General features: G+C 34.5%; 3 protein-coding genes and 3 long non-coding RNA genes across 6 annotated transcripts in view; 2 read left to right on the plus strand and 4 right to left on the minus strand.

Annotated features, from left to right (window-relative positions):
- Positions 1–4,654: 4,654 nt before the first annotated feature.
- On the minus strand, positions 4,655–13,652 carry LOC134285348 (uncharacterized). Its single transcript, XM_062845931.1, has 2 exons — positions 5,329–13,652; positions 4,655–5,231 (listed from the first exon to the last, which is right to left on the minus strand). Exon 1 carries the CDS (start codon positions 13,382–13,384, stop codon positions 11,654–11,656), a length of 1,731 nt encoding a protein of 576 aa, XP_062701915.1. The 5' UTR covers positions 13,385–13,652; the 3' UTR covers positions 4,655–5,231; positions 5,329–11,653.
- LOC134290160 (uncharacterized) lies at positions 13,651–16,959 on the minus strand. The gene has a single exon (XM_062857217.1). The coding sequence runs from the start codon at positions 16,957–16,959 to the stop codon at positions 13,651–13,653; it is 3,309 nt and encodes a 1,102-aa protein (XP_062713201.1).
- Positions 16,960–17,543: 584 nt separating this feature from the next.
- On the minus strand, positions 17,544–33,641 carry LOC134285350 (cytochrome P450 315a1, mitochondrial-like). Its single transcript, XM_062845938.1, has 5 exons — positions 33,158–33,641; positions 32,724–33,074; positions 31,936–32,142; positions 31,672–31,874; positions 17,544–17,707 (listed from the first exon to the last, which is right to left on the minus strand). The coding sequence occupies exons 2-5, from the start codon at positions 32,876–32,878 to the stop codon at positions 17,544–17,546; spliced, it is 729 nt and encodes a 242-aa protein (XP_062701922.1). The 5' UTR covers positions 32,879–33,074; positions 33,158–33,641.
- Positions 33,642–47,786: 14,145 nt separating this feature from the next.
- LOC134285352 (uncharacterized) lies at positions 47,787–48,733 on the minus strand. Its single transcript, XR_009996302.1, has 2 exons — positions 48,419–48,733; positions 47,787–48,336 (listed from the first exon to the last, which is right to left on the minus strand). It is a non-coding gene; the product is annotated as an uncharacterized LOC134285352 (long non-coding RNA).
- Positions 48,734–48,740: 7 nt separating this feature from the next.
- On the plus strand, positions 48,741–49,687 carry LOC134285354 (uncharacterized). The gene is made up of 3 exons (XR_009996304.1): positions 48,741–49,091; positions 49,162–49,234; positions 49,300–49,687. It is a non-coding gene; the product is annotated as an uncharacterized LOC134285354 (long non-coding RNA).
- A 6-nt stretch (positions 49,688–49,693) lies between these two features.
- The window catches only part of LOC134285357 (uncharacterized), a 61,074-nt gene continuing 38,678 nt past the window's right edge, over positions 49,694–72,089 (plus strand). The window contains exon 1 of the long non-coding RNA XR_009996307.1: positions 49,694–50,921. This is a non-coding gene — a long non-coding RNA (uncharacterized LOC134285357). The remainder of the gene's footprint in view (positions 50,922–72,089) is intronic.

A 72,089-nucleotide genomic window follows, 5' to 3' on the forward strand; every position in this document is an offset into this window, starting at 1 on the left:
TTTAGTTTTTGCACAATGATAGTGAATGCTTCATCTGAAGCAAAACCTGATAAGAAAACGCCAAATAGTAGGCAAAGTTCCACTCAAAAGAAATCATACTCCAACCTTAAAACGTCTGTTATAGTGTTCTCAATCAAATGCCAACGGAAAGAGTGAAACTGCTATTACCCTATGCAAAAGCGATCATGCTATCGCTAGAGAAGCATGCCTTACCAGAATAAGTTCAAAGAACGTCTGAGTCCCTATATATAAATATCTTCAGTTCAGTTCAGTGAAGTGAAGTGAATTTTTTTGAAACATTTTGTGGCGTATCTAGTGAAATTTGGTAGCGCCAAATTGATTCTATTTATTTGATTAGTTTTTCTGAAACATTTTTTGGCGTATTTAAACGGAAATTTAGAGTTAGGGGGTCAAGTGCCCCCCCCCCTTGCCCCCCTTTGCCACCGCCAATGCGAATAACATAGGAGAAAATACGACTCGATACAATCGGCAAAGACCCACGCGACGAAATAAGGACTACGACTGGAAACTTGGAACATGGAATTGCAAGTCACTAGGTTTCGCAGGATGTGACAGGATAATCTACGACGAACCCCCTTTGCCACCGCCAATGCAGCCGACCAAAAAGCAAATATTTTCTTCAAGTTGGAAAAACTACTTTGGCAAATCTAGTTCAACTTCCAGACGCCCAAGTGATTCTATCTATTTTATTTATTTTTCTGAAACATTTTTTGGTGTATCTGGTAAAATTTGCTGCCGCCAAATTGATTCTATTTATTTTGCCAATTTTCTGAAACATTTTCTGGCGTATCTAGTAAAATTTTCTGGCGCCAAATCGATTCTATTTATTTTGTCAATTTTCTGAAACATTTTTTGGCGTATCTAGTGAAATTTGCTGGCGCCAAATTGATTCTATTTATTTTGTCGATTTTCTGAAACATTTTTTGGCGTATCTAGTAAAATTTGCTGGCGCCAAATTGATTCTATTTATTTTGTCAATTTTCTGAAACATTTTTTTGGCGTATCTAGTGAAATTTGCTGGCGCCAAATTGATTCTATTTATTTTGTCAATTTTCTGAAATATTTTTTGGCGTACCTAGTGAAATTCGCTAGCGCCAAATTGATTCTATTTATTTGATTAGTTTTTCTGAAACATTTTTTGGCGTATTTAAACGGAAATTTAGAGTTAGGGGGGGTCAAGTGCCCCCCCTTGCCCCCCTTTGCCACCGCCAATGCAGCCGACCAAAAAGCAAATATTTTCTTTAAGTTGGAAAAACTACTTTGGTAAATCTAGTTCAACTTCCAGACTCCCAAGTGATTCTATCTATTTTATTTATTTTTCTGAAACATTTTTTGGCGTATCTAGTAAAATTTGCTGGCGCCAAATTGATTCTATTTATTTTGTCAATTTTCTGAAACATTTTTTGGCGTATCTAGTGAAATTTTCTGGCGCCAAATTGATTCTATTTATTTTGTAAATTTTCTGAAACATTTTTTGGCGTATCTAGTAAAATTTGCTGGCGCCAAATTGATTCTATTTATTTTGTCAATTTTCTGAAACATTTTTTGGCATATCTAGTGAAATTTGCTGGCGCCAAATTGATTCTATTTATTTTGTCAATTTTCTTAAACATTTTTTGGCGTATCTAGTGAAATTTGCTGGCGCCAAATTGATTCTATTTATTTTGTCAATTTTCTGAAACATTTTTTGGCGTATCTAGTGGAATTTGCTAGCGCCAAATTGATTATATTTATTTGATTAGTTTTTCTGAAACATTTTTTGGCGTATTTAAACGGAAATTTAGAGTTAGGGGGGTCAAGTGCCCCCCCTTGCCCCCCTTTGCCACCGCCAATGCGAATAACATAGGAGAAAATACGACTCGATACAATCGGCAAAGACCCACGTGACGAAATAAGGACTACGACTGGAAACTTGGAACATGGAATTGCAAGTCACTAGGTTTCGCAGGGTGTGACAGGATAATCTACGACGAACTACATCCCCGCAACTTCGACATCGTGGCGTTGCAGGAACTCTGTTGGACTGGACAGAAAGTGTGGGAATGCGGGCATCGAGCGGCTACCTTCTACCAAAGCTGTGGTACCACCAATGAACTGGGAACAGGATTTATAGTGTTGGGCAAGATGCGACAACGTGTGATCGGGTGGCAGCCGATCAACGCAAGGATGTGCATGTTAAGAGTTAAGGGCCGTTTCTTCAACTACAGCATCATCAACGTCCACTGCCCACACGAAGGGAGACCTGATGACGAGAAAGAAGCGTTCTACGCGCAGTTAGAGCAAACATACGATGGTTGCTCGCCGCGTGACGTGAAAATCGTTGTCGGCGACATGAGCGCGCAGGTAGGAAGGGAGGAAATGTACAGACCGGTAATCGGGCAAAACAGCCTGCACGCCGTATCGAATGATAACGGCCAGCGATGCGTAAACTTTGCAGCCTCCCGTGGTATGGTAGTCCGAAGCACCTTCTTCCCCCGCAAAGATATCCACAAAGCCACCTGGAGATCACCCGACCAACAAACAGAAAATCAAATCGACCACGTTCTAATCGACGGTAAATTCTTCTCGGATATAACCAATGTCCGCACATACCGCAGTGCGAATATAGATTCGGATCACTACTTAGTCGCTGTATGCATGCGCTCAAAACTTTCGACAGTTATCACCACGCGTCGAAGTTGAACGCCGCGGCTCAACATCGAGCAGCTGCGTAACGTAGAAGTGGCTCAAGACTACGCGCAGCAGTTAGCAGTGACCCTACCAACGGAAGAGCAGCTTGGCGCAGCTACACTTGAAGATGGCTGGAGGGACATCCGATCCGCCATAGGTAGTACCTCGGCTACAGCACTAGGCTTCGCGACTCCGAATCACAGAAACGACTGGTACGACGGCGAATGTGAACAGTTGAAAAACGAGAAGAATGCAGCATGGGCGAGAATGCTGCAACACCGGCACGTTACAAACAGGCGCGGAACAGGCAGAACTCAGTCTTCCGGATGAAGAAGCGCCAGCAGGAAGAACGAGATCGCGAAGCGATGGAAGAGCTGTACCGCGCTAAGGACACACGAAAGTTCTACGAGAAGCTGAACCGCTCGCGCAGAGGCTTTGTGCCACAAGCCGACATGTGCCGAGATAACCACGGGAATATTCTCACGAGCGAGCGTGAGGTGGTCGAGAGGTGACGACAGCATTACGATGAGCACCTCAATGGCGACGTTGCAAGTACCGAAGGTGGCGTGGTAACAGATCTAGGAGTATGTGCACAGGACGAAAGACTTCCGGCCCCTGACCTCCAAGAGATTGAGGAGGAGGTTGGTCGGTTGAAAAACAACAAAGCCGCTGGAGCAGATCAACTACCAAGCGAGCTTCTAAAATACGGTGGAGAAGCACTGGTGAGAGCACTACACTGTGTCATTACCAAGATTTGGGAGGAGGAAGTACTACCGGAGGAATGGATGGATGTTATCGTGTGTCCCATCTACAAAAAGGGCGACAAGTTGGATTGCGGGAACTACCGCGCGATCACACTACTGAGCGCTGCCTACAAGATACTCTCTCAAATTTTATGCCGCCGACTATCACCGATTGCAAGAGAGTTCGTGGGGCAATATCAGGCTGGATTTATGGGTGAACGCGCTACAACGGACCAGATGTTCGCCATCCGCCAGGTGTTGCAGAAATGCCGCGAATACAACGTGCCCACACATCACTTGTTCATCGATTTCAAATCGGCGTATGATACAATCGATCGAGAACAGCTATGGCAGATTATGCACGAATACGGATTCCCGGATAAACTGATACGGTTGATCAAGGCGACGATGGATCGAGTGATGTGCGTAGTTCGGGTATCAGGGACACTCTCGAGTCCCTTCGAATCTCGCAGAGGGTTACGGCAAGGTGATGGTCTATCGTGCTTGCTGTTCAACATTGCTTTGGAGGGTGTAATAAGAAGAGCGGGGATAAACACGAGTGGGACGATTTTCACGAAGTCCGTTCAGCTGCTTGGTTTCGCCGATGATATTGATATTATTGCTCGTAAATTTGAGACGATGGCGGAAACGTACATCTGACTAAAGAGTGAAGCCAGGCGAATCGGATTAGTCATTAATGTGTCGAAGACAAAGTACATGATGGCAAAGGGCTCCAGGGAGGAATCATCGCGCCCGCCACCCCGAATTCATATCGACGGTGATGAAATCGAGGCGGTTGAAGAATTCGTGTACTTGGGCTCACTGGTGACCGACGACAACGACACCAGCAGAGAAATTCAGAGGCGCATTGTGGCAGGAAATCGTGCCTACTTTAGACTCCGCAGAACTCTACGATCGAATAAAGTTCGCCGTAACACGAAGTTAACCATCTACAAAACGCTGATTACACACTTAATTTAATTTGCCGAGGCCGGTAAAATAAATCGCCGAGAATCCAACAGCTGAGAACTCGGTAAAAATCTCGGTAAAAGTTCAAATTGCCGACTAGGCTGCAAACTTGACAAACATCAACTGTCAAACTTTAACGAGTGGCTCGGTAGTACATTGCCGAAAATTTCGGCATACATTATTACCGAATTTCAGTAAATGTTTATTTTCTTTCATGGTTATCAATAAGAAGTAAAATAAAACAAAAAATATAATTAGGTTAAAATTTTATTCAGAGATGAACCAACCCAAGACTGGAAGTCTCTTTAATAACAAAAAATAGAAAAAAAACACAACTTAACACTTTTCCGGGATCACTTCCTCCTAGTCCTCCTTAAGCACGCTCGCGGGTGCGCCGGACCAGCTGGATATCCTTCGGCATGATTGTGACGCGCTTGGTGTGAGTCGCGCACAGATTGATGTCCTCGAACAATCTGATCAGGTACTCGCTGGCTTTCTGCAGGGCAGCAGCGGCGGCACTTTGGAAGCGCAGATCCATCTTGAAATCCTGCTCAATTTAACGCACCACTGGAGCGGCAACTTGCGGATCAGCAACTCGGTGGACTTTTAGTAGGTAGCGACGGATTTCTCGCAAAGCTACCGTTCCCGGCCGGTAACAATGCGGCTTCTTCACTGCATCGGTCAAAGGAACACTTTTATGGGCGGCCTTTGTGACCAGATGCTTACTGGGAGCTTCTCCCCCTTCATGACAATGGAAGTAGCTTCCCGGCAGCAACAAAACAGGCACCAGAAAACACTCCTTCAGCGCTCCCTCTCCAAACCAACGAGCTGAAATGATAATTAAGAGAGGATCTCTATTGAATGTTCATATCAGAAACATACACAGCATTAGCTTAGAACGAATTTAATTGATTTAAATACTTACGAAATAAAAATTCCATCGATGAATGATATTCGCTTTAAAAAATCCTAACATTTTTTTTTCGAGATGGCACCCAGACGACAACGTGTCCGTTTTCATTTTTGACAGATGCGCTTTACCGAAATTCAGCGACATGATTATATTGCCGATTGCTGTGGCAAAATAGTTTGCCGATAATCAGTAATGAACGTATATTACCGAATTTCGTTATTTTTGACTAGTTATTTTTGATGAACTGTCAAATTTCAACGACATTTCAGTTAAAATATGCTTTACCGATTGAGTTCGTTATTCGTATTTACCGAGATCAAATTTGGAGATTAAGTGTGTAGACCGGTCGTCCTCTATGGGCACGAAAGATGGACCCTACGTGCAGAGGACCAACGCGCCCTTGGAGTTTTCGAACGGAAGGTGTTGCGTACCATCTACGGCGGAGTGCAGATGGAAGACGGGACTTGGAGAAGGCGAATGAACCACGAGCTGCATCAGCTGCTGGGAGAACCAACCATCGTCCATACCGCGAAAATCGGGAGGCTACGGTGGGCGGGTCACGTCATCCAGATGTCCGATAGCAACCCGACTAAAATGGTTCTCGAGAGTCATCCGACCGGTACAAGAAGACGTGGAGCGCAGCGAGCTAGGTGGGTCGACCAAGTGGAGGATGATCTGCGGACCCTACGCAGAGTGCGGAACTGGAGACAAACAGCCATGGACCGTGTGGAATGGAGGAGGCTACTATGTACAGCAGAGGCCACCCCGGCCTTAGCCTGATCGGTAAGTAAGCTCCTTTGAAGAAAAAGGTTGCTAGAGATCCTAGTTATCCATGGATTAACAACTATATTAATCGAATGTTTAAAAATCGTTCTGAAGCTTATGAGTGCTGGAAAAAAGATAAAAATAATACTCGGAAATGGAAGAATTTTACTTGTTTACGAATTTTGACTAATCGTGAAATCAAACGCGTGAAACGCGAATACTTTCACTTCTCAACTTAACGCGGACTTACCCGCCAAAACGTTATGGAAAAATATAAAACGCTTAGGACTGACGCAAACGAATACCAGAATGGGTGGTGGAGATGTGAACGCTACGACTCTCAACAATTACTTTGTTTCTCATTATACACCAGTCAGTTTTGTTGAAAATTCTGATAGTACAGAGTCACACTCAGAGTTCTTTTTTCGTGGAGTAACTTGCAACGAAGTTCTCGAAGAATTTGCTACAGCATCATGTGATTCGATCGGAGATGACCTAATTCCTTTAAATATCCTAAAAATATCTTTACCAGTTACCTTACCGCTCATTACTAATTTGATGAATAATTGTATAACCTGCTGTGAGTTTTCGGAAGCTTGGAAAGTTGCAAAAGTCATTCCAATTGAAAAGGTTGATAATCCAACCACCGAAAATGAATTTCGCCAGATTAGCATCTTGTGTGCTTTGTCGAAGATTTTTGAGTCGATCCTCTCTAAACAACTGAAGGAATACCTATCAAATAATAACTTGTTGTGTCCCTTACAATCAGGATATCGAAAATATTGTAGCACTGTGACTGCTTTGATTAAGGCTGAGAACGATGTGGTCCACTGCACGAATTTATGCTGGCCTACTTACTCCCACACGAAATTTGACGTTTGAGCGGTGTCGGCACCATTAGAGAAGCGCTAGATAAAAAGATGGTAGGGGAACTGGGGGTAAGACGCCCACGTTAAGGAAGAGTCCAATTTTAACCACGAAACATTTTATAATACACATTTTTTTGGCACTAACATGAAGCACCAACATGTTTTCTTCCAAATGGAAGAAACCACAAACCAGTTTTATGTTTTACTACTAAAAAATTCAAATTTGAAAAAAAGTTTGATTTTTAGAACTTTAGTTTTAATGCAGGGTAAAACGCGCCACTAGTCACAGCTAACGTCAGGATGGCAAATTGTGTACATGTACTTGCACGCCTGGTTTATTGTCAACTGTTATTGTTCGTGAATGGTATACAGTCATTACATAATTATGGATCGCCTGTAATTATGGGTCAATTCCATGTAAACGTCATAGTGAGCTATTTTATCAGTAATTACTACAAAATAATGCATGGCCGTGTGATTAGTGAACTTATTTATAGTAAAAATGTGCCGTTGCTTGTTCCAACTTGTATTCAACATAATTTGTGCCAGAATTTGGATCTAAATGGCTATTTTAATGTAAATAACTAGGGGTGAGCATTTTACCCCACACATGCCTCAGAAGTTTGGACCTATGTAAAAAAATTGTAAGGGTCAAATTCGATACTTTTTCCGCTTGGTAGACAAATAATGGGAGTGTGCAAAACAGTTTGTGGGGATAGCGGGAAAAAAAATTCTTTTATATGATGTAAAAAAGTGCAAACATTCGACAGGCTAAAATTACATCAAGAGTAACCAAAATCTTTTTTCGAAGTTTTTGTACATTTTTTGTAGTAAAAATATGTAAACTCAAATGTAAAGAAGCCTTTTTATTCTTATTTTAGCAATTGCAATTGAAAAAAGTACTGAAAATAACGTGGTTTGCCTAAAACATACACTCCCGTTCAAAAGTTTGGGGTCACCCCCTCAAAAACATGTCATTTTTTTAGGCCCATATCTTTGCCAATTTGCGTCCGATTTCAAAACCCTAGGTTTCATTCAAAAGATAATAAGTCAAAGAAACTTCGAACATGATTTAAAAGAAACTTTTTCAAAAAATTTTGTGTGTAAACTTAACCCAAAGTTGAGAAATTTTCTAAAAAATTAATATAAACTTACGGCAGTGTCGCTGGAAGTTGGGTTGACCAAATTTTAAGATGAGAGCGGTAATATGACCCATTTTCTATTAGCTTTCAACTGCTTTTTACAGAACTTAGCTAAAAAGTCTAGAAAAAAAGTTATTAAGTAAATTAATCCTTGATGTCATCGGCCAAAAGTTTGGGGTCACTTTCGTAAAACATGGAAAAGTGATTTGGTGATATCTTCGTCATCTATAGTTCAATTTTAATTATTTTTGGCTCATTTCAAAGATAATTAACTAAATTTACGTTTGATGTCTTCAACTTAACGTATTTAACGATTTTTTTTATATAAAAGTGTTATGTAAAGTTAGCACATTTTACCACGCTTCAAAAAATGAGGCAACTTTACGATAAGTTTTAGTATGTAAATTTCAACAAATATGTGTTTTTTTTTTGTTATTTTAATATTTTGTTTCAAATAAGCCAAGAAGAATTAAAATTGAATGAAAAATGACAAAGATATCAACAAATTACTTTACCATGTTTTACGATAGTGACCCCAAACTTTTGGCCGATATAGCATTTTGAGGGGTGACCCAAAACTTTTGGTCGATGACATCAAGGATTAATTTACTTAATAACTTTTTTTTCTAGATTTTTTAGCTAAGTTCTGTAAAAAGCAGTTGAAAGCTAATAAAAATGGGTCATATTACCGCTCTCATCTTAAAATTTGGTCGACCCAACTTCCAGCGACACTGCCGTAAGTTTATATTCATTTTTTAGAAAATTTGGCAACTTTGGGTTAAGTTTACATACAAATTTTTTTGAAAAAGTTTCTTTTAAATCATGTTCAAAATTTCTCTGCCTTATTATATTTTGAATGAAACCTAGGGTTTTGAAATCTGACGCAAATTGGCGGAGATATGGGCCTAAAAAATGACATGTTTTTGAGGGGGTGACCCCAAACTTTTGAACGGGAGTGTAGGTGGCGCAACTTGCCCCCTATGGGCGTTATGGCCGCAGTTCCCCTAACAGCCATGGCACTACTTGATTTCAGTAAAGCTTTCGATACAATTAGTCATAGCCTTCTTTGTGATAAACTGAAACACAATTTCAAACTGGACTCTTTGTCAGTTCGTTTACTGAATTCTTATCTGTCACGTCGTTCACGTGTACTTCAATAACACAACATCTGACAAAATATTTGTTCCCTGTGGTGTACCCCAGGGATCCATTCTAGGTCCGTTTCTTTTTTCTATGTACATCAATGATCTACCGTTGATGCTAACTTATTGCAAATTCCATCTTTATGCTGATGATTGTCAACTTTATTTATCTGATTCAATGTCCAATTTAGCGCATACTATCATGAAAATTAACAGCGATATTCAAAGTGTTTTGGATTGGTGTAATATCAACGAGTTGGTATTGAACTCGAAGAAAACACAAGCAATTATTTTCTGTAATCAACGTACAAGAATAACGTGTGCTCCCAGAATAAAAGTGGGCAGTGACAAAATTGAATACTCTGATACTGTGAAAAATCTTGGATTAATTAATGGATAGCAAAATGAGCTGGAAAGACCAAGTGAACGCTGTATGTAATAAAGTGTACAAAGCTCTTCACTCTTTCGTTGCTGTAAGAAGTAGCACTCCATAGCATATACGTCTTCTTTTGGCAAGATCCCTTATAATTCCGATTTTTAATTATGGGGATGTCTTATATTCACTAGTCTCTAAAATGAATTTAAGGAAACTTCAGCGAGCTTTCAACACAGTTACAAGATATGTTTTTAACCTAAGCAAATATGATCATATATCCGGGTATGCAAATGCTATACTAGGTGTAAATTTCACTAGTCATCTAAAACTTCGGGTTTGTACACAAACTTTTAAAATTCTAAATGACCCTCCAGTCTACCTAAAAAAATTCTTTTCATATGCACGATCTATGAGAGGTCCTTTATTGATTGTTCCGAGATGCTCGTCTTGTGGACTAAAACATTCGTTTCGTCATCGTGCAATCAGTGCCTGGAATCAATTACCGAGAACGTGTAGGTGTGAGAGAAACTATAATTCATTTAAAAACAGTGTTAGTTCATATTTCAATTAATAGTAAAGTACATCGGCATTATTTATAATCAATAATAGCATATACTTTGAAAACCATTAGGAGGTTACTTGTGTTGTTATAGTCTATTATTGTCGCGCTTATCTTTTATTAGAGTCCTGCGGCGGTCGTACGCTCGCAAGGCATACCGCCGCATGACAGTCGCAAGGCAAAACAAAAGAAAAAGTGTTCCCGCCAAAAACAAAAGCACGTGGGTTTCGCGAAGTGACAGATGTTTTTGAATGTATTTGTGACGAACGGCAAGAGTAGCTCAGTGGAATGAGTGTTCTTGCTGTCAAACCCCATATAGTGGAATTATATACTTTGAAATCTGGTGACGCTGTTATGATTAGTGACTGTCGCGCTAATATCAGAAGCCAGAGGCAGATAATCGCCATATTCTGAATTTTCTTGAGAGGCATAATATAATAAATAAATAAAATAAAATAAATATAAAATCATGTAAAATTTGACAAAAAAAAGTGCAAGCAAATGAAATTTTCCATAATAAAACCCATTCAAATTTCAATCATGTTACAGAGCGCGAGGGCTCAACCAGTTGCATCAAAGATATGCGTATTTGATAGAATCAGCGAGAGCAGCAGATACAATTCCAGGTAAGTTTACCCAGGTAAGTAGATTTTAGCACTTTCTTCCAGCGGACTTCTTCAGGCACAGGTAAGTTTAATTTCTTCTCTTTCAGGTGGCTTCTTCACGGTTCTTCAGTTGCAGGTAAGTATGAGTTTTCACAACACTGTTTTTCACATTTGTTCAGTTACTAATTCACTTTATTGCAAAAGGTTTTAACTAATAACAACTTTATTTCACATGCTACATGCTAATAAATTTAATTCACTCCTCTTCACTTTGACGTTCTTATTGTTACGAAATTACAAGATAAAAGAGAAAGTCTTCTGCTTCTTCGACGACTTTTATAGTTGATCCATCGGAAATGCGTTGTCCCGGAACGTGTAGGAGGCAATATCGTTTTGGGCCACGATGACTACTTTTCGAAGATAGTTGACCTATTTCGAGAAATGACGCAGCTGACGAACAGATAGCGCTGATAATTCAATCATGTTTGAACATCCTGGCCCCTCAGAAAAACTATTTCTGCTCACGCTACCAAAGTTGGTACCTAATTACGATGTTGAATCGCAATTCATTTGATTCAAAACACTAATTAAGTCCCATGCAAAAGTTACGCTATGCTCGATGAATCGACGTCTCGATGAAACAAACGGGCTGTCCCTCGCAGGTGTCGATGAAGTTTTGACGTTTGCCTTCCTTCCTCGTTCGCCTTGTTGTCACTCTTGTTCGCTGTCATAAATTCGCATTTGAAGATCGCTGCTGCAGACCAGTTTTGATGACGAACGAAAATTTCCTGGCAAAAAAAGACCCGGTAGCGGGTTTCAACGGATATAAAATAGTTGGACAGGGACTCACCTGGTCCCTGTTACAACAGGGCCTTGTATTTATTTTGTTGCAGGTTGGTTCCCGTCGATCGCTTCGTTGTTACCGGATGTGTTGGCAGTTTTCCCATCGAAGGAGTTTTCGTCCGACGGTGCGATGGGAAGTAAACAAAGCTTCGATACTGGACGGGTGAAACTTCCTTGCGGTGTTTGAACGGTGACTACTCGTGTAATAACGTCCGCTCCGGGGTGAAGCTCTAGGATTCTCGCCGTGGACCATCGCATAGGAGGAAGCTTCTCATCCTTGATGATCACCAGCTGATTTGGAGCGATTTGTATCGGCGGGCTGTACCATTTTGTTCTGGCTTGGAGTGTGGATAAATACTCGGTATGCCAGCGTTTCCAAATGCATTGCAAGATTTTCTGCGTTGCTTCGTAGTGACGCAGGCGGTTGAATGGTACATCAGTGAGGTCGACATCTGGAACTGCTTTCAACGAAGATCCCACCAAGAAGTGTCCCGGTGTTAATGGGTCGAAGTCCGAAGGGTCGTCGCTTAGTGGAACCAGCGGTCGAGAATTTAGGCAGGATTCTATTTGCGCTAACAATGTTTCCATGTCGTCGTAGGCCAATGTGCGTGTTCCAAGCACTCGGGTGAAGTGCTTCTGTGCGGACTTAATGGCAGCTTCCCACAGGCCGCCGAAGTGGGAAGCCTTCGGCGGGTTAAAGTGCCATTTGATGCCCAGCTGCATGCATTCTTGAGCTACGTTCTGTTGGTGTTGCTTGCTTGTGATCAGGTTGCGAAGTTCCTTTGCTGCTCCAACAAAATTCGTCCCGTTGTCGCTGTAGATGACGGAACATAGGCCTCGGCGAGCGACAAAGCGGCGGAGGGCCTGAATAAACTTCGCGGTACTGAGATCCACGACCAACTCCAAATGCACGGCCTTCGTGCAAAAGCAAATGAATACTGCCACGTAGGCCTTCCTGGCAGCAGCTCGTCGGTGGATCGGTTGCAAGTAGATTGGACCCCAGTAGTCCACACCTGAGGTAGAAAATGGTCGAGCGGCTGTGATTCGCGGAGCCGGCAGCTCAGCCATGAACTGCTTGGGGCGACCTCTTACGCAGACGACGCACTTGTGAACAATTTGGCGAGCCAGGCCTCTGGCCCCCAAGATCCAATATCGAAGCCGAAGGATTGTGAGAAGCAGTTGTGGCGCCGCATGAAGATGTTGTTCGTGGTAGGTTCGAACAAGGAGAGCGGACAGTGGATGCGAGGATGGTAGGATTATCTGATGCTTTGCGTCGTACGGCTGATGAGCTTGCTTTAGTCGTCCTCCAATACGGATTATTTGATCAGTTGCGAGAATGGGGTGAAACCACTTAATCTTGGATTTCTTTCCTACAGGTTTCGAATTTAGAAGTAGCTTCCATTCCTCTCCGAAGTGTTGTTGCTGCACCAATCTGATGACTGCGGCTTCTGCCTCTTTTATCTCCTCGGCGGTGATTTTACTGTCCTGCGGTCGATCCTTACCGAGTTGACAGTTCTTGATAAATCGACGGCAATATGCAACAACCCGCAGCAAACGATGGTAGTTGGAGAACCTGGTTACGAGTTGGTCTATAAACGACAGTTCCGAGATTACGATTGTCAATGCCGGCGATGTCTTTCGAGTTTCTAGCGGTGCTTCGGTGTCTGTTGGATCGATTCGCTGAGTAGGCCATTCGCGTTCCTCTCGTTGAAGCCATGGCGGTCCATTCCACCACAGGTCGCAGTTCAAGATTGATTCGGCGGACATGCCACGAGAAATGTGATCCGCGGGGTTTTCGTGGCCGGCAATGTGGTTCCAGGTGCAATTCTCCGTCGCTAACTGAATTTTCGACACACGGTTAGCCACGAAAGTCGTCCAAGTGGATGGTGGTGATTGTAGCCAACTTAAAACCGTCGTGGAGTCGACCCAGAAGAATATTTTAGCGTCTAGTTGGAGGGACGATGTAACCTTCTGGAACAGCTGCGTGGCGATGAGGGCCCCACACAACTCCAATCGTGGGATGCTCTGCTGTTTCAAGGGGCGACCTTGGATTTCGTTGTTAAAAGTGCCACCTTGATGCTCTCTCCATTAGTAGATCGCACATATGCGCAAGCACCGTAGGCGTGCTGCGAAGCATCCGAGAAAAAATGTAGCTGAATCGTCGTTGGATTGGAGCAGAGAATGTGCCTTGGAATGTGGAGCTTGTTCAAGAGGGAAAGCTGAGAATGATAGATGGTCCAACGTTCCTTCAGAGCTGGCGGAAGTTCAAGGTCCCACCCCCAAATGTTTCCATTCTCGTCCTTCATGGTCCATAGTGTCTGCATGTAGAGTTTTGCTGTCGTGACGATTGGGCCCACTAATCCGAGGGGGTCAAACAGTTGGGCGATGAGAGACAGTACAATCCGTTTGGTGAGTGGCGAATTGGTGTCGGGGAGAGGAATCTGTATACGATACCGAAACACGTCTGATGTCGGTTCCCAATGTACACCCAGTGTCTTGATGCACTGATGGTCACGAAGAAGATTAGTGGATGGCAATAGGGCACGATTCTCCTGGGGTACACCTTCGAGCACGGCCTCTTCGTTCGAGGCCCACTTGCGCAACTCGAATCCACCCCTAGCCAGCAATGAATCCAATTGCATTCGCAGTTTTGTAGCAGTAGAAACGCTAGATGCACCGGAGAATAAGTCGTCCACATAGAAATCCATTTCGAGAACTTCTGCAGCCTCGGGAAAGTTGTTTCGCTCGTCCTCTGCCAACTGTTTCAGTACCCGCGTAGCGAGGAACGGGGCACTAGCCGTGCCATACGTTACCGTTTTCAGCTCGAATGTGCTGAGGGGTGAATCGGGTGAAGAACGCCAGACTATACGTTGAAGAGGTGTGTCCTGCTCGTCCACCAGAACCTGACGGTACATCTGTTTGATATCCGCTATGAGCATGACGGGATGCTTCCGTGAACGCATGATGATGGATCTCAAATCTTCCTGGACGATTGGGCCAACCATTTGAGCGTCGTTTAGGGATGGCCCCGTCGCTGATTTGCACGATGCATCAAAAACAACTCGGACCTTCGTAGTCGAGCTGTCCTCCCGAATCACAGCGTGATGAGGAAGATGGAAGGAGGGTATCGATGCATCATCGGGATTCGTCACACGTTCCATGTGGCCGAGGTTGAGGTATTCATCCATAAAATCCGAGTATTGTCTGCGCAACTCATCATTTCGAGCTAATCGACGTTCCAACAGATGAAAGCGCCGTACCGCTGTACCTCGATTGTCGCTTAGGTTTGCCAGCACGTTCTGCTTCAATGGGAGGCGCACAATATAGCGCCCTTCGGAGTTGCGAGCGACTGATTGCTTGAAGTGCTGCTCACAGGCCGCTTCCTCCACGGAGTAGTTTGGTGCAGATTCATCTTCTTCCAAAGTCCAGAATCGTTCCATCAGTTCAGGTAAGGTTGCCATGGTAGCTACATTTGCGACGACGGGAGAGATTGGATGACATTGAACGGTGCGGCCCGTCATCACCCAACCGAGTGTGGAATTAACGAGGATTGGAAGAGATTCGCCCAGTTGAATCCTGCCTGTTGGTTTGAAGATGTCAAAGAACACTTCAGCACCCAAAATAAGGTCGACCGGGTTGGCCTGATGAAACGCAGGATCAGCAAGCTCGATATTCGATGGTATTTTCCAGGAAGTGATGTCAATCGAAGCGGAAGGTAGGTCGACGGTGAGCTTGGGAAGGACAAGGAATTCCACGCTTGCGGTGAAATCTGAGGTGCGAGAGCGAATGGTCGAAGTGAGCAATTGGCGAGCTTGGGTTGACGACCGGCCGATCCCCGCAATTGGGAGGGAGATTTTCTTCCTGCGAACCATCAACGATTGGGACAAAGCTTCCGTAATGAAACAACACTCGCTTCCAGAATCCAAAAGGGCTCTTGCAGCATGCTTCACTCCGTTGTCGTCGATCAGGATTACCACTGCCGTTGCAAGAAGAACGCTTCTACTGCTTTTCCCGGTTGAAGCGTGGCTGGTAGGTTCGATGGCCGATGCGGACACGGTTGGTGTAGAGGACTGCTCTGTTGAATTTGACGACGAGTGATTGGTAGTAGAGGGTTCAGAAGGCTTCGGCTTGCCACTATTTGACCCATCGCTGGTGCAGAGTTGAGTGTGATGGCGGCTGCGGCATTTTCGGCAGGTACTGGATGAAGAACAATCTTTGGCCAAGTGCCCCTTCCACAGGCAGTTTCGGCACAGTTGGAGACGTCGAACTTCCCTTTCTTTCTCTTCTCCAGTCATGTTCGAGAAGGATGAACACATGTATAGGGGGTGGTGGTCGCTACACAGGAGACACTTTCTAGGATTGAGCTGGGTCGCTCCGTGGCTCGCAACCGGACGGTTGATTGACTTCTTCGCAGTGTTGACAACTGGATTCTCGCTGGTCTTGACTTGGAGGCTTTGGAGTACATTAACACGACGCTGGATGAACGTGGTGAGGTCTTGAAATGAAATGCGATTCTGGGTCGAGGCGTGTTCTTCCCAGTCCCGTCGAGTTGTGGGATCCAGACGAGTGCTCAGCATTCGGACAAGTAAGAGGTCCCAAGACTGAGTTTGCTCACCAAGTTGCTGCAAGATTTTCACGTTGGACTCGAACTTTTCCACGAGAGAGTGGAGCTCCGCTGCAGATTCCCGCTTTATGTTGGAGAACTCGAACAGGGCATCGATGTAGTTTTGCTTCAGGCGCACCGGATTCTGGTAATGATCCTCAAGCAGCTTCCAGGCAACCATGTAGTTATTCGCGCTGATCTGGATAGTTTGGACGAGTTTGAGGGCATCGCCAGCGAGGGAGGATCTCAAGTAATAAAACTTTTGGATGTTAGAGAGCTCCGCCGAGGAATGCACCAACGAGATGTAAAGATCATGGAAATTTAACCAGTTTTCCATGTTTCCGTTGAACACTGGCAGTTTAACATCGGGGAGTCGAACGTGAGAGGCGGACTGAGGGAATTGAGCAGCTGAATGAGAACTCGGTGAGGCGCACGGTGCGGCAGGAGATTTATTTTTGGCGAGCAGGAATCCTTTCACCTTATAATAAGCGGATTCAAACTCGGAACGCTGCTTAAACAGCTCATCGATAACCGCTTCGTCTTCCGCTTCCGCTTCCAGCTCGGCCTGAGTTCTATTGTAGTCGGTCCATAACGTCCTCAGATTTTCCAGCCGGACTGGAATTTGATGGACGTCCGTGTCCGCGTCGTAGTTCTCCGTAAACGTCTTGATGAGGGAGAACGACGTTTGGATGCTGCGGACGCGCAGCTTCAGCGTCTTGATCCGGCGCTCCGTTGGCATGTCGATCTGGAACGGGATTCACAAGACCACGTAGCCCACACAGGATGGAGATAAATGCTTGGAATTATAATTACCTTAGATAAGGCAATTTAGTGCCTTGTATAGATAGAAACAGCAGCACGCGGACAGGACCTCAGTATGGCGAAGATGGCGGCGAAATCGTTCGCAGCCTGATGAAATGCACTTCCTTCTCGGTTGCAGGCAAGATGGCGAAGTCATCCACTGGAGAAATCACGGTTTGGATGATCGGAGTGTCAACGACCATCCGGTTCGAAGGACCAGATGATAGAATCAGCGAGAGCAGCAGATACAATTCCAGGTAAGTTTACCCAGGTAAGTAGATTTTAGCACTTTCTTCCAGCGGACTTCTTCAGGCACAGGTAAGTTTAATTTCTTCTCTTTCAGGTGGCTTCTTCACGGTTCTTCAGTTGCAGGTAAGTATGAGTTTTCACAACACTGTTTTTCACATTTGTTCAGTTACTAATTCACTTTATTGCAAAAGGTTTTAACTAATAACAACTTTATTTCACATGCTACATGCTAATAAATTTAATTCACTCCTCTTCACTTTGACGTTCTTATTGTTACGAAATTACAAGATAAAAGAGAAAGTCTTCTGCTTCTTCGACGACTTTTATAGTTGATCCATCGGAAATGCGTTGTCCCGGAACGTGTAGGAGGCAATATCGTTTTGGGCCACGATGACTACTTTTCGAAGATAGTTGACCTATTTCGAGAAATGACGCAGCTGACGAACAGATAGCGCTGATAATTCAATCATGTTTGAACAGTATTTTAGATGCAAAAGGGGATTGATGCGATCAAGTTGAAAAAATCCGAGATGTGTGGGGCAGCAGGCTGTGCGCGCGGATGACAGCAGAAAATTTTTACGCTGCGTGTTTTTTCGTTGTCGCGGAAAAAATTAATTCGGACGATGGTGAAGCAAAATGGATTGATGTACTACGCTACCCAGACTAAATAGTATGCATTTTGAAAAATGATTGATTTAGTGCTAACAGTGATTCGTTTAGAAATTGAAAAATTTGATTTGGTGTGCGCATTTGTGATTAGATGGTGCGGTGTTGACTTGAGTCGAAGTTGAGGCTGCAGTTAACATCCAGTGAAGACGGAGAAATCCTTTCGGTTAGCCGTTGAGCGGAAAAAAATGTAATTTCCCTAAAATGTGGTTTAATTGAACACACCAACGAGTGGCCATCGTTAGCAAGTGAATTTGTTTACGATAGAAATATGTCCGCTGAAATCAGTGACTGTCACCATGGTATTTGTAGAAAAGGAACAACATACCACGAATTAAAAATGAAGAAAATCAGCGAAACATGGAGAAAATTTTAGAAAACGTGGTGTTTATTTATGTGTTATATGGGCATATGGGTTTCAGAAGGTGAGTGAATATTATAATTGAAGCTGTTTTTCTACCTGGAAGTCCCGAGTCGGGACCTGACTAGAGACGTATTCATGGTGCCCCGCCGTTGGTCGCCAAGAGGTGCAGCTGTCAGGAATTGGATCACACATGGGGACAGCAATGGTTTGAAAAGGTATTCAGCTCATCTCTTTTGGTAAATTTCCGGTCTTGTGTGCAAGCCACAAATTGCATGCTCCGGATGTTTATTTTGCTTACCCTGAAAACTCAAACACACAAATCAACTTTAAATATGCATATCCAATTCCAGACCATTCCCGTACCAAAATCCCACCTCCTTTCTATTCACGAGGGCGTCGGTGAGTCGCTGGCATCTCGTTAAATAGATATCATCCCTTTCCTACTATTCCTTCCCATCCACATAACTTGTTTCTTATCGTTTCAGAGAGCGATCAATGGCGCTTAAGCCTAGGCTTGTTAGCCAGGACACATGGTCCAAATGCCTGTGCCCCATCCCTGAAGCAAAAAGGCCCATGGAGTGGCGCCAACCGATTGCGATCCCCAAGAAACGTCAAATTTCGAATCGGTTGTTTGTGCCCGTCGCCGCCATTACCGCTCGCGGATAAGTGGATATATTACTTCAAGAGCTGGTTACTCAGTGAGTAACTTGGAATAACCACGATGACACCACTGTTTAGGACCAACAATTGAAAAAGGCAGCAAAATATTTTTCCCAACAAAATATATAATTTTCCAAAATATACTAGGGCAATCGTAGCAAAAAGTTATTTTGTTAGTTGATATATGTTACTCTAATTATAAACGTGTGTGAATTAGCTCGAAATTGAGGTCCTGAAGAAGAGGTAAAAAAATGATACTCGTAACTCACGCTCAAATCAAATGTTTGCCCTGAAACTGATGCTGACTTCAAAAAACATGGACGAATCGCAACCGGCTGTACGCGAGTGACAAAAAAAAGCACAGCACAGAATCACAGTGTACACTCAGAAATAAAAGTTTACACGGAATTACTATTATTTTGTATATTGTATCCGCATCTCTCTCACTCTCTTTCTATTTTCATGCTATCAGCCGTTTAGCCTCAGGGAATTGGCATCCCTAACCCACCAATGCAATGTTTTCGTAGCCAGCATAACAGCGGCTCAAGCGTAGGGCTCAAGCTGACAACCTATCTTTCAACACAGCAGCATAATTTTAATGCGAGGTAAGAAAACAAGAAGACCATAACAGTCCCCTGTTTAGCCTGGGTTGAATCGAAGGGATTTATCAATCCAGGCGAAGCAAAGATTTCTTCACTCAGCCAAACAACCCTAAGATTTCCATAAGGCCCAACTTATGAAACGGCCTTTAAATAATTCATAATGATTCGGATGAATTTCATAAGGTCACTCTATAGACGAGTGCAATTCATCGCGGTCCGAGAAATTTGACACTAGAGCGGGGCCATTCCCAATCAGAATTGTTCAATTCTGATTGGAAATCGTTCACTGTATATAAATATGTAAATGTAGATGTAAATGTAAATATGTAAATAAAGTATGTTTTAATGTGCTATTTTGCTACACCTGGGAGTTTCAATCCACAGTCATGTCCCCCGGCCATCCCGAAATCCAGCTCGTAACATTTGTCAAACAACAACAATTCGAGTCAAGTACAAGACACTGAAGACGACCTTACAGTTCAGGTCGAAATCAAGGAATTGGCATCCCTATCCCATCAATGCAATGTTTTCGTAGCCAGCATAACAGCGGCTCAAGCGTAGGGCTCAAGCTGACAACCTATCTTTCAACACATCAGCATAATAGACGAGTGCACCGATGAACTGAATTTATCGCGGTCCGAGAATTTTGACACTACAGCGGGGTCGTTCCCAATCAGAATTGTTCAATTCTGATTGGAAATCTTTCACTTCTGATTGGAAGCGACCCCGCTGTAGTGTCAAAATTCTCGGACCGCGATGAATTCAGTTCATCGGTGCACTCGTCTATTTTAATGCGAGATTAGAAAACAAGAAGACCATAACAGTCCCCTGGTCGAAATGGACTTATCCACGGTCTTCTTTTCTCTCTGGATTGCTTCTTCTTTTCTTCTCTAACTGCGGGCAAAGTTTACTGTGGTGATTCCGAGTAATCATAGTAGGCCTAACGTTCAGAGGAGCAGTCTAGCAGAGAGTCCGTTTGTGGATGCACGCATACGCGTGGTCCATTTGTGGATGCATACTGTCACTTTCAAGTAGTACAATAAATAACTTCAATTGATTAATCCAGTAGTTTCTAATTAATTAGTGCACAATACCACATATTTGGCGACGAGACGAACCAGCAGCGTTTTGGAAGTATTCAGTAAGTACAATCTAACATTTTTTTTTTTACAAATGTTGGGATATCATACGTGAAAAAAACCAAGCCAAACAAGTAGTTGCCTAGGCAACGAACGTGGTCCGCTGAATTGGAAAAAAATAAGTTCCTTCATAAGGGACTGCCTCAGGAACGGATTTCATCCGTGGAGTCAGGCGAAAAAGTATTCAAGTTCAATCTTAAAGATGAACTGCCTCAGGGGCGGATTTATCCGTCGCGTTAGACGAAAAATATGAAGCCCTCCTCAATGGTGGACTGCCTCGGGAACGGATTATGTCCGTTGTGTTAGGCCTACTATGATTACTCGGAATCACCACATAAGGTGGACTGCCTCGGGAACGGATTCTGTCCGTTGCGTTAGGCGACAAGATTTCTAAGTGCCTCAGGAACGGTTTTCGTTGAGTCAGGCGATAATGGGTAGTCCATAGCAACTCGATAATGGGTCCATAGCAACCCTTTTCTGTGGTTAGACAAATAATAAACATTGTTACTAAGGGTATCAATCAGATGATAAACAAAACGACAAATTTGAAGATTTCCCAAAATTTGTAAGAAAGACTGTTTGAATGAAACTGTCGATATAATTATTTAATAATTCTTCAGAAATGGAAGAACAACTGTTCAAGCTACCCCCGTTCGAATGTGAAAGTGTCCCAATTACGGAGCTCAGGAATAAATGGTTCGACTACAAGAAGCAGTTCGAATACATCGCTGCCGCTCTGGGCAGAAAGAAAAAGAAGAAGCTGAAAAATATATTCCTTGCTGTTGCTGTGCGTGAACTCCAGCGAGTGTATGAGAGCCTGTCCGAGGATAACCAAGGAATCAGTGAGGAAGAAGAAGACGAGTTCGATCGCATGATTCGCAGGCTCGACAATTACTTTGCTCCCAAACAGCATGACACCTTCGAGAGGCATACGTTCTGGACTCAAAAACCGGTCGTTGGAGAAACACTGGATAAGTTCCTGCTGCGTGCCAAAGTCATGGCCAATAAATGTCGATTCGGATCATCGGAGAAAGAAAGCAGAGATGCAGCAGATATCGACAAGATTGTTATGCTGGCGCCCCCTGAGCTCCGGCGAAAGATTTTGGAAAAGCCCAATATCAACTTGGATGATCTCACCACCCTCGTCAATACCCACTTATCCGTACAGCACCAGATACGTGACCTTGGTCAACATGTGTCAGGTACAGGAACATTGCAGCTAGCGAACCGTGCGAATACGTTCGTCAACAAAATATCTACGGATAGTGACAGGTCACGTTCGGCGAACAAACGTTCCGCTGTGGATTGTGATCGCTGTGGGTTCAAAGCTCATAAGCCTGAAGTGAAATGCTCAGAAAGAGACAATAAATGAAATCACTGCAACCGTATTGGTCATTTCGCCAAAAAGTGTCATTTTGGTTCTAACAAAGGCACATGGAAGCGCAAGTCTTCATCTGAAAATCAATACAGCCGTGGTCCCAAAACACCAAAGGTTAACGCTGTAGACGAGATTCTGACTCCAGTCGTACAGACTCCACATGCCATGAAGCCAGAAACGCGTCCAGAAGTTCAAGGATATTTCGTCTATGCAATTAGCGATAACCATGACGAGATGGTGTGGTGCAGGGTGGGAGACATACTCGTCGGAATGATGATCGATTCAGGCAGCAAGTACAACATCATTGATGAGCAGACGTGGAATTTCATGAAGTGCAGGAATGCCGCCGTGAACAACGTGAGACCGTCCACCAAGCAACTATCAGCATATGCACAACAAAGTTCATTAGACATATTGTGCACGTTCGAGGCAGAAATAGCGGTCGTGGAGGGCAACTGCCTCAGTTTCGTTAATACTTTTTATGTGGTAAAAGATGGAAAACAGAATTTGCTGGGTAGAGACGCAGCAAAGCAATTAGGAGTACTGTTGATCGGCTTGCCTAGCGTCATCAACCCGGCGACAATCCAGCAAGTATCAGAGAGCATTATTGACAAGTTTCCTGTAATTAAAGGTAGTTATTAGAACTTTTTATCAATAAAGGTATTATCTAATCACATCCTGTGTCCGTGTACCAATAGCACTCCGTCGACAAGTTGAAGATCAGCTCAATAGACTGCTGAATTCCGGCATCATTGAAAAAGTTAACGGTCCCAGCCCCTGGGTATCACCCGTTGTAATCGTTATCAAGGAGAACGGCGATGTACGCCTATGCATTGACATGCGACGAGCGAATACTGCAATCAGACGAGAGTATCATATGATACCTACGCTTGATGATCTTCTGGCAAGGTAATGTACTAGAGACGTTGTTAAATTTTAGTTGAATTGTATTATTACTAAATTAAGTCCACAATTAGGTTGAACGGCTCCAAATGGTTTTCTCGACTCGACATTAAGGATGCTTACCATCAAGTGGAACTGCACGAGTCGAGCCGGTATATAACGACATTCATTACCCACCTTGGAATGTTTCGATACACCAGGTTGATGTTTGGGATCTGCAGTGCTTCAGAACATTTCCAGCGCATAATCGAGCAGATTTTAAGCAGCTGTGAAAACTCCTTTAACTTCCAAGACGATATATTCATACACGGAAAGACAGAGGCAGAGCATGACGCTGCTCTTGAGCGTGTTTTGCGTACACTGGAGGCACACAATGTCGTTTTGAACACCAAGAAATGCAAATTCAAGGTCACGGAAACAGAATTCTTGGGTCATGACATTTCTCAGCAAGGCGTTAGACCAACGGAGGACAAAGTAATGGCGGTGCAGCAATTTAGATCGCCTACGTCTGCCGAAGAAGTCCGCAGTTTTTTGGGTCTCGTTGGCTATGTTGGAAGATTTATCCCCGATTTAGCTACCAAAACATTCGATCTTCGACAATTGACAATCAGCGGTCAGAAGTTCGATTGGGCGACGAAACATGAAATAGCGTTCAACAATTTGAAACGAGCAGTATGCTCAGCCCCAACACTCGGATTCATCGATAACAACCGTCGAACAAGAGTGATTGCGGATGCGTCGCCGGTCGGTTTAGGTGCTGTATTAATACAGTTTGAAGACGAATGTGATGATAAACCAATTTTCATTTCCTACGCCAGCAAAAGCCTTTCGCCAACAGAACGTCGATATTGCCAAACAGAAAAAGAAGCGCTGGCGATAGTTTGGAGCGTTGAAAAGTTCATGTTATTCTTACTTGGGAGAGACTTTGAACTCGATACCGACCATCGTTCATTAACCGCAATCTTCAAGCCGACGTCACTACCTCCAGGCCGCATTGAGAGATGGGTGCTTAGACTACAACCTTTCAAATTTAGGATTGTATATAAGCCCGGAAAGCAGAACATAGCAGATCCACTATCTCGTCTCTCTTTGACGGCAGATAACGAAGACGTAGATAAATGCGGCGATCAACTGTACATAAGCGCTATCACGGAATCTGTAGCTGTAGATGTTTCGGAGATCAAGAATGCACTGGAAACAGACCCTGAGATACTTCTCGTCAAGGATGCTTTGTTGACTTCGGGTTGGGCTGATGATGCTGTTAGAAGCGGTGCCAAGAAGTACATACCCTTTCAAAACGACCTAACTCTCCTCGAAGGCTACGTGGTTCGTGGATGCAGAATCGTCATTCCTCAAGATCTACGTGGTAGAATGCTGCAGCTGGCTCATGAAGGCCACCCAGGGGAGACACTGATGATATCGCGACTACGTGACAGGGTTTGGTGGTGTGGCATGGATGAAGATGCAAGAAAGACGGTCAGAAGCTGCGAAGGTTGTCGTTTGGTAAGCAGGCCCTCAGCACCCGAACCGATGCGCCGCCGTCTAATGCCAAAAGAACCTTGGGTAGACGTTGCGATGGATTTTCTAGGACCTATACCATCACAAGAGTACCTCCTAGTGATCGTGGACTACTATAGTCGGTACAAAGAGGTCTGCATCATGAAGAAAATAACATCAGAAGAGACCATCAAGAAGATAGAGCCAATTTTCGTCCGACTGGGTTATCCGAGGACGATCACTCTGGACAATGGTCGTCAATTTATAAGTACAGAGTTCGAGGAATATTGTCATTCAAGAAATATATCCTTGAACCACACAGCTCCATACTGGCCGCAGGCGAATGATGAAGTCGAAAGACAAAACAGTTCCCTTTTGAAGCGGCTCAAGATCAGTCATTCAATGAATCGTGACTGTAAAACGGATTTGCTTCACTACCTTATGATGTATTACACCAACGCACATTCCGTCACGGGAAAGGCACCATCGGTTTTGTTACAGAACCGTCTGATTCGTTCCAAGATTCCATCAATAAGCGACATAGAAACAACACCACCTATAACTACTGAAGTTCAAGACAGAGACAGAATTGTGAAGCACAGGGGAAAAGAAAGGGAAGACGCCCGGTGTCATGCAAAACCCTCGGACATTCAAGTAGGAGATCGTGTATTGGTACAAAACCTTGTATCAACCGGGAAACTAACTCCAACATTCAACGGAATAGAATATCAGGTGATGGAGAGAAGAGGAAGCTGTGTGAAAATTATTGATCCTGTTTCAAGAAGCCTGTTTGAAATAAATGTAGCCCACCTCAAGAAAATCAGTCCGCAGACAACATCCAATGAGAAAACGTCGCCATCCGTTACAGATAATACGACCAGCAACCCAAGCAGCCAGGGATGGCACTCCGCACTGAAAATGTGCACAGTGCAGCTCATTTTCATATTAAAAACGCGCACACTTGCACTCACACTGAGGAGCATGCCATCCCTGCAAGCAGCAACCTAATGAACGACCAAGGTCAGGAACAATCAAGTCGTCGTCTACCTCGTCAGATGACTCGACCATCCTGGCACCGAGATTACTTCGTCAATCAACTGGAAGAAAAAGGGAGATGTGGTGATTCCGAGTAATCATAGTAGGCCTAACGTTCAGAGGAGCAGTCTAGCAGAGAGTCCGTTTGTGGATGCACGCATACGCGTGGTCCGTTTGTGGATGCATACTGCCACTTTCAAGTAGTACAATAAATAACTTCAATTGATTAATCCAGTAGTTTCTAATTAATTAGTGCACAATGGACTTATCCACCGATGAACCGAATTCATCGCGGTCCGAGAATTTTGACACTAGAGCGGGGCCGTTCCAATCAGAATTGGACGATTCTGATTGGAACAGACCCCGCTTTAGTGTCAAAATTCTCGGACCGCGATGAATTTGGTTCATCGGTGGATAAGTTCATACCACATTTACAAAAAATGACATATTCATGAACATCCAGCGACTGAAAGTTCACTGGATGTTCACCGGATCTCGCCGGATGCAAGATGTGAGCAGTGATTTTAGTAAACACGGCCCGCAGTTACCGTTTTACAGCATGCTGTTAGTTGGCGTGTGACGTCATCTTGGACAAGTTCATACGTATTTGTCAAAGGATGCAAATTCTTAGTGAAATTCAAAGGAACAGTACTTAACTATAGACACTATAGATTGAGCAATACGATTTTAGTGTGTTTTGTCGTGAATTTAGAGTGTATCGAGCGAATATGACGTCACGTGATCCATTGTCGCTATTGAAATCGTGACGTCATACTCGTTTGACTACACGAACTGACAGTTCGTTTGGCTACAGTTGTCTTCGTCTCCGCGAGTCTATGGAATCTATTGCGCATTTCCCACCCCACTGGACCCCTTTCGCAGTTAGTATAAATGCGGGATCGTGATTCTGCGCACTTATGCATTACAAAGTGCTGAATAAGTGCGCAGAAAACACCGAAACAATTCGATGCAAAATCGCAGTTTTATTCACGATCCCGCACTTATACTAACTGCGAAAGGGGTCCAGTTGGGTGGGAACTGCGGAATATCCACTTATCCGCGAGCGGTAATGGCGGCGACGGGCACAAACAACCGATTCGAAATTTGATGTTTCTTGGGGATCGCAATCGGTTGGCGCCACCAAACGGTGGGTGAAGGGGTGAGGAGGAGAATGAAACTGTTTTGACTTTCCCCCTGTGGTATTTTTCGGGACGTTCGGAGACGGTTTACGCTAACCACGTTTTTAACGAAAAGAAATATAAAATACTTTATTGCGCGACGGTCTGATCGAGAGTGACTAACTCAAGTCTAAACGGAAGTTGGCTGACGCCGTGACGGTGCACGCTAACCTGAAACTACCCATCGACTGGGTCGATTCGACCCGGATGTTCATGTTGTTAGCAGTTGTCATAATCCGGGTAACCCGAAAACCCAGATTCGTTGAATTTGGGTAAAGATCTGGGTAATCGGCACTTTGTCACTTTTCAGCTTGAGAATATGGCAGCGGTCAGGAGAACGCTGAAAACTATGAATGTTTTCGCGAAAAATATGCCGATAAATGACGGAAAAACAGTGGAATTATTCCGGGGAACTGTTTTCCAGCATCAGGTAAGTGAACAGCACATGGAAATCTCGATGGAAATTAAGAGCTTTTTAATTAAAATCTAAATTGAAAATAAATTAACAAAATCAAGGCCCCGGAGGAGCTGGGTATCGTTTACCCAGATTTTGCCACCAACATCGGTAACCCAGATTTGAGTAAAGGTGCCTTTACTCAGTTTAGAGTAACTGCAGTTTTGCTCAGTCTGGGTCGCTTTGACACCAATCTGGGTAACTGAGGGTTAGCGTGTGAGCTAAGCGGACGTGCTCGAACGCAGACCTGTCAAAGTGACAGTTTGACGCAAAGAAAATTGGGGGATAGTCAGCTCTAATGGGGATAGGATTGTGCGCCCAAGGTTGCTACACCCCAAGAAACGTCAAAATCCTAACCGGTTGGATATGCCCGCCGCCGCCATTAGGCCTGGGACACACTGGTGGTGTTCGTACCATGGTACAAGTTGTCAAGAAAATTATTCCAAGGCTATCTTGAATGAAGACAATTATCAGTATGAAACTCATTTCAAGATAATTGTACCATGGTACAAATACCACCAGTCTGTCCAAGGTTTTACCGTTCGCGGTTAAGTGGATAGTGTCTATATACACGGAAAAAACAGATTATCTAAAAAATACGTTAAAAGAACGCAAAATTAAGTAAACCACTTGAACTTTTTACCCAGCAGTGGGTTGTTTTCTCGCTCTCCCGCTCGCAATGTTGTCAAAAACAAAGCGAGAAGCAGCTACCTAGCCGATAATGTCCGTGCGAGAAGCCAAATTTGGGTTTTTTGCCGTTTACTCAAAAGTGGGTTTATTTCAACCCACTAGGGTACTTCGAAAGTCGACGCTAGGTAGAAAGAACTTTGCGATGGGTTACAATTTTCTGCCGGGATCAAACGGAAACTACCCACTCAGAGCTTTAACGCGGTATAGCCAAATTTGGGTTCTCGTACGGAAGAGCCGATATGAGTGAAAAGAACTTATATTTGGGCTGATTTCTGGTTCCGTGTACTTAACGTGCAAGGAACTACAAATGAACCCAAATTTAAGTTGTTTTGACGCAATCCCGGTCTTCCGTGGAATTACTCAAATTTGCGTCAAACAGCGATAGTGGCGAGTGAGTAGTTCTCGTTTGAGAGCGGCAAAAAAATTAACCCAGTGGTAAGTTATTTTCACCCAACGGAGGCCTCAATTGACGCAAATTTGGGTTAACTCAAGAAAACCCAAATTTGGCTTCTTTCACGGAAGAGCAGCGGATGAGTCGGTGCTTCTCTCTTTGTTTTCGAAAACATTTCGGTGGGGCGAGGGAGAAAACAACCCAACTTTGAGTTAAAACTTTAAGCAGTTTAGTCAAATTTGAGTTTTTAAAACTTATTCTTTGGGTTATAATATTTTTCCGTGTGGTTTTCTTTTTACTTACAGATATCCACTTATACGCGAGCGGTAATGGCGGCGGAGGGCACAAAAAACCGATTCGAATTCTGACGTTCCGTGGGGATCGCAATCGGTTGGCGCCAACAAATGGTGGGTGAAGGGGTGAGGAGGAGAATGAAACTGTTTTGACTTTCCCCCAAGAAACGTCAAAATTCGAACCGGTAGGACATGCCCGCCGCCGCCATATAGACCTTGCTCGATATGGACCAGTAAGGTATGTGCCAAAAAGGGAGAGAAAAAAAATAGACCTTGCTGGCGTTTATTCACCTTTCTCTTTCAAACATGCAGGCGGAATAGGATTTGTTGTCATCAGGAAAGGTTACTCGATGAAAACAAATCCTATCCCGCCTGCATGCTTGAAAGAGAGATGCGAATAAACGTCAGCAAGCTCTATTGAAGAACATGAAAAATATTTAATTTAATATTCAATTTATGTACATTTTATATACATTTTATATAATTTATTGAATAAATCTTAAAATAATATTTACCAAAAAGTGACCATGCTACATCATCCTCTACTAAAGGTACGAAAATTTGATTGAAATTGAGAAAATTTCAATCAAATTTTCGTAGGGTTAAATGTTGAGAAATTTTCCAGCTGATTATAAACTATTGCGAAGAAATGGTTGGGGTATTGAATACAAAAAAAATCACGAAACATTGTTGACAGGCCGTGTACACGGAGAGACGAAACTACCCAAAAGTGAGTTCTTTACACCCAACTTCGGGGTTGCATTACAGTCACTATATACACAGTCTGGCGGACTGTCACTTTCGACCGGAGCCAATCGAGCATGACGTCACGGTGTAGCATTTATCGGTGTGGACACTATGACGTCATGCTCGATTGGCTCCGGTCGAAAGTGACAGTCCGCCAGACTGTGTATATAGTGACTGTAGGTTGCATGCGTCAAGCCAATTTTGAGTTGATGGAATCGATGTTTTTGTTGGGTTGTTCCCGCTTGCTTCCATGTGAAAAAAATACCTAATTTTATGTTTTTTTACCCAACCGAAATTTTGACTAGGTTTTTTTTTCACTCAAATTTGAGTACTGTGCTAGAAACTCAGTGTTGGCTTGACGCACGGAACCAAGGTATTTATATAATGGAAGGTTAAGCAGGTCGTTTAGTTTGTGGGGAAAAGCAGAGGAAGCCAAATTTCAAAGGAATTTGCTGAGGGGGGGTGTTTGTTTTCAGAATTTCTCACGGTGAAAAAATAATGGCCGCTCAGCCAGTTTTGACATCTAAGACTACCTTAGAATATGTAAATACCTTGCACGGAACTGCAGAAGTTGGGGTGTTTCTCTCTTCACTCTCTGACAACAATAGAAAGAGCGCATGAAAAGAGAGATGAAAAAGAACTCAAAATTGAGTTTAGAAGTACCTAATTTTGAGTTTTTCAGTTTCTCCGTGTAACAAGCCCAGGTTAACCTAGAGTCCCTATAATTAGAGTCTGGCGGACTGTCACTTTCGACCGGAGCCAATCGAGCATGACGTCATGGTGTCCTCACCGATAAATGCTACACCGTGACGTCATGCTCGATTGGCTCCGATCGAAAGTGACAGTCCGCCAGACTCTAACTAGACTGACTCTACACGCTAACCCTCAGTTACCCAGATTGGTGTCAAAGCGACCCAGACTGAGCAAAACTGCAGTTACTCTAAACTGAGTAAAGGCACCTTTACTCAAATCTGGGTTACCGATGTTGGTGGCAAAATCTGGGTAAACGATACCCAGCTCCTCCGGGGCCTTGATTTTGTTAATTTATTTTCAATTTAGATTTTAATTAAAAAGCTCTTAATTTCCATCGAGATTTCCATGTGCTGTTCACTTACCTGATGCTGGAAAACAGTTCCCCGGAATAATTCCACTGTTTTTCCGTCATTTATCGGCATATTTTTCGCGAAAACATTCATAGTTTTCAGCGTTCTCCTGACCGCTGCCATATTCTCAAGCTGAAAAGTGACAAAGTGCCGATTACCCAGATCTTTACCCAAATTCAACGAATCTGGGTTTTCGGGTTACCCGGATTATGACAACTGCTAACAACATGAACATCCGGGTCGAATCGACCCAGTCGATGGGTAGTTTCAGGTTAGCGTGTAGTTTGAGCATTTCTGTTTCATGGAAAATCATTTTTTTATATTTTTGGCTGATGTTTAGGACTGTTCTGTATATCTCAAAATGGTTTTTGGTGTATTTTAAAGCGTATTTACATTTTTTGAAAATCATTGAAAAATTGATGTTTTAGTCACCTTTTAGAAGTCATTGTTTATTTTGTATTGAATCGCTACAATTAACATATTTTAAATTTTTCCCAAATCATTCTATCCTTGTTTAATAGTTTGAGGGAATCGAATACACTCTAAAATTATTTTCCTTAAAATTACACGGAAAATAAAATTTTCTGCGAAAAAAAAATTAAAATAATAATATTTCAACAATAATCATAAAATCTCAAAATGTTTTCATCTCAAAAAATCCGTTCCCCAAATTGCCTTCCAGGAAAAATATAAAAGTGTGGGGATGTTCAAAAATAAAAATTAGAAAAATCAAAAACTGAAATACACGAAATCGAGAATTAAAAGGAATCATCTTCCAAAACATGTTTATATCGATTTTAGATGACGAAAAATGATATTTAGATCAAAATCAAAAATTTGGGTATTAGAGGGTTAATTCGAGAGTTCGAAGGTATGCTGCTGTCACCAGGAAAAAGTTTACTGTATGCGTGAAGGACCGATTTTTTAGCATGGGGAAGCATAGGAAGTCAGTTTTCAAATGCTTCTAAAAAATTCAAAACAATATTTAATTTAAAGCGGGTTGGTGTGCGTGATGAGAAATTTAAATAGCAAACTTTTTAGCATATAATTTTGATTAAAAAGTTTTTTCCCAGATTAGGTACTGATTGTGTAGAAAACGAAGATTCTTATCCCGTACATCAATCCGTTTTTAATTAAATAATGTTTTGAATTTTTTAGAAGCATTTTAAAATTGACTTCCTATGCTTCCCCATGTTAAAAAATCGGCGCTTCACGCACATGGTCAACTGTGGTAATTTGCTTCGTAGTCCCCAATCATCAACAACAATTCTTTTTCGACATATGAATGAGTAATGACATACCTTCAATAGACCATTTGTACAAAAATGATTCGACGTTTATCACTTCGAACCGTTTGTTATTATTATCACAATTGCTTCCGTTGTCTGGTAAATTCTTGATTGTGTTGTCGCACACTCGTTTTATGGGTTCAAACATCCAACTGACATTACGCAGTAATGGTTGATTAAGTAATTTACGATAATGCAACCATTCTTCATCGTCCCTAGAAGAAATAAAACTTTGGAAAGATTCGGCAAACGTTTAAATTCTATGATAGTACTCACATAAAAAATAGGCCTCGTTCGCATTTATGCTTTTCGTTGTAATAAGTCCAGACCTGTGGCAAAGGATGTTTTGGAAATTTTCCTTCATATGCAAAAACACTTCTCATCATTTCAGGATCTTTTAAGAAAACTGCATTTACGTTAGCTATTTTAATTTTGAATACTGGTCCATGTTTTATGTGATGTTTGGACACAGTTAAGTGTAGCCTAAAAGAGATAAAAAGTATATCATAATCATATTAACCAGTTAATGAGCTATTGCCTGAGGCACTGTTCATAAACTACGTAGACTCATTTTTGGTCATTTGAGACCCCCTCCTTTCCCTCGTAGACATTTGTGTGTATAAATTTTTTGAAATTTATGAGCGTAAATTTTGGCCAAACCTATGCCCCCCACATGATTCTAAGTAGTTTATGGTCAGGACCCAATCAAATGATCTGGCTATCTTCGTACGTGATCAGAACTCAAATACACATAAAATCTTGTAGCTGTTTGGTCGAAAAATTATATATTTTTAGCAGTTTAACAGACTTGACGCAACTCACTTAAATTATCTCACAATTTTTTCGTTAAAAACTGTCGAATTAAAATATAAAACTACCCATTTGATAAATGTGTACTTAGAATGGCAATGGTCCATTTCTGTTGCTATAACATTTTGCTTAATTTATATAAATTTATAATCACAATAAATACGAAAATATTCAATTATTTATATATTATAACGTTGTCAAGAGTCCTACTGTAAGATATCATCAGCATAGACAAAAAAGTAAAATATACGTACGTTTTAGGATTTCCTAAATGGATCACATCATTGATTGTTCCGAGCAATTGGAATCGTCTGGGTCCCGGAAGATCTTTGAAAGGTCGAGCCTTACCGCTTGCCACGCTGCTCATTAATTTAATGTGAGACTTCAGTATATTGCTTGCGGAGCACATGTTCCTCTCTGTTGTTGCTTCATCCACGGGCTAAATCAAACTACTGGAACTGGAATACAACGCTGTTGACTTTGACCCACAGACATTGAAGCATACGCTCAATGGCTCAATCCAAGAATTGGCTGTTTCTCCCTTGTCTGTATTGTATTTGTGTAGTAGTATCAATGTTTGTTTTCATATAGAAACAGGTTGATGACTGAAAAATAATGAAACATATATGATGTGAACATATCTCGTGTTTGTTGGAACTTTCAACACATTTTATCTTATCAATAGTACCGTCAGTGGGGGTGTCATTAGGTCAAAATTGCATAGTCCATCCTTTTGTAGGTCGTAACAACAATATTTAAGCACTAAATCAATGTTTATTAATGGTACACACTTTTATTAATGGTACACACTTTCATTTTTATATTAATTAGGATTGTTCAAAGTATAAATGCTTCGAATTTAATTTTGACAATGTTGTAGCTTAATACTCCAATGCACGGTGACGTCATCAAGAAGTTGCTCTCTTTCTCTCCTACGGGGAATTAGAAAACAACAGGACCAACAGCTGTCAAATTTGACAAGTACTTCAGATAACATTGCTTGCCACGCTCGTTGAAAACTACTCTAAAGTGAGTCGTTTTCGACTCACTTTGGTACAAAGTGGAACAGCTCAAAATAGAGTAATCTGCCTTCACTCACTTTAGAGTAACTTTTGATTTTATCAAAAGTGAGTAGAAAGTGAGTAACTTGTAAAACCGCAAATTTAAAAAGTGAGTAGATGTAATTTTTTTTCTTTGTTGTGTTCTTTTTCTACCATGAAAAAAAAATCAAAAGAAAATTACAAAAAGCAACAAAATCGAACATTTATTTAATTATTAATGTCTGTTGATGAAAATTATACAACTATGCTCTGCAAGATCCTTCGTGGTTGTGGTGATCCTTCGGTGACCTTACGCTGCAACCGCAGTTCACGGGACACTCCGAGACACGCATAGCCTTGCCCTCTTTTATTAACTGAAAGCAATTTAAGATTTTTCTTAGTTTTATGTATTTACATACAGAGAAATTATTCAACTTACATGACTGTTTGCTTCAAAAAAGATAAATTTCTACATGTTTGAGACATGTTTGCCTTGCCGTCTGTTAGAATGCCTGTAAGAATTTGTTTTATTTCAAAGTAGATATTTCCACACTTTCATAAATTGGATAAAATAAAACTTACCTGCTGAACAACAGATGTGGTTTTCCATAATTTAGAAGAATTTCACGTAGAGATATTTATGTTATATAATTTTATTGGCAAGACGTCAGGACTTCGTAATGGCAGTTACCGGCACGAAATTTGAATAATGTTACTCAAAAATAGAATTCTGCCATAAATTTGAGCGGGTGAGTGAAAAACAGCTCACTTTGGAAAAAATGCCAAGTTACTCAAAAATGAGTATTGTCCAAAATTCAAACGTGTGAGTGGAAAATCACTCTGTTTAGAAGAATGCTGTCACTCTCTTTTTTGAATTTTCAATGAAATCGTAAAGTGAGTAGAATTCTACTCTCCTGAGAGTAGTTTTCAACGAGCGTGTGCAAATCAAAATTATTGAGGCTGTGAACCATTTCGCTTGTTCGTTTAACTTTTAGTTAAAATTTGACACTTCGATAGTTATTTTGAAAATAACCCTACTCCCGAGCAGGGTTAGTCTTGACAGTTCGATAGTTATTATTTGTTCGCAATGATTTGGCTGCGTACTGTATTTTGTTCCAAATTACTACTCGTCTCGACTGTCAAATTTCAAATGGGCCGCCGTCGTGGTTATTTTTTAACTTTTCGATGGCAAATAACTACTACATATCAAAGTGTCAAATTTTAACTAAAAGTTAAACAAATAAGCGAAATGGTTCACACCCTGAGTATATAGATACTCACAGACAAACAAACGTGGATGTTTAACCACATTCACTGTAAACGATCAATAAGCCAATCCGCTATCCCTTAAATCTAACTTCGATTGGCATAGTCTATTTTATGAGGCTAGTCAAACGATAGAAGTACGCGCTCTGATGTTTACGTTTTCAATCATCATCTGGTTGATGATGGTTAATGACCAAAGTATCTGAATATACAAGGTAAGATATTCCCGTAAATGTTTATGTATTAGTGAGAAAAAGAAAAAAAGCAAAAATTAGTTATGATGATTGCACAGATTTATATAGAAATTTCACTTTTCCAATGAATAATTTAAAGATAATAAATGTTACAATCTCGTTTAATGGCTAAAAATGACGACAATGATACGCTGCTCGAGCTTCAATGGAATTATAAATATTTTGAGTTCCGTAAGTAAAGTAAAATCAACGATTTTTATAGTCAAATATCAATTCAAATTTTGATGGACAAAACCTTGCAACGATCGCACTTTATTTAAGTATAATCTTACATTTAATACAATGCACATAAATTGCAAACTTACATTAAAATCTTCTTCATTTTTTTCAAATCTCGTTTCAATGGAGCATTCAAAGGCTTTTCTAGCCGTTTTACGGATTGTTTTTGTTGAAAAAATTATGATTAGTGGATGCCCGGACCGTCCGACCTAAATCTCTTGTAATTATTACTGTGGAAATCTCCACCAGATGTAATTATTACAAGTACCAAAGCGGACAACAACGATGCAATTGATGGAACAAATATTGTGGAAATCTCCACCTGATATATTTGTCCCAGGACCCTTTAGTGAAAAGGAGAGTTCTTTCAGAGAAAAACTCTCAACCAAAAATAATGTTCTCAATGTTTATTACACTTACCAAATGTAAGCTGGCATAACAGCGTGAGCGCCTGAATGGATTAATCGATCTCTCTAAAATAAAAGCTCTCATTTTTGAGTAGCGCCCATGCCGCACAGGGACTGTGTTGAAAACACACATTTTTTTAAATTGCTCGCACGCTCACATTTTTGCAAAATATCAATATTTTTCGGTATTTGAAGGTGGTTTATAAACCCAGTGAGGTTGCCATGTCGAAATTATTGCAAAATACATGCTCATATGAGCGTACGAGCAATTTAAAAAAAATGTGTGTTTCGAACACAGTCATGTGCGGCATGGATGTTTACTAAAAATGTGCAGGCCGAACACATTTTTGAGCGTAGCCGTTTTTGCGTGATCTGAAACCTACATGAGCCATGCCCTGCCACTAAATGCACGACAACCTAACTACCACGGGGGTGAATCTTCGTCATGAAAAGCACTGCCCGTTTCATAGCTCAACACTAGCGAACCTGGTGGTGGAAGTCAAGCTTTATCCTGCAGCGAGCATAGGGAGTCGGCGTAGCACGCTTTGATGATTTTTTATTTTCCCATGGAAATTCATTCCAATCTAGTTTTCCAATTGACAATTTCACGACTTCCAGCTCGGAACTTCACATTTGTTCGAAGATACACATCTGTTCTGTGTAACTACTCTATCGATGCATAAGCCTGGTCGCACATCAGTGCATTTGTGTGCGTGAGCACTCCTAACACTCCCGCCACCTCTCTGACAGTTGGCTCTTTAACTCCTGTAAACAACCCGGGCCACGTGGTCACTGCCAGCATGGCACTGACAGCATTTTCCTACACTGAGAATAAAATACTTTTGAAATTAAGAAATGCTAATTTCAACACTTCCCCTCATTTCTTCAATTTCAAAATATTTAACATTTCTTAAAACTTTTAAGTTCCTAATGATTTCGATCAATTCTGACTATACATGTCAATGGTTGCTCCTCCGTGATTGATCTGAACTGGTACCAATTGCACTGAGATTCTTTTAAGTTCCTAATGATTTCTGCTATTTACTCATCTGATACTGAATATGCCAGCATGAGCTTTTGCTCTCTTAACAATTCTCGAATATAAATATTCCTTACATCTATGTTTTGTTCTTCTGTGTTACTTACACTATATTCATTCCTTGGCCGCTGCACACTTGGAAACCAGCTCTTCTTCGGTTGTAGGAAGTTCGACCATTGATTGCTTGTTTGTACTCCACGTTGCCAAGCCAGGTGTATTCACTACCTCCAGAAATCGAGTGCCTATCGTCCACATCGCCGCCATAGTCAGCATCGGCATATCCTGCCAACGGTTTGGTATCCTTGTCTCGATGGTATGCAACACCAAACGTTTTGGCTCCCTGATGATAACGAAGGCTGAGAACTGTCCAATGGGGTTCACGAGGATCATTCTGAAATTGACTTGAGATATTTAAAATAAAACAAGTATCTGTTCTTATCTTTGAAACCAGATATCCCTGTAGAGCTCTGTATGCTGTAAGCTTTGAATGGATTGCTTCGTAAAAATTCACAGCAGAACCTCTCTTATCATCTTTTGATGATCCTCGGTTGTCATCTGTCGAAGAAGCTCGGTTGCCATCTATCGACAAATCGCCTTTTGGCGAACCATTTCCACTTTCTGGTGAACCATTATCATCTTCCGATGAACAACCTTGCCGTGAATCTTTACTACCTTCTGGTAAACCATCATCTATCGATGAACCTCTACCCGGATAAAAACTAACCATAGGGTGTATGGTGAAAACCATTTCTGCACCATACAGTGTACCAGCTACAATAAAGTGTATTGTGATGAAATGGTTCGCTATACTATACATTTACATTGGATTTTTATGTAACAATATATTATACTGTTTTTCTTACGTTTGAACTATTCACTTTTCCGAAACATTATTTTACCGTGAATTTTTTGTTATTTCTGGTGTTCGATTTGAATAGGTCGTATGTTTGCTGTGATTCATATGCAGATTCGACCTATTCAAATCGAACACCAGAATTTATTCAGTTTAACATTTTTTCCGTGCTTTGTTTTGTTGATGTTTGTGACTTTTTTGATGCAAAGGAAAGCTTTCATAGGAAAGAGAAAAAAGTGAATAAGTTGAAACATCAATTGAAAATCAATAACATATTTAAATCAGTGGTAAACCAAATGTCCTATCCTGAGAACTGCAGGTCCAAGCAGGGGTCCAAGAGATATGGCGGGCTAGGTGTGTAGAGTGCGATAAGAGAAATACGAATGTAGGCCAACCCGGAATGATGCAGGTCAGATTACCGTAAATCAGTGGATGAGTTCATCATCAACACTATTATTTCTGTATTTGCATTTAGGGGAATTTTCTCCTCTTCTCTCATGTGAACTTGCCTTCGACCACAATCGAATCAAATGCGATTGACAAACTTTATCTTTGACGTAGAGCCATCTTTAACACATGGACTGGACTGAACACTGAAATGACTTTTAATATAGGTTCGTCTGCGGGTTCGCTTTTTAACCTAACTTATACTTGAATCGAAGTTTTCTCATGAGTTGTTATGTATTTCCGTGTATTTCGAACTTTAGTCAAACTGGAGCCTCAATATTGCAATAACGGTTAAGCACGCTGTAATGATACTTATGTACCTCGTCACCCACTTCATGCAACTACATTAGTGGTCTAATAATACTTAGCGCGCTCGGCATAGTTCCATCATGCCGCTCAAAGTGTTGCCACAAATAATGCTTAGTTTGCGAAACCCAGTTATCTGGCTGATGGGGCATGGGAGCCTAAGCTTCAACTGTTAATGCAATCAGAGACTACTCTGACCACGACTCAGACTTGGACGTGGGCGATCCAATATATGAAGGGTTATCCAAAACGCTCTGGAGAATTCCCAAAGCGTATCTCATAATGCTAGTAAGCCTGAGATGCCATTAATAGGAGGAAAATGACAAGATAATATAACATTATTTGGTTTATGTAATGTAAACCAACACAACATAACAAAAGAGAACCATTCCAAAACCATTTAATTAAATATATAACCAGTACTGAAACTACAGTTAAAAACAATATATTTACGGTACATTTTATTGTTTGAAACCATATGTGTACCATACAATGTACGGTTTATTAAAACCCACGTATCAGTATTTATAACAATTCATTTACAATATAATGTATGGTTTTGCAAAAAAATATATATGGAGAAAAATATTTTTTTATATTGTTACGATACTTAACCACCCGTATAGTATATTGTAAAAATCTTATTTACAATTTACTGTATGGTACTGTACATTACATTTTATTGTTTTTGTATTTTTATTTTTACAGTAGTGTCTATTGTAAAAATATGGTTTTAAATAGTACTGTTACAATACAACGTTCGGTTTTTCTACTGTATTTTTTATTCGGGTATTTCTTTCTGGTGAATCAAAATCTATCGATGAACCTCTGTCGTCTTCTGGTGAACCATAATCATCTAACGATGAACCTCCAATATCACCTATTGGTGAACCAACATCATCTATCGATGAACCATCGACATCATCCGTCGATGAACCTACATCACCTTCTGATGAACCATAATCATCTATCGATGAACCATCGACATCATCCGTCGATGAATCTCCATCACCTTCTAGTGAACCAAAATCATCTATCGATGAACCTCCACAATCATCTATCGATGAACCATCGACATCATCCGTCGATGAACCTACATCACCTTCTGGTGAACCAAAATCATCTATCGATGAACCTCCATAATCATCTATCGATAAACCACCGACATCATCCGTCGATGAATCTCCTCAGGTAACCACTAAGCACTGTTCTGAGCATTATAACGACCATTAAACAGCTTTTCAGTGCTAAGTAGCTCTATATAAGCATTCCTAATGCTTATAGGCACTATAACCAGTAAGAACTAAATTAAGCCCTGTAAGCCTATATAAAGCCTACAAGCTGTAAAGAAGTTTGTCAGTGCTGTCACAGGGCTTGGAGCACATGACGTTTATATCAATCAAAATAGATTTCGACCAAAACAGACTCGAGTCGGTCATTATCAATACATTTTAAACATCCATGTCGGACGGGATTGACGAAACGGGATTATTTTTGGCACATTTATCGGAATGGTGTTGTTAAATAGATAATGGAATTTGGTTATCTTGATTATTCCATTTTTTTTCAATCAAGACAAACTCCAGCTCGTTTCCCTCTTCTTGTGAAACGTTTCCCGACCATTTATATAAACATTGCTTCTCCTGCATCAATTCCTGCGTTCGTTACCAGCAACCTTACCACTGAATCATCCTCATCCCATATCATTTTCAACCCTCGAAATGCCCAAACTATTTTATTTTTCATGGTTTAAATACTAGTTTGATCACACCATTCCCATGGTGCATTGGTGGAGCAGATGAGAAAGGCAACGGACTTGGACTTGATCAGGAACTCGGAGGACAACAGTTAGAATCTGGATGAAGTAGCAAAAAAGCAACTTCAATGGAAGCGAAGGAAGTTAGAAAAGAACAGGAGATAAACATTTTTTTTTTCTTTTTTCTTTGTCTCACTTTTGACAACTTTCGCTCCAGAGACTTGGTACGATATTTTAAAGTTGGCCGTATATCAGCCGAATAATTCGCCAAAAGTGGCTTTTGAGCAGCTCTATAAGAGGATATAGAACCAATTAGCTCTGTTAGCCAGGTTCTACATTCGACTATAGAGCCGACTTAATGCCATTTTTACGGCTTAATGGTTACTTGGGTCCATAATCATCTATCGATGAACCTTCATCACCTTCTGGTGAACCATACCCAACTATCGATGAACCTTTATCGATTTCTTGTGAACAATCATCTATCAATGAACTTCTATCCCCTTCAACATCATCTATCGATGAACTATCATCTTCTGATGAACAGCTGCGACGTATTGCTTCCTCTGTTATTTCACCTTTCGATGAATTCAAATCTCTCGAAGCTTCACTTTCCTGAGAAATATCTTCCCCTGATTCCATGGCGAAGTTGGATGAGGTACACACTGACATGGCGACCGGGAGCTCCCAAAAGGGCTCACCGCAGATTCGCTGTTTCTTAACCTGCTCCTCATCATGCCGTATTTGATTACCATCCTTCAACTGATTAAGCCAGGGAAGACCGGCTCGTTGTCGTTTCAATTCGACCCGATTCATCATGTCTGCGTCGATACGGCTGAATGGTACACGCATCACGCAATCATTACTTTCGTTAGTAATGAGGGCTACGTCACACTGTTGGCGAGACTTTGAAATGTTTGTCGTCACAAGGGCTGGCTCCTGTGTTTCATGCCGATATACATCGCAAAAGCGGCGTATGTGACCAAGTTTGCCACACTCGTGGCACCTCAGCATTTTGCGATGTTGCTGCTGCTTTGGATTCGCTTCCTTCCACCAACCATTCGTCATTTTATAAGCCACTGGTTGCTGATCAACTGATTCGGATACACTGATGTCAGCATCAATGAATATGCGCTGAACCTGAAGCAAAGTCATATTCATCAGGTCGTCTTTTCTCATAACTGCAAGAGCTCCCAAAATATGACTGAACTTTTCAGGAATAGCAGCCAAAAGGGTATTGATTTGTTCTTGGCGAGAAACTTGTTCTCCCATCAGATTAAGCTACCGGACCAAGTCTTCATGTGTCGAAAATAATTCTTTTAGAGTATTGAATTTTCTGTTTTTAAGTAAGTAAAGCTGTGATCGCAGCCCAAGCATTGCATTCACACCTTTGGGAAAATATACTTCATCAAGTGTATCAATCACATCTTTGGCATATTCACAGTTCAAAACATGCCCCATGGGTTCATCATTCAAGCACAACATCAAGTCATTAACAACTTGAAAATCATCTTTAAGTCGCTTAGCCATTTTTGCCTTTCGATGGTTCTCTGCTTGTGGAGAAGCATTGATACCAGGCGAAGCATATTCCTCCTCCAACGGAGTTCTCTCAAAGACATAAAGTAAGTCATCTAGTCTGAAATAATTTTCTATACGCTTTTTCCAAAAAGGATAACGTTTGTCATCTCCATTGAATGTTGGTAGAATCGTACTTCTCAGTCTGTTGTCCATTATGCAAACCTGTTCAACAACATTCCTTACAGTAGTTCAAAATACTTACGGATATCTCCGCCCGACGTAATAACCTCCTAAACATTCAACTATCTCAATAAACCATCTTGCACAATACAGTGCCCATGCGGAATTCTCCACCAGATACCAAATATCAAAATATTTCTCATGCGGATAACTCCACCAGGATAAATAAATCAAAATTGTTCACACACATATCTTCGCCAGGGTAAATTGGTTAAAATGCTCACGCGGATATCTCCGCCAGAATAAATCGATCAAAAATTATCATGCGGATATCTCCACCACAGTAAATTATTCAAAAGTTTCCATGCGGATAACTCCACCAGATTAAATCATTCAAAATTGTTCATGCGGATATCTCCACCAGAGTAAATTATTCAAAAACTGTTTTCCAGGCACACGTTGCCTGGGCCCATAACCTGTTGAAAAATATGAGGTGGTAAGTGGATGCCCGGACCGTCCGACCTAAATCTCTTGTAATTATTACTGTGGAAATCTCCACCAGATGTAATTATTACAAGTACCAAAGCGGACAACAACGATGCAATTGATGGAACGAATATTGTGGAAATCTCCACCTGATATATTTGTCCCAGGACCCTTTAGTGAAAAGGAGAGTTCTTTCAGAGAAAAACTCTCAACCAAAAATAATGTTCTCAATGTTTATTACACTTACCAAATGTAAGCTGGCATAACAGCGTGAGCGCCTGAATGGATTAATCGATCTGAAACCTACATGATCCATGCCCTGCCACTAAATGCACGACAACCTAACTACTCTATCGATGCATAAGCCTGGTCGCACATCAGTGCATTTGTGTGCGTGAGCACTCCTAACTATAGACACTATAGATTCCATAGGAATGTGTTTTAGTGGGTCGAGGAGAGAGTAGTCCTGGCTTCTACCGGCATTGTAGAAGACGGCCTCATCCCCACACTACCCTAACCTTCCTGTTAGGGTGTCTGATGAGCAGATTTATCCCCCTATGGTTTAGAAGGAAAAAAAAAACACTATAGATTCCATAGACTCGCGGAGGCGAAGACAACTGTAGCCAAACGAACTGTCAGTTCGTGTAGCCAAACGAGCATGACGTCACGATTTCAATAGCGGCAATGGATTGCGTGACGTCATATTCGCTCGGTACACTCTAAATTCACCGCAAAACACACTAAAATCGTATTGCTCAACCATGTCTCCGCGAGTCTATGGAATCTATAGTGTCTATACTCCTAACACTCCCGCCACCTCTCTGACAGTTGGCTCTTTAACTCCTGTAAACAACCCGGGCCACGTGGTCACTGCCAGCATGGCACTGACAGCATTTTCCTACACTGAGAATAAAATACTTTTGAAATTAAGAAATGCTAATTTCAACAGTTTTTTCTGTTTGTCTGCTTTAAGCAACCTGTTCAATGTATTTATTCGAATGTACGTTCGCAGCCGTACGAAATACGTGACGAGATCGATTGGGATTGACGAATATTTTTCATGAACTTTACGTGAAACATTTGCTACCACACATTTTTCGTTGGAGATTTTGTTCTTATGATAGTTTTTAAAAAACAAATCGATTTTTTTGGCTTCTTCCAGCCATTCTGTTGACGGCTTGAAAAGCCCACCGTGAGAAAGATGATCAATGTAACTACTAGGGTACACGTAATCATGATCCAGTAGATGAAAATCAGTGGGGTGACACGGCTGTCAAACTCGGTACATCGTCGCTCCACCCAACATAATTTTTGGTACGGAGCGTTTTGGTACCCACTTTCTGGTCGGTTTACCCTAACTTGCTCCTGATTTTCGGGTGTGTGGCTCGTGTGTTGCTAGTGCTTATTTCAGAAATTACACATTTCAAACGAAATCGTTGTTTTTGATGATTGTTTCTCTTGTTTCCTTATCACTTTGCACGATATTATATGTAGCAGCAAAGCAGTGTCGATGTTTCTAGCGCATTTTTTCCATGAATTAAGCAATCAAAACAAAACATTTGACGCCATGTTGAATTGAATGCTGGGTAGATGATTCTGGCCCTTTGTCATCCCCCTGATGAAAATGGCCCAGTTGAACATACGAATCATGAGTTTTGTAGGATAAACTTCCTGCGTACGGATGTTTATCCTTGAATTTCCGTGCTGTAGCTCATGCAATGTATTCAAGCCCGTCTTCATTAGTATCGAAACTAGAAGAACTTTGTTTTACGTTCTCAATAGTTTTCAAATCTTCGGATATACCATCATCCTCGACAGTCTCATCTCCGTCTCTGTCTCCTTCTGTGTTGTCCAAATCTGGAGATTCCGATGTGGTTGCTCTAAGAGGGCGTAGAACATCCATGATAGCGAATTCCTCGCCACCGCTGTCCTTAGTCGATTGACCGGTAGAGACGGATTGTATGTTCTTCCCCAGAATAATAACTCTTAGCCGACGAAGACATTCGAGCGGAGAAGGATGATCGTTTCCTCCACCCCTTGCTCTGATTACTGAGAAAAGGCTCTCCAGGGCATCTTGATTAAGTTTGCAAGTCATTATATACGATATGTTGAACCGACTTTTCATTTCAGCGAACAGACCGCGCAGTGAGCAGATGGACATGAGGATTGCTTTCTGAAAGAGCTGTTGAAATAAGACAAATTATTTAAAAAGAAGGTTCATGATTAGTTTATAAATATATGTATACATACATGTATATATACCTGCATGCATGTCTTCTTAAGAGGAATAGCGGATTTCATGAATTCCTCGATCTCTTTAAGGGCTTCGTTTTGATCTTCAATGTTCATACCATACGGTCTTTTCAGAACTTGGCTTTCACTGGGGCTCCGTGAATTGAAAACGTCCCACCAATTGTTCACCATAAGGATGAACTCAGCCAGCCGTTTGGCTTCGGGAGTGTTGACTTTCCGTTGTAGAGCAATAGAACACTTACGTGAAAGAAGCTTTGCGGCAATTGCCACATTATGCCTTTGGCTACGTTGACAGGTAAGGTGATCTTCTTTTAAGAAAAAAGTATCGCTGATTTCGGTCTGTTCCTTACAAACCAAGTTCCATAGAGACCCGTATGTGATGGTGTCTCCGTCTGGTAATTTGAACCCGTTGTCAATGAGCCAGTTTCGAATAAGTTTTAGAATATGAGGTGCGTCAGCGAAAAGGAAAACTTTACGATGTGTCGTGGGATGTGGGATATGCGTTATTTCGTTTTCCAAGTCGACATTACTCCAAATTCCGACATTTGCGCCACCGCAATCAGAAGTAATGGCAACCACCTCAAATCCTGCATCGTAAACCTTGGACATGGCCTCATTCAGTAATTTCAAGCTCATGTTGACATCGAAACCAGCGTAGATAGGTTGTTTCCAGTCAGAAAACAGCCCTTTGATCATCATTACCTAAAAGAAAAAGAAAAGGTTTTTAATAAGCCAGTTTACGAGACGTTTCAGAACAGCTGATCGCAGCAGCGGCGTCAACTGACAGAAGTCCACGCACGTTTGTTTTGCTGGAATCTCGTGTAATTTTTGAAAAGGTACTTGTTCGACAAATTGGAGATACAGTCCGGATTCGCTGGTTGGGTCACGACTACGCCCCGATTAGCGAATCGTGTTCGTTCGTTGGGACAACTGACAACTGATCAAAATGCTCTAGACACACGCAAGTGACGAGAAATACGTCACGAAACACTCACATACTTGCACAAACGTTCTATATACAGGAGCTGTGATGCGACGGCGGTCAGACGTCAAACTCGTTTTGACATCGATTTTGACATTAACAGTGCTTTTTAGTTGGGTTTTGCCCCAACCACTGAACATTCAACCATCGAGACAGCCCATCTAACGAGCTCTCAACGAACGAATCGTCACTGTATGAGAAATTGGTGCCAAAAAAGGCTGAAAAGCAGTCGCAGAAGCAATACAAATCTCATAAATTAATCAGGTATTTTTTTTTCGTTGCGATTGACTCGTTAACTTGCCGAAAAGAATTTAAATAAAAATTTCTAATTATTGTTTTAGCCAGTTTCAAAAACTACGCTTGACTTGTGCGCAGTCATTAACCATCATCAACTGGATGATGATTGAAAACGTAAACATCAGAGCGCGGAGTTCTGTCGTTTGACTAGCCTCATAAAATAGACTATAAGTTTAAATAGAATTGAATAGAAAAAACTGTACAGTCAGAAGTTAAAGTGTTCGTAAAACCATCAACTTCTAATTCCCCCTACAAAGCAATGAATATTGTGCGTTTAGCACTAAATTGATTTCCGAAAAAACTTCATCGACTTCCGCTGCCTTTCCTATGCGTTAAACATAACGTCGGAAGTAGTGCGCTGTACAGTAAATCTGGTTTTCTATACAGCGCACTACTTCCGACGTTATGTTTAACGCATAGGATATAGGGCACTGCATGAAATTATCTCCTTCTCTTTCACTCTTACATAAACTTTGTAAACAACAAGGCCAAGAAACGTCAAAATCCCATACAAAATCAAAACAGTGCAGTGCCCTATATATTCAGATATTTTGGTTAATGACTGCGCGCAAGTCAAGCGTAGTTTTTGAAACTGGCTAAAACCATAATAAGAAATTTTTATTTAATTTTTTTTTCGCTAGTTAGTGAATCGCGACGAAAAAAATACCTGATTAATTATTGAGTTTTGTATTGTTTCTACGGCAGCTTTCGAGCCTATTTCGGCTCAAATTTCTCATATCTCCAATTTGTCGAACAAGTACCTTTTCAAAAATTACACGATATTCCAGCAAAACTAACGTGCGTGGAATTCTGTCAGTTGACGCCGCTGCTGCGATCAGCTGTTCTGAAACGTCTCGTAAAATGGCTTATACACACGCTAAGGTCAGTTTACCCAAATATGGGTAAAGTATACCCATAATCGACGAAAAGTGCACAACCTCATTTTATGGGTAATGGGGCATTCACTCAGAAAAAAAATTAAACTAAATAGTATAAATCCCATACTAAATCATTTTCTCCTGGTTGACCCTAGGCTTCGTTTATATGCAGGCTATACTAGCTCAGTATAACTTTGATTTAAACGTAACCTAGCATAACATCGCTATATTGAAGCTTGTTTAATCAGGATTTATTAAAATTTGTGTAGGATATGTTTTTGTTTTCTATCTTTAGAAAAAGTAAAACATTGGGAGACACAACTCGTTTTATTTATTACGTTTATTATTAAATACGTATAATTAGGTTTTTGTCGGAACGGAATTGGTGGAATTGGCAGCATGATGGACATTCTCGGCGCCTTGCGCTTCCTTTTTCAGCTGATGATGCGTGGATTTTGCCCTCGATTGTTCCATTTCCGATGCGGGAGGTTCTGCTTCTCAGCACCATCCGACGACAGGCGGCTCACTGAATTCGTGATGCTACTCGGATTCCGGCGGAGGCTCATTCATTTGGATGCGTTTCGTCACGCGTCGATGCATTTTGAAGTGCAAGTCTAAAAGAAATTCAGTTTTCAAACAAACAATAAACACTTTCACATAGAGTTTTTACTAAAATCAACTTACTTCAGGTAAAATGTGCTGGAACAAACAATTTCCCGATGAAATAATGAAAAATTTACTAGTTTTTTCGCCAACAATGTTGGAAATTTAAGTGGACAAGTCACAACTGGACTGAAAATGCTGGCGGCGATCAAAGCAACAGTTTTTCGACTCTGGCCAATACATTGGAAATAATTCTTTCGCTTTAATTTGACCAAGTTTAAATTATTATGTTACAACAGTATACTTTTTATACCAGGACACGTTTAAATCGCGTAAATGACAAAAATGTCTATATTTTAAACTTAACACGATTTCTATTATTTCAGAGTGTTACTCACATTTGAGTAAGTTGCATTTATTAAATTATGAGTAATTGAAACTACTCAAATATGCGTTATTTTTTGCTGATAATCAAATGCAGATAATGGAAATCAAATTAAATAGGAATGATTGATACATTACATTTACAAACATAACAAAACAACGATAAAACCAATCATTTATTGTTCATAAGAGCAAAGTACAATGAATTACTAATGTCCCATATGTTTTAAATAAGTTTCGCTTCACGGTCACTCCAAGATTTCCTTTCGTTTTCCCGTAATGCTTGAATGATCCGGCACCTAGCCTAGCTGCCGGAAGGGATGTGTTTGCCTTTGAAGGTGACATGGTAATCATTTCTACATGTTCGCTCTGCATCAAGATTTACGCCGTATCGAAATTAGTCTATGGTCGTACTCTCCGAAGGGCTTCCTTGGCGAAAACGTTGCACAGATGCCAATTTGTCGGAACCGGTTGGAATTAATATTCAAAATCGTGCGCCGATGCAAGTCCAGTGAAATTCACGTTCCGGTTAGGGCTCGTATGCCACTCAACTCATCGTTCCTGCCTTTTCGTTGCCGCTCTGGTTATCCGGAACCGTGTTGAATCAGGCGTGTATTAGGTACGCCAGCAGCAGGAACGCCGCAGCGCTATCAGAAGCTCGATCAGAAGTTCTCCACATCGATGCCGTCACCAAAGGATCTTCAAAGGCACAAAGTGAACATTATTATTAATTTGAATTTTAATCTTATTTGACTAATATTAAACTAATTCCTTAACTCACCTTTAAGGGCAGATTGCTTTTTGTCAAAAACCTACAATATCAACAAGTTTTTGACTAATTTTGTCTTCGTTTTTGTTGTTCAACAATTTCGATCTAAGTTTTGATCACCTGAATGTTGTCAATAATTATTATTTATTTTTCATCCAAATATGGGTAATTTCTTCTACTCATATTTGGGTGAAAAGGCTTTACTCATAATATGAGTAAAATTTACCGTTTTTTGTCGGTATGTTTTACCCATAAAATAGGTAATGCATAAAAAACGCATATATGGGTAAATAAATTACCTATTTATGAGTAAACTGATCTTAGCGTGCACGCTCGTTGAAAACTACTCTCAGGAGAGTAGAATTCTACTCACTTTACGATTTCATTGAAAATTCAAAAAAGAGAGTGACAGCATTCTTCTAAACAGAGTGATTTTCCACTCACACGTTTGAATTTTGGACAATACTCATTTTTGAGTAACTTGGTATTTTTTCCAAAGTGAGCTGTTTTTCACTCACCCGCTCAAATTTATGGCAGAATTCTATTTTTGAGTAACATTATTCAAATTTCGTGCCGGTAACTGCCATTACGAAGTCCTGACGTCTTGCCAATAAAATTATATAACATAAATATCTCTACGTGAAATTCTTCTAAATTATGGAAAACCACATCTGTTGTTCAGCAGGTAAGTTTTATTTTATCCAATTTATGAAAGTGTGGAAATATCTACTTTGAAATAAAACAAATTCTTACAGGCATTCTAACAGACGGCAAGGCAAACATGTCTCAAACATGTAGAAATTTATCTTTTTTGAAGCAAACAGTCATGTAAGTTGAATAATTTCTCTGTATGTAAATACATAAAACTAAGAAAAATCTTAAATTGCTTTCAGTTAATAAAAGAGGGCAAGGCTATGCGTGTCTCGGAGTGTCCCGTGAACTGCGGTTGCAGCGTAAGGTCACCGAAGGATCACCACAACCACGAAGGATCTTGCAGAGCATAGTTGTTTAATTTTCATCAACAGACATTAATAATTAAATAAATGTTCGATTTTGTTGCTTTTTGTAATTTTCTTTTGATTTTTTTTTTCATGGTAGAAAAAGAACACAACAAAGAAAAAAAAATTACATCTACTCACTTTTTAAATTTGCGGTTTTACAAGTTACTCACTTTCTACTCACTTTTGATAAAATCAAAAGTTACTCTAAAGTGAGTGAAGGCAGATTACTCTATTTTGAGCTGTTCCACTTTGTACCAAAGTGAGTCGAAAACGACTCACTTTAGGCCTGGGACACACTGGTGGTGTTCGTACCATGGTACAAGTTGTCAAGAAAATTATTCCAAGGCTATCTTGAATGAAGACAATTATCAGTATGAAACTCATTTCAAGATAATTGTACCATGGTACAAATACCACCAGTCTGTCCAAGGTTTTAGAGTAGTTTTCAACGAGCGTGTATAGTCTATTTTATGAGGCTAGTCAAACGACAGAAGTACGCGCTCTGATGTTTACGTTTTCAATCATCATCTGGTTGATGATGGTTAATGACTGCGCGCAAGTCAAGCGTAGTTTTTGAAACTGGCTAAAACCATAATAAGAAATTTTTATTTATTTTTTTTTTTCGCTAGTTAACGAGTGAATCGCGACGAAAAAAAATACCTGATTAAATATTGAGTTTTGTATTGCTTCTGCTGGCAGCTTTCGAGCCTATTTCGGCTCAAATTTCTCATATCTCCATTTTGTCGAACAAGTATACGAAAATAAAAATCATTATTGAATGTATAAGAAAATGTTATACATTTTTGCCATTTCGTTTATGTTATATACCATATAAACTATTGTAATGTATAACATAAGAACGAGGCAATAAAAAGTATAAGTTTGGCTTAATACGAACAATCAGTAAAGCTAATGATTTTTAATAGAGTTCTTATATTATGAATGTGGTACAGCTAATGAAATCTATCACTATATATTTTGAAGCTGCCTTCTTCTAATTTTTCTTCTTTCAGTCTGCTGTTTAAAGATTGAATATACATATTTTTTTCTGAAATACTTATTTTATTGATGATTCAGTAGTTTGTAGTACACAGGAATACACCATACATTAAATTGAGATACTGCGCAATCCGGCAGATGTAGTTATCGAGGTAGTTATTGCGTGCTGTAAATATTTCGAGGACTAGTTGAGGATCCGGCGACGTGGCGTATTTGTTTCCGCTTGTTGATTGAGTCGATGTCGTTCCGTTGGAAGTTTCGCTTGCCTGTTTTTGTGTGCCATCATCAGGGCGTCGATTATGTCGATTATGATGATGCAACTGAAAATGAGAGCAATAACGATACACGTTCATTTCAGCAAATATCTTGAAGTCTTACCCGCCGCCGTCACCGCGAACTCCTAAATCTCCCACGTCAACTGGCGTAATCCGAGTCAGTAATCTTGATTTGCAGTCCGGGAGTCATCTCCATGCCATCCGCTTTCTTTTCCGAGTCGCAGATCTTCACAAACTTCGGTAGGTATTTCGTTCAATCGGGACCGACAGTATGAGCTTCCCTAGCTCCGACTGCTGAGTCTGGCAATATGATAGTATGGCTTTTCGAACGACAGCGGCTGGACCGGGAACCGGATTTTGATCAGGATCTGAAACTTATTAACATTACTTGCCATTCTTCCTACCAGCGATCAATTGAATAGAAATTTTCCAGAATAATTACCTGATCAAGCTTGGTCAAACACTTGTGAAAGAAATGGTGCAATTCTATCTTTTTGTTCACGACATTTTACTGCTGCTCGCAGGTGCCTACGGTGCCTTTTGGCGGGAACTTTATTCAAACGGCAAACTTATGTAAAGTATAAGCTAAACCTTATACATTTTGTCCATTAACCAAAAAACATGAAATGTATAAGTTTGTCTAATGGTAATGTTGTGGGGCATTAATAATTGATATCACGGAGAAAAAACAGCATAATTTGAAACAACAAAACTTTTGGTTGTATTTCAAATTAAGATTTTTGTTGTTTCGAAATGTGATTTGATTCCCCCAAAATATTTTTTTTGTTCGCAACAAACATTGAATTTGGTTGTTTTTGTTTCACCATTCAACCATTCTTTAAGTATTTCTGAACTAGAGTTTTTGTCATTTGCATCGAAAACTTAGTTTGTTTTTAGCAAAATTTATGTTGTTTGAGATTGTTTGGAAATTTGAGCAACAAACTAACATTCCAGATAGTTACAACAAAAGCAAGAAGCATAATCAAACTACTATTTTGTTTGGAGAAAATGTTACCTCAGATATAGATCGTAACAAACTAAGAAAATAGGTTGTTACATTTCTGGTCAAGTGAGTTGCATGGTTGTCATCAATTGTTGTCAAAGAAAAAGTGAGCGTCATCGGCATCGGTATCGCTGGTACTAAATCGCGTTTTCCTGTAGTTATTATTAAATATTTCCATGGAGAGTGATCGAAATTGATCGGGTTCTTCAATGCTTGGTAAGTTCATTCGTAATGTATTTGTATTTCCCAAATAATAATACATTCATGAACAAATTCCATTGCAGGTGAGGCTGATTCAACTTTCGTTGGACGAAGCTGTGAAATCGACTTTTGGCAAATCATTTGGATACGTGAAGGATTTTTGCATGCGGATAAATATGCAAGCAATAGTGACGGGCGGTTCCTGCTCATCATTGATCTCCATGAATTGAAATTACTCGTAAATGCACATAAATGCGCATAATACACTTATTATCAATAAAATATGTAGAACATTTTAATTGTGAGTTTATTTATTTTTGTAATGATAAGAAGAAAATCCAAAGGGGGCACGATTTTCTAGGTACAACCAAACCGATTATTAAATTTAAACAAAACCTTTGGTTATTACGAAGTATATTTTGGTATTTCTAAACGATTTTTACGACTTCAAAACAACCTATAAATTTGGTTGTATTTGGAACTGTCAAATGAAGTAATCGTGGATTTGATTGTTGCAAACAAAAAAATAGTCGAAATTGCCCAAGACTCTCCAAAATAAGCAACATCTTATTTTAGTTTGTTTCAACCAACGTACATTATGAAATTAAACTAATATTTTATTTGTGCAAATATCAATGTGGATTTTAGGTTGAAGTTAACTAAACTTTGGTTATCTTTACCATTTTTTTTTCTCCGTGATATTATTAGTTTATAATTATTATTAGGGTATACGTTGTAAATTGTAAAAGGCGATTGTAATGAATAAAATAATTGAAATAATTTTCGTGTACCTTTTCAAAAATTACACGATATTCCAGCAAAACAAACGTGCGTGCAATTCTGTCAGTTGACGCCGCTGCTGCGACCAGCTGTTCTGAAACGTCTCGTAAATGGCTTATTCTCAAAAGATGAAACTATCATTTTTTTTATTATACCGCATTTAGCTCACCACTGGACTGCGAACTGCGACTTCATAAGTGCGAAAACGTAAATAAAAGTACGCGTTTGCATCAAATCAGGTTGATGTCTTCGGCGCACTATTTCTTCAATCTATGGTGAACAAGTGCTCTGAAGACACCGAGTTGATTTAATGCAATCGCGCACTTTTATTAGCGTTTTCGCACTCGTGAAAACTAGTGCGTGAAAACTATAGTGCGATAGTCCAGTGGTGAACTAAATGCGCTATATCTACCTAGAAACTGATATACGTGCATTTTTAATTTTGCATGAACCTAACATTAATTTTTAAAATATTACACCATAATTATGCATAACATAATGTGAATGCTCTCAGTTTGTTTTTATTCATATTTGTAGGATTCTCGTACTTAGAGTGACTCGAAGGAAGAGTGGCGTCATGTTCCAATTTTGACAGGTCTCCTGCTCGTTTGGAACGGGAATTTGTATGCAGTTGACAGATGATCGCTGTTCCAATTTTGACATTGACGCCACTCTCCCTTCCAGTCACTCTACTCGTACTGATTGCATTGCTTTTATACTTATTGTTTTAGTCACTAGTAAAATACGAGAAAGTTCGATTTCAAACAACTTTATTATTATCGATCTATTTACCGCGGCACTCTGAGTTCAACTGAGCTTGGTGTGTGTAGAGGAACAATGATGTGTGTAGAGGAGGTATGGATGGATGATCGTGTGGAAACTCTACTGCCTACTAGGGATGTACATAATATAACATCTTCCCCACTTTAAAAATGAGAAACATCCCAAGTAACAGAACTAGCTGAATAACAGTTTCTTAAGCTAAAGTTTGCTTAAGAGTAGTTTATTCCACTCTTGTACTGCAAAAATGTTTGTTGGGATTACTTCAATTCAAAATCATAATCTTTCAACTTTTCTGGAATCCTAATCTGTCGTTTTGGTCTGGTAACCCTATCCCATGTTGGTGCAATTCGACTCTCGGTGGGCTTCACTGTATACCTCGCTGGAACGGTGGCGGCCGTCACTCCAGGTGACAGCGTCGATGTTGACGGCGACGTCGATGGCACCGACCGTGACACAGCAGGCGGCGAACAAATTGTGTTTGGAACTTCCTCGTCAATGTTGTTGTTAGTTGGGTGACCAAATGTAGTTTGCGTCGTTTGAAGTTCTCCGGTGCTGATTACGTTTTCGTTCGGAGCGGTTTCCGACGGATTATCGGGCGACGTGGTAGGTTCCTTATGTGGTTTGATGTGTACGAGGCTGCGTCGATACTCCTTCCCGTTGGCAGGAACACAGTAGGGCCGATCATTCAACCGCTTCGAAATTGTTCCTGGAGTTCACAACTTGGAGGTGTCTGGAGTCAACTGCACGAAGACGGGGGAGCCGGTTTCTATCTCTGGTAGGTTTCGAGATTTTGTTGAATGGAGGTGCATCACACAGCTCAGTGGAGAGCTAGGTATCAACTGGTAGGTAAAGTATGATGGAAATGAATTGTAAATAAGTTATACCTAGATTGAATAAAGGAGAGACACTGCGCTGGTAGCGATATCAGTCAGTGCCTGGCTTTGGAGAACAAAGCCTCGCCTGTGCTTTTATTTCCAACAGGTTATGGGCCCAAGGACGCCCTTGCGGTGGTTCGGGAAGCGAGGAGACCAAGATGCGGTACCATCCAATATCCGATGAGATATCAAGATGCGATGAGGCCTGGTGCCAATAGTCGTTGAGATACCGAGAGGGGGTGAGGATCTAGTATCTTGAGGGACCTGCGCTGGAACCAGGAGATCGAGGCAGAGGGTGCTGGCTGATCGGGACGCTGGAGCTGGATGGCGGGAAGGTACTCGGATGAAGCTTCGAGCCAGGAGGAGCTTGGAAGCAAAGGTAGCTCGGTAGTGTAGAGCAAAGGTGCTATTAGGAGCTCGGCGGGCTTTGGATCCAGGAGGAGTACGGGACGCGTCGGATCTGAGAGTGTGTGATGAGGAGGAGTGTTGAATGGTAAGTACATCCTTGGAGGTGCATCACACAGCTCAGTGGAGAGCTAGGTAGGTAAAGTATGATGGAAATGAATTGTAAATAAGTTATACCTAGTTGAATAAAGGAGAGACACTGCGCTGGTAGCGATATCAGTCTGGGTTTGGAAAACAAAGCCTCGCCTGTGTTTTTATTTCCAACAGATTTCTGGTCATATTTCTGTTTCATCCTTTTTCTGTTTTCGACGATGCTTTCAGGTACGTTTTCCACAACTTTCGGTCGCAAATTAGCTGCGGAGCATGGAACGCCACAACGCGTTGAGCGAGAGAACAAACGGGCAGAAGGACTTGACCCAATCTTATTGGGAATATTCCTCCATTCCTCCAATGCATACCAGAAGTTAGTTCCGGTTTCATTAGCCTTCACCAGCAACCGCTTTGCTATTTTCACGGCCGCTTCCGATTTACCATTCGCCTGCTGGTGGTATGGCGCTGATGTCACCAACTCAAAGTCCCAACTTTTTGCGAATTCAACCATTTGCCGATTGACGAAATTCGTTGCGTTATCCGTCAGTATTCGTTGAGGTGTGCCATGCCGTGCAAAATTTTGCTGGCATGCTGATATGACTGATTGAGGAGTTAGATCGTGCAGAATACTCACCTAAAAAAAATCGGAGTAATGGTAGACGGTGACTAAAAAGGCTCGCTTGCGTCCCTCATATTCCGCGAAAAACACGTCCATGGATACCAGTTGGAATGGATGGACCGGAATAGTGTGGCTTTTTATCGGAGGATTTGCCTGCGAAGCGGAGTACTTGGCACAAACGTTGCCAATTCTTCACTGTTTCCTTTATTTGTGAGTTCATACCGGGCCAAAATAGATTTGCCCTAGCCAGTTTCAGGGTCGCCTCGATTCCATTATGGTTCACATGACAGCAATCAATCAGCTTGCGCAGGCTTGTCCGCACTGAGCGCATGAAAATTCTGCTCTTTAGATTTACACCATCAAGCACATCATCAATTAGAAATCTTTTCATCTTATCAGATAGAAGGATGTTGAAATATTGTAAATGTCATTTCGAACTGTCAAAAAACTGCACCGCAGAGCCACACGGTGCGCGCAAAGAGATTTTCACCCGGGTGAAAACACTCTAGTGAATTTCACTTTGAACGGCCCGTGCGGCGCTGCGGTGCGATTTTTTGACAGTTCGAAATGACATTTACAATATTTCAACATCCTTCTATCTGATAAGATGAAAAGATTTCTAATTTATGATGTGCTTGATGGTGTTAATCCAAAGAGCAGAATTTTCATGCGCTCAGTGCGGACAAACTTGAGCTTGCGACGAAGGACGTACGGCACTAATATTCGGTCACCCCGAAAAACGATTCTATTTTGGGCGGACAACTCATCGCGGCAGCTGTAGTAGATCTTCACAATATCCGGCACTCGATCGATTGACTGTGGCCAACCGCTCTTTACATATTCGATGAGCTGCTGTATCGCCTGATCCTTCGCTGACTCCTCTCTTATTTCGCTCAACCGACTATCCGATATGTTCAAAAACCGGTTCAGCTCTACGTTTTCAATCTCTCTGAAGATCTCGTAAATGCACAGCTTTTTGTATCGATCCTCCGGTTGGTCATCAGGAATAGGCGATCGTGACAACGCATCGGCAACGACATTTTCCTTCCCAGTCACGAATTCCAAGGAAAGATTGTACCGTTGGAGACTTAGTAGCATGTGCTGCAGCCTTCGTGGAGCGGAAAGCAGGGGCTTTTTGAAGATGTTTAGCAGCGGCTTGTGATCAGTTTTGACGACTGCTTTTGGATTACCAACGATTAGCTGATCGAAACGGATGCAAGCAAATAGAATTGCAAGTAACTCCTTTTCGATTTGTGCGTAGTTACGCTCCGTGGCCGTCAAGGTACGCGAAGCATACGCTATAACGCCGCAACTTTGGTACACTACTGCTCCCAATCCAAAGCAACTGGCATCACATTCTATCGTTATCGGCTGATTCACGTCGTAATACTGGAGTGTTCCAATGTCCGCTACCATAGATTTGACTCGATTGAATTCTGCTGCTTCTGTCGCTGTCCATTTCCACGGTTGGGATTCCACAATCAGCTTCCGCGAATTGGTGAGATTCGCACTCAGATTCGGGATGAACCTACTGAGATAGTTCACCATCCCGATGAAACGATGAACTTCTTTGCGGTCGGTTGGTATCGGGTAGTTGCGAATAGTTGAGATCTTGCTATCGTCCGCCTTTTTTTTTCCTTCTAAACCAAAGGGGGATAATCTGCTCAACAGACACCCTAACAGAAGGTTAGGGTAGTGTAGGTCTGACAGGCCGTCTTCTACAACAAAAGTAAAATCCAGGACTACTCTCTCCTCGTACCCACTAAACCATTCCTATGGTCGCCAAACCCTACGTCTCTCCGGAACCACCAAGAAGGTATTGCTTCAGAGAGGGGCTAGTGCACATCGCACCCACAAGGTTAGCTGCGTAGCCTGCAGCAACGAACATCGATGACTCGCTTTGGAGAGTCCATCACGGTAGCATGCTGGCGCTTAGCCAGTTTCCCGAGTGGTCCTCGCCACTCCCTTTGTCCTCGGAAGGCGGGCAGGGTCAACCCCGCCCGCGCCCTACTGCTGAGCGGACATCAAGAACTGATGCCCACGTGCAACCCGATCTGACCTGCCCGTAAGGAAGGGTATCACTACCCTTCAGGCCCTATCAGATGCACCCGTAGGTTGCAGACAGCAGGATCTCACCTACCCCGACCCTTGCCGGAGACCCCTTTCCAACCGCGGGCTCGGATCCAACCCAGTAGACCGACGCCACGACAGCACCACTACCGAGACTTCCTCTCCGCGGCCACTTAATCGTTGTAAGGGTCGATCTCGACCGCAGGGCACCGGTATGACCTACGAAGCCGACTCCGAACCCCTGGACCACCTCTTGTACTGCATCTGGACTAGCCATTCTCCGAGTCCACGCGCCACCTCCTCTGTAGCTCCCAGACGATGTGGGTAATAGCCGTTGAAACGGCGTTCCAGCCAAAATCATCCCTACACATCCTCTGGACCAAGTTGTCCGGAGTTGTGTCCTCCCCGCATGTGGCAAGCATGCGGTCACGCATTGTGCGAAAACGCGGGCACACGAACAAAACGTGTTCCGCCGTTTCCTCTAAACCATTGCACACTGGGCATTCGGGAGAATCCGCATGCCCGAAACGGTGTAGATACTGTCGGAAGCAACCATGACCTGTAAGGACCTGTGTCAGGTGGAATGTGACTTCCCCATTGCAGTTTGTCACCATCGATGAAATTCTCCCAGAGCTGGGGAGGGCTAAGGTATTTTCAACGGTGGACGCCAAGAAGGGGTTTTGGCATGTCGTCCTGGATGAAACGAGCAGCAAGCTGACAACGTTTTGGACGGCTAAAATATAAACGACTCATAAGAAAGTGATCATTCTTCATAAATAATTCCAAAAGTCCCAGTGAAGAAACAGGGGTGTAAGCAGTAATCAATTACAAAAGTTCCATGAACAAATAAAAAAATGCATAAATAAAACAAAAGTTTCCATAAATAATTGATTTTTGAGCAATTAAAAAAGTAAAAAATGCAATGAATAAATCAACTGTTGCAATAAAAAAAGCCATTTTTCCCACCAAATAACTTCGAATTTTCCATAAATAAATCCGATTTTTCCATAATAAATTAGAAAATTCACAATAAAAAAATATCTAAGAAGCAATAAATAATTCAAAAAATGCAATAAACGAAAAACTAAATTATCAATAAATGTCAAAAAACGATCAATAATCGTAAATGCATTTAAAGCCAAAAAACACATAGACCATGCGGTGAAGCCGCATAGAGGATTGATGAACTGAGGTGGCAGAAGGCCGCCGAAGTTTCCGATATTCGATGCACCGCAACTGCATCGTTTCGGTTCTAGGCAAACCACAGATCCAAGAATTTGCCCGGTATAATGCAAACATAGATGTTATCCCTTTTTTAGGTCCGACGAGCGGACAGCGAGTTCGGACAGCAAGCGATTGCTCGGTAAACTGCAATCATAGTTAGGCTGGCTTTTCAGTCGTTACAGTCATATAAGTGCGATTCAGCATTTCACTGCCTCATACTTTCCTGCATTTGTTTTTCATGGGTTATTTAGTCATTTTTTATGGCATTTTTTGAATTTTTTATTGCTTTTTCAATATTATTTTATTGGGAATTTTCTAATTTATTATGGAAATATCGGATTTATTTATGGAAAATTCGAAGTTATTTGGTGGGAAAAATGGCTTTTTTTTATTGCAACAGTTGATTTATTCATGGCATTTTTGACTTTTTTAATTGCTCAAAAATCAATTATTTATGGAAACTTTTGATTTATTTATGCATTTTTTTATTTGTTTATGGAACTTTTGTAATTTATTACTGATCACACCCCTGTTTCTTCACTGAGACTTTTGGAATTATTTATGGGAAATTTTGTATTTATTATGGAACGTTTAATTGTCTGCCACGTTTTGGACCCCCTTCGGACGATACCGCTGGACTCGGCTGCCTTTTGGTATTGCACCGGCTCCGGAAATATTCCAAATGAAGCTCCAAGAGACCATCCAGGACCTTGAAGGTGTCGAATGTATCGCGGACGATATTCTGATTTTCGGCGTAGGAGATTCGTTGGATGAGGCTTTGTCCAATCACAACGCGTGCCTGGTGAAGTTGTTTCGCAGATTGGAGAAGCACATCGTTAAGCTTAATCGTGAAAAGCTGAAGCTATGCCAGACTTCGGTAAAGTTCTATGGACACATATTAACGGATAATGGTCTACAGGCGGACGATAGCAGAAAAAGTCCTCCAATGATCCCCTCCAACATCTCTGGAGATTGCTCTGTAGGAGCCATCACACCTCTCGTCTTGGCCATAACGATCCTGTAGGCGTCACCCCACGGGTTCGTATTGGCACTCTGACAGAGACCCTCAAAGCAGGCCTTTTTGCTTGCTCTTATCTCGGTCTTAAGCGCGGCTTTTGCAGCGGCGAACACCACCCGCCGTTCGTTTCGCTCTTCCTCTGATCGTGCTCGCTGCATCCGCCGCCTAGCCCGTAGGCAGGTGCGGCGCAGGTCCGCAATCGCGTCGGTCCACCAGTAAGCCGGTGGCCTCCCATTTCATTTAAAATTAAAATTAAAATTAAAATTAAAATTAAAATTAAAATTAAAATTAAAATTAAAATTAAAATTAAAATTAAAATTAAAATTAAAATTAAAATTAAAATTAAAATTAAAATTAAAATTAAAATTAAAATTAAAATTAAAATTAAAATTAAAATTAAAATTAAAATTAAAATTAAAATTAAAATTAAAATTAAAATTAAAATTAAAATTAAAATTAAAATTAAAATTAAAATTAAAATTAAAATTAAAATTAAAATTAAAATTAAAATTAAAATTAAAATTAAAATTAAAATTAAAATTAAAATTAAAATTAAAATTAAAATTAAAATTAAAATTAAAATTAAAATTAAAATTAAAATTAAAATTAAAATTAAAATTAAAATTAAAATTAAAATTAAAATTAAAATTAAAATTAAAATTAAAATTAAAATTAAAATTAAAATTAAAATTAAAATTAAAATTAAAATTAAAATTAAAATTAAAATTAAAATTAAAATTAAAATTAAAATTAAAATTAAAATTAAAATTAAAATTAAAATTAAAATTAAAATTAAAATTAAAATTAAAATTAAAATTAAAATTAAAATTAAAATTAAAATTAAAATTAAAATTAAAATTAAAATTAAAATTAAAATTAAAATTAAAATTAAAATTAAAATTAAAATTAAAATTAAAATTAAAATTAAAATTAAAATTAAAATTAAAATTAAAATTAAAATTAAAATTAAAATTAAAATTAAAATTAAAATTAAAATTAAAATTAAAATTAAAATTAAAATTAAAATTAAAATTAAAATTAAAATTAAAATTAAAATTAAAATTAAAATTAAAATTAAAATTAAAATTAAAATTAAAATTAAAATTAAAATTAAAATTAAAATTAAAATTAAAATTAAAATTAAAATTAAAATTAAAATTAAAATTAAAATTAAAATTAAAATTAAAATTAAAATTAAAATTAAAATTAAAATTAAAATTAAAATTAAAATTAAAATTAAAATTAAAATTAAAATTAAAATTAAAATTAAAATTAAAATTAAAATTAAAATTAAAATTAAAATTAAAATTAAAATTAAAATTAAAATTAAAATTAAAATTAAAATTAAAATTAAAATTAAAATTAAAATTAAAATTAAAATTAAAATTAAAATTAAAATTAAAATTAAAATTAAAATTAAAATTAAAATTAAAATTAAAATTAAAATTAAAATTAAAATTAAAATTAAAATTAAAATTAAAATTAAAATTAAAATTAAAATTAAAATTAAAATTAAAATTAAAATTAAAATTAAAATTAAAATTAAAATTAAAATTAAAATTAAAATTAAAATTAAAATTAAAATTAAAATTAAAATTAAAATTAAAATTAAAATTAAAATTAAAATTAAAATTAAAATTAAAATTAAAATTAAAATTAAAATTAAAATTAAAATTAAAATTAAAATTAAAATTAAAATTAAAATTAAAATTAAAATTAAAATTAAAATTAAAATTAAAATTAAAATTAAAATTAAAATTAAAATTAAAATTAAAATTAAAATTAAAATTAAAATTAAAATTAAAATTAAAATTAAAATTAAAATTAAAATTAAAATTAAAATTAAAATTAAAATTAAAATTAAAATTAAAATTAAAATTAAAATTAAAATTAAAATTAAAATTAAAATTAAAATTAAAATTAAAATTAAAATTAAAATTAAAATTAAAATTAAAATTAAAATTAAAATTAAAATTAAAATTAAAATTAAAATTAAAATTAAAATTAAAATTAAAATTAAAATTAAAATTAAAATTAAAATTAAAATTAAAATTAAAATTAAAATTAAAATTAAAATTAAAATTAAAATTAAAATTAAAATTAAAATTAAAATTAAAATTAAAATTAAAATTAAAATTAAAATTAAAATTAAAATTAAAATTAAAATTAAAATTAAAATTAAAATTAAAATTAAAATTAAAATTAAAATTAAAATTAAAATTAAAATTAAAATTAAAATTAAAATTAAAATTAAAATTAAAATTAAAATTAAAATTAAAATTAAAATTAAAATTAAAATTAAAATTAAAATTAAAATTAAAATTAAAATTAAAATTAAAATTAAAATTAAAATTAAAATTAAAATTAAAATTAAAATTAAAATTAAAATTAAAATTAAAATTAAAATTAAAATTAAAATTAAAATTAAAATTAAAATTAAAATTAAAATTAAAATTAAAATTAAAATTAAAATTAAAATTAAAATTAAAATTAAAATTAAAATTAAAATTAAAATTAAAATTAAAATTAAAATTAAAATTAAAATTAAAATTAAAATTAAAATTAAAATTAAAATTAAAATTAAAATTAAAATTAAAATTAAAATTAAAATTAAAATTAAAATTAAAATTAAAATTAAAATTAAAATTAAAATTAAAATTAAAATTAAAATTAAAATTAAAATTAAAATTAAAATTAAAATTAAAATTAAAATTAAAATTAAAATTAAAATTAAAATTAAAATTAAAATTAAAATTAAAATTAAAATTAAAATTAAAATTAAAATTAAAATTAAAATTAAAATTAAAATTAAAATTAAAATTAAAATTAAAATTAAAATTAAAATTAAAATTAAAATTAAAATTAAAATTAAAATTAAAATTAAAATTAAAATTAAAATTAAAATTAAAATTAAAATTAAAATTAAAATTAAAATTAAAATTAAAATTAAAATTAAAATTAAAATTAAAATTAAAATTAAAATTAAAATTAAAATTAAAATTAAAATTAAAATTAAAATTAAAATTAAAATTAAAATTAAAATTAAAATTAAAATTAAAATTAAAATTAAAATTAAAATTAAAATTAAAATTAAAATTAAAATTAAAATTAAAATTAAAATTAAAATTAAAATTAAAATTAAAATTAAAATTAAAATTAAAATTAAAATTAAAATTAAAATTAAAATTAAAATTAAAATTAAAATTAAAATTAAAATTAAAATTAAAATTAAAATTAAAATTAAAATTAAAATTAAAATTAAAATTAAAATTAAAATTAAAATTAAAATTAAAATTAAAATTAAAATTAAAATTAAAATTAAAATTAAAATTAAAATTAAAATTAAAATTAAAATTAAAATTAAAATTAAAATTAAAATTAAAATTAAAATTAAAATTAAAATTAAAATTAAAATTAAAATTAAAATTAAAATTAAAATTAAAATTAAAATTAAAATTAAAATTAAAATTAAAATTAAAATTAAAATTAAAATTAAAATTAAAATTAAAATTAAAATTAAAATTAAAATTAAAATTAAAATTAAAATTAAAATTAAAATTAAAATTAAAATTAAAATTAAAATTAAAATTAAAATTAAAATTAAAATTAAAATTAAAATTAAAATTAAAATTAAAATTAAAATTAAAATTAAAATTAAAATTAAAATTAAAATTAAAATTAAAATTAAAATTAAAATTAAAATTAAAATTAAAATTAAAATTAAAATTAAAATTAAAATTAAAATTAAAATTAAAATTAAAATTAAAATTAAAATTAAAATTAAAATTAAAATTAAAATTAAAATTAAAATTAAAATTAAAATTAAAATTAAAATTAAAATTAAAATTAAAATTAAAATTAAAATTAAAATTAAAATTAAAATTAAAATTAAAATTAAAATTAAAATTAAAATTAAAATTAAAATTAAAATTAAAATTAAAATTAAAATTAAAATTAAAATTAAAATTAAAATTAAAATTAAAATTAAAATTAAAATTAAAATTAAAATTAAAATTAAAATTAAAATTAAAATTAAAATTAAAATTAAAATTAAAATTAAAATTAAAATTAAAATTAAAATTAAAATTAAAATTAAAATTAAAATTAAAATTAAAATTAAAATTAAAATTAAAATTAAAATTAAAATTAAAATTAAAATTAAAATTAAAATTAAAATTAAAATTAAAATTAAAATTAAAATTAAAATTAAAATTAAAATTAAAATTAAAATTAAAATTAAAATTAAAATTAAAATTAAAATTAAAATTAAAATTAAAATTAAAATTAAAATTAAAATTAAAATTAAAATTAAAATTAAAATTAAAATTAAAATTAAAATTAAAATTAAAATTAAAATTAAAATTAAAATTAAAATTAAAATTAAAATTAAAATTAAAATTAAAATTAAAATTAAAATTAAAATTAAAATTAAAATTAAAATTAAAATTAAAATTAAAATTAAAATTAAAATTAAAATTAAAATTAAAATTAAAATTAAAATTAAAATTAAAATTAAAATTAAAATTAAAATTAAAATTAAAATTAAAATTAAAATTAAAATTAAAATTAAAATTAAAATTAAAATTAAAATTAAAATTAAAATTAAAATTAAAATTAAAATTAAAATTAAAATTAAAATTAAAATTAAAATTAAAATTAAAATTAAAATTAAAATTAAAATTAAAATTAAAATTAAAATTAAAATTAAAATTAAAATTAAAATTAAAATTAAAATTAAAATTAAAATTAAAATTAAAATTAAAATTAAAATTAAAATTAAAATTAAAATTAAAATTAAAATTAAAATTAAAATTAAAATTAAAATTAAAATTAAAATTAAAATTAAAATTAAAATTAAAATTAAAATTAAAATTAAAATTAAAATTAAAATTAAAATTAAAATTAAAATTAAAATTAAAATTAAAATTAAAATTAAAATTAAAATTAAAATTAAAATTAAAATTAAAATTAAAATTAAAATTAAAATTAAAATTAAAATTAAAATTAAAATTAAAATTAAAATTAAAATTAAAATTAAAATTAAAATTAAAATTAAAATTAAAATTAAAATTAAAATTAAAATTAAAATTAAAATTAAAATTAAAATTAAAATTAAAATTAAAATTAAAATTAAAATTAAAATTAAAATTAAAATTAAAATTAAAATTAAAATTAAAATTAAAATTAAAATTAAAATTAAAATTAAAATTAAAATTAAAATTAAAATTAAAATTAAAATTAAAATTAAAATTAAAATTAAAATTAAAATTAAAATTAAAATTAAAATTAAAATTAAAATTAAAATTAAAATTAAAATTAAAATTAAAATTAAAATTAAAATTAAAATTAAAATTAAAATTAAAATTAAAATTAAAATTAAAATTAAAATTAAAATTAAAATTAAAATTAAAATTAAAATTAAAATTAAAATTAAAATTAAAATTAAAATTAAAATTAAAATTAAAATTAAAATTAAAATTAAAATTAAAATTAAAATTAAAATTAAAATTAAAATTAAAATTAAAATTAAAATTAAAATTAAAATTAAAATTAAAATTAAAATTAAAATTAAAATTAAAATTAAAATTAAAATTAAAATTAAAATTAAAATTAAAATTAAAATTAAAATTAAAATTAAAATTAAAATTAAAATTAAAATTAAAATTAAAATTAAAATTAAAATTAAAATTAAAATTAAAATTAAAATTAAAATTAAAATTAAAATTAAAATTAAAATTAAAATTAAAATTAAAATTAAAATTAAAATTAAAATTAAAATTAAAATTAAAATTAAAATTAAAATTAAAATTAAAATTAAAATTAAAATTAAAATTAAAATTAAAATTAAAATTAAAATTAAAATTAAAATTAAAATTAAAATTAAAATTAAAATTAAAATTAAAATTAAAATTAAAATTAAAATTAAAATTAAAATTAAAATTAAAATTAAAATTAAAATTAAAATTAAAATTAAAATTAAAATTAAAATTAAAATTAAAATTAAAATTAAAATTAAAATTAAAATTAAAATTAAAATTAAAATTAAAATTAAAATTAAAATTAAAATTAAAATTAAAATTAAAATTAAAATTAAAATTAAAATTAAAATTAAAATTAAAATTAAAATTAAAATTAAAATTAAAATTAAAATTAAAATTAAAATTAAAATTAAAATTAAAATTAAAATTAAAATTAAAATTAAAATTAAAATTAAAATTAAAATTAAAATTAAAATTAAAATTAAAATTAAAATTAAAATTAAAATTAAAATTAAAATTAAAATTAAAATTAAAATTAAAATTAAAATTAAAATTAAAATTAAAATTAAAATTAAAATTAAAATTAAAATTAAAATTAAAATTAAAATTAAAATTAAAATTAAAATTAAAATTAAAATTAAAATTAAAATTAAAATTAAAATTAAAATTAAAATTAAAATTAAAATTAAAATTAAAATTAAAATTAAAATTAAAATTAAAATTAAAATTAAAATTAAAATTAAAATTAAAATTAAAATTAAAATTAAAATTAAAATTAAAATTAAAATTAAAATTAAAATTAAAATTAAAATTAAAATTAAAATTAAAATTAAAATTAAAATTAAAATTAAAATTAAAATTAAAATTAAAATTAAAATTAAAATTAAAATTAAAATTAAAATTAAAATTAAAATTAAAATTAAAATTAAAATTAAAATTAAAATTAAAATTAAAATTAAAATTAAAATTAAAATTAAAATTAAAATTAAAATTAAAATTAAAATTAAAATTAAAATTAAAATTAAAATTAAAATTAAAATTAAAATTAAAATTAAAATTAAAATTAAAATTAAAATTAAAATTAAAATTAAAATTAAAATTAAAATTAAAATTAAAATTAAAATTAAAATTAAAATTAAAATTAAAATTAAAATTAAAATTAAAATTAAAATTAAAATTAAAATTAAAATTAAAATTAAAATTAAAATTAAAATTAAAATTAAAATTAAAATTAAAATTAAAATTAAAATTAAAATTAAAATTAAAATTAAAATTAAAATTAAAATTAAAATTAAAATTAAAATTAAAATTAAAATTAAAATTAAAATTAAAATTAAAATTAAAATTAAAATTAAAATTAAAATTAAAATTAAAATTAAAATTAAAATTAAAATTAAAATTAAAATTAAAATTAAAATTAAAATTAAAATTAAAATTAAAATTAAAATTAAAATTAAAATTAAAATTAAAATTAAAATTAAAATTAAAATTAAAATTAAAATTAAAATTAAAATTAAAATTAAAATTAAAATTAAAATTAAAATTAAAATTAAAATTAAAATTAAAATTAAAATTAAAATTAAAATTAAAATTAAAATTAAAATTAAAATTAAAATTGAAATTAAAATTTAAATTTAAATTTAAATTTAAATTTAAATTTAAATTTAAATTTAAATTTAAATTAAAATTAAAATTAAAATTAAAATTAAAATTAAAATTAAAATTAAAATTAAAATTAAAATTAAATTTAAAATAAAATTAAAATTAAAATTAAAATTAAAATTAAAATTAAAATTAAAATTAAAATTAAAATTAAAATTAAAATTAAAATTAAAATTAAAATTAAAATTAAAATTAAAATTAAAATTAAAATTAAAATTAAAATAAAATTAAAATTAAAATTAAAATAAAAATTAAAATAAAAATAAAAATTAAAATTAAAATTAAAATTAAAATTAAAATAAAAATTAAAATTAAAATAAAAATAAAAATTAAAATTAAAATTAAAATTAAAATTAAAATTAAAATTAAAATTAAAATTAAAATTAAAATTAAAATTAAAATTAAAATTAAAATTAAAATTAAAATCAAAATTAAAATTAAAATTAAAATTAAAATTAAAATTAAAATTAAAATTAAAATTAAAATTAAAATTAAAATTAAAATTAAAATCAAAATTAAAATTAAAATTAAAATTAAAATTAAAATTAAAATTAAAATTAAAATTAAAATTAAAATTAAAATTAAAATTAAAATTAAAATTAAAATTAAAATTAAAATTAAAATTAAAATTAAAATTAAAATTAAAATTAAAATTAAAATTAAAATTAAAATTAAAATTAAAATTAAAATTAAAATTAAAATTAAAATTAAAATTAAAATTAAAATTAAAATTAAAATTAAAATTAAAATTAAAATTAAAATTAAAATTAAAATTAAAATTAAAATTAAAATTAAAATTAAAATTAAAATTAAAATTAAAATTAAAATTAAAATTAAAATTAAAATTAAAATTAAAATTAAAATTAAAATTTAAATTTAAATTTAAATTTAAATTTAAATTTAAATTTAAATTTAAATTTAAATTTAAATTTAAATTTATTTATTTATTTATTTATTAATTAAAATTAAAATTAAAATTAAAATTAAAATTAAAATTAAAATTAAAATTAAAATTTAAATTTAAATTTAAATTTAAATTTAAATTTAAATTTAAATTTAAATTTAAATTTAAATTTAAATTTAAATTTAAATTTAAATTTAAATTTAAATTTAAATTTAAATTTAAATTTAAATTTAAATTTAAATTTAAATTAAAATTAAAATTAAAATTAAAATTAAAATTAAAATTAAAATTAAAATTAAAATTAAAATTAAAATTAAAATTAAAATTAAAATTAAAATTAAAATTAAAATTAAAATTAAAATTAAAATTAAAATTAAAATTAAAATTAAAATTAAAATTAAAATTAAAATTAAAATTAAAATTAAAATTAAAATTAAAATTAAAATTAAAATTAAAATTAAAATTAAAATTAAAATTAAAATTAAAATTAAAATTAAAATTAAAATTAAAATTAAAATTAAAATTAAAATTAAAATTAAAATTAAAATTAAAATTAAAATTAAAATTAAAATTAAAATTAAAATTAAAATTAAAATTAAAATTAAAATTAAAATTAAAATTAAAATTAAAATTAAAATTAAAATTAAAATTAAAATTAAAATTAAAATTAAAATTAAAATTAAAATTAAAATTAAAATTAAAATTAAAATTAAAATTAAAATTAAAATTAAAATTAAAATTAAAATTAAAATTAAAATTAAAATTAAAATTAAAATTAAAATTAAAATTAAAATTAAAATTAAAATTAAAATTAAAATTAAAATTAAAATTAAAATTAAAATTAAAATTAAAATTAAAATTAAAATTAAAATTAAAATTAAAATTAAAATTAAAATTAAAATTAAAATTAAAATTAAAATTAAAATTAAAATTAAAATTAAAATTAAAATTAAAATTAAAATTAAAATTAAAATTAAAATTAAAATTAAAATTAAAATTAAAATTAAAATTAAAATTAAAATTAAAATTAAAATTAAAATTAAAATTAAAATTAAAATTAAAATTAAAATTAAAATTAAAATTAAAATTAAAATTAAAATTAAAATTAAAATTAAAATTAAAATTAAAATTAAAATTAAAATTAAAATTAAAATTAAAATTAAAATTAAAATTAAAATTAAAATTAAAATTAAAATTAAAATTAAAATTAAAATTAAAATTAAAATTAAAATTAAAATTAAAATTAAAATTAAAATTAAAATTAAAATTAAAATTAAAATTAAAATTAAAATTAAAATTAAAATTAAAATTAAAATTAAAATTAAAATTAAAATTAAAATTAAAATTAAAATTAAAATTAAAATTAAAATTAAAATTAAAATTAAAATTAAAATTAAAATTAAAATTAAAATTAAAATTAAAATTAAAATTAAAATTAAAATTAAAATTAAAATTAAAATTAAAATTAAAATTAAAATTAAAATTAAAATTAAAATTAAAATTAAAATTAAAATTAAAATTAAAATTAAAATTAAAATTAAAATTAAAATTAAAATTAAAATTAAAATTAAAATTAAAATTAAAATTAAAATTAAAATTAAAATTAAAATTAAAATTAAAATTAAAATTAAAATTAAAATTAAAATTAAAATTAAAATTAAAATTAAAATTAAAATTAAAATTAAAATTAAAATTAAAATTAAAATTAAAATTAAAATTAAAATTAAAATTAAAATTAAAATTAAAATTAAAATTAAAATTAAAATTAAAATTAAAATTAAAATTAAAATTAAAATTAAAATTAAAATTAAAATTAAAATTAAAATTAAAATTAAAATTAAAATTAAAATTAAAATTAAAATTAAAATTAAAATTAAAATTAAAATTAAAATTAAAATTAAAATTAAAATTAAAATTAAAATTAAAATTAAAATTAAAATTAAAATTAAAATTAAAATTAAAATTAAAATTAAAATTAAAATTAAAATTAAAATTAAAATTAAAATTAAAATTAAAATTAAAATTAAAATTAAAATTAAAATTAAAATTAAAATTAAAATTAAAATTAAAATTAAAATTAAAATTAAAATTAAAATTAAAATTAAAATTAAAATTAAAATTAAAATTAAAATTAAAATTAAAATTAAAATTAAAATTAAAATTAAAATTAAAATTAAAATTAAAATTAAAATTAAAATTAAAATTAAAATTAAAATTAAAATTAAAATTAAAATTAAAATTAAAATTAAAATTAAAATTAAAATTAAAATTAAAATTAAAATTAAAATTAAAATTAAAATTAAAATTAAAATTAAAATTAAAATTAAAATTAAAATTAAAATTAAAATTAAAATTAAAATTAAAATTAAAATTAAAATTAAAATTAAAATTAAAATTAAAATTAAAATTAAAATTAAAATTAAAATTAAAATTAAAATTAAAATTAAAATTAAAATTAAAATTAAAATTAAAATTAAAATTAAAATTAAAATTAAAATTAAAATTAAAATTAAAATTAAAATTAAAATTAAAATTAAAATTAAAATTAAAATTAAAATTAAAATTAAAATTAAAATTAAAATTAAAATTAAAATTAAAATTAAAATTAAAATAAAATTAAAATTAAAATTAAAATTAAAATTAAATTAAAATTAAATTAAAATTTAATTAAAATTTAATTAAAATTAAATTAAAATTAAATTAAAATTAAATTAAAATTAAATTAAAATTAAATTAAAATTAAAATTAAAATTAAAATTAAATTAAAATTAAGTTGAAATTGAAATTGAAATTGAAATTGAAATTGAAATTGAAATTAAAATTAAAATTGAAATTGAAATTGAAATTGAAATTGAAATTGAAATTGAAATTGAAATTGAAATTGAAATTGAAATTGAAATTAAAATTAAAATTAAAATTAAAATTAAAAGTAAAAGTAAAATTAAAATTAAAATTAAAATTAAAATTAAATTAAAATTAAAATTAAAATTAAAATTAAATTAAAATTAAGTTAAAATTAAATTAAAATTAAATTAAAATTAAATTAAAATTAAATTAAAATTAAATTAAAATTAAATTAAAATTAAATTAAAATTAAATTAAAATTAAATTAAAATTAAATTAAAATTAAATTAAAATTGAATTAAAATTAAATTAAAATTAAATTAAAATTAAATTAAAATTAAATTAAAATTAAATTAAAATTAAATTAAAATTAAATTAAAATTAAATTAAAATTAAATTAAAATTAAATTAAAATTAAATTAAAATTAAATTAAAATTAAATTAAAATTAAATTAAAATTAAATTAAAATTAAATTAAAATTAAATTAAAATTAAATTAAAATTAAATTAAAATTAAATTAAAATTAAATTAAAATTAAATTAAAATGAAATTAAAATTAAATTAAAATTAAATTAAAATTAAATTAAAATTAAATTAAAATTAAATTAAAATTAAATTAAAATTAAATTAAAATTAAATTAAAATTAAATTAAAATTTAATTAAAATTAAATTAAAATTAAATTAAAATTAAATTAAAATTAAATTTAAATTAAATTAAAATTAAATTAAAATTAAATTAAAATTAAATTAAAATTAAATTAAAATTAAATTAAAATTAAATTAAAATTAAATTAAAATTAAATTAAAATTAAATTAAAATTAAATTAAAATTAAATTAAAATTAAATTAAAATTAAATTAAAATTAAATTAAAATTAAAGTAAAATTAAATTAAAATTAAATTAAAATTAAAATTAAATTAAAATTAAATTAAAATTAAATTAAAATTAAATTAAAATTAAATTAAAATTAAATTAAAATTAAATTAAAATTAAATTAAAATTAAATTAAAATTAAATTAAAATTAAATTAAAATTAAATTAAAATTAAATTAAAATTAAATTAAAATTAAATAAAAATTAAATTAAAATTAAATTAAAATTAAATTAAAATTAAATTAAAATTAAATTAAAATTAAATTAAAATTAAATTAAAATTAAATTAAAATTT

Source organism: Aedes albopictus, chromosome 1 (genome assembly GCF_035046485.1).
Source record: "Aedes albopictus strain Foshan chromosome 1, AalbF5, whole genome shotgun sequence".
Classification (NCBI taxonomy): Eukaryota; Metazoa; Arthropoda; class Insecta; order Diptera; family Culicidae; genus Aedes; species Aedes albopictus.

Coding starts and splice junctions, on each gene's coding strand:
- LOC134285350 (XM_062845938.1), bottom strand. CDS start 32,878: ATGTGCTCCGCAAGCAATATACTGAAGTCTCACATTAAATTAATGAGC. Junction 31,875..31,935: donor GAACGAGGCCTATTTTTTAT/GTGAGTACTATC, acceptor TATTTCTTCTAG/GGACGATGAAGAATGGTTGC. Junction 17,708..31,671: donor GTACAAATGGTCTATTGAAG/GTATGTCATTAC, acceptor TCTGTTCGTCAG/CTGCGTCATTTCTCGAAATA.
- LOC134285348 (XM_062845931.1), bottom strand. CDS start 13,384: ATGTCCGCCGAATCAATCTTGAACTGCGACCTGTGGTGGAATGGACCG.
- LOC134290160 (XM_062857217.1), bottom strand. CDS start 16,959: ATGCCAACGGAGCGCCGGATCAAGACGCTGAAGCTGCGCGTCCGCAGC.